At 40.8% G+C, this 72089-nt stretch overlaps 1 protein-coding gene across 4 annotated transcripts; it reads left to right on the top strand.

The window, feature by feature from the left end:
* Nucleotides 1–33877: 33877 nt before the first annotated feature.
* On the top strand, nucleotides 33878–55483 carry LOC148013712 (uncharacterized). 4 transcript variants are annotated; one of them, XM_087668115.1, is made up of 4 exons: nucleotides 33878–34384; nucleotides 54003–54068; nucleotides 54319–54674; nucleotides 54787–55483. In XM_087668115.1, the coding sequence occupies exons 2-4, from the start codon at nucleotides 54045–54047 to the stop codon at nucleotides 55043–55045; spliced, it is 639 nt and encodes a 212-aa protein (XP_087524241.1). In that variant the 5' UTR covers nucleotides 33878–34384; nucleotides 54003–54044; the 3' UTR covers nucleotides 55046–55483. The 4 variants fall into 4 exon arrangements, with proteins under 4 accessions (XP_087524241.1, XP_087524239.1, XP_087524242.1 ...); XM_087668113.1 differs by having other exon boundaries at nucleotides 54003–54674; XM_087668116.1 differs by lacking the exon at nucleotides 33878–34384 and having other exon boundaries at nucleotides 52044–54068.
* The last annotated feature ends 16606 nt before the right edge of the window (nucleotides 55484–72089 follow it).

Here is a 72089-nt window from a genome sequence, read left to right as displayed (position 1 = left end):
CTCTTTTTCTCTCTCCTCTCATTCTCTCTTTTTTCTTTCTCTCCTCTCCCTCTCTCATTTCCTTTTGCTCTCTTCCTCTCCTTCTCTTATTTCTTCTCCCTCCCTCTCCCTCTCTCATTTCCCTATTATGTTTTTGTCACCCCCCCTCTCCCTCTCCCTCTCCCTCTCCCTCTCTCATTTTCTCTCCCTCCCTCTCCCTTTCTCTCTCCCTCCCTCTTCTTTTCCCATTTCATCCCCCTCTCCGTCTCCCTCTCTTTTTCTCTCTCTTCCTCCCTCTCCCTCTCTCATTTCCGCTCCCTCCCTCTCCCTCTCCCTCCCCCTCTCTTTCTCTCTCCCTCCCTCTTCCTTTCCCATTTCCTCCCCCTCTCCCTCTCCCTCTCTTTCTCTCTCTCTTCCTCCCTCTCCCTCTCTCATTTCCTCCCCCTCCCTCTCCCATTTCCTCCCTCTCCCTCTCTTTAATTTCCCTCTCTTTCTATCTCTCCCTCTCCCTCTCCTTCTCCTTCTCTCTCATTTCCTCTCCTTCTCTCATTATACACAAATTATACAAAAAATAAATTAAAAAGAGAGAGAATACACTCTCTCTCCCTCTTGTTCTCTCATTTTATCCCCCTCCCTCTTCCATTTCCTCCCTCTCTCTCTCTCTCTCTCTCTCTCTCTCTCATTTCCTCCCTCTCCCTCTCCCTCTCTTCCTAGGTGAGGGTGAGGGAGGGAGAGGAAATGAGAGAGGGAGAGGAAGAGAGAAAAGGAAATGAGAGAGGAAGAGGAGAGAGAAAAAGAAATGAGAGAGAGAGAGAGGAGAGAGAAAAAGAGAGAAAGATCATTAAACCTAATGGGAAAAGAGAGAAAGAGAGGGTCAGGGTGAGGGAGGGAGAGGAAATGAGAGAGGGAGAGGAGAGAGAAAAAATGAGAGAGGAAGAGGAGAGAGAAAAAGAGAAAAAAATCATTAAATCTAATAGAGAAAGAGAGAAAGAGAGGGTCAGGGGGTGAGGGAGGGAGAGGAAATGAGAGAGGGAGAGAAAGAGAGAAAGGGAAATGAGAGAGGGAGAGAAAGAGAGAAACGGAAATAAGAGAGGGAGAAGAGAGAGACAAAGAATGAGAGAGAGAGGAGAGAGAAAAAGAGAAAAATCATTAAATCTAATAGGGAAAGAGAGAAAGAGAGGGTTAGGGCGAGAGAGGGAGAGGAAATGAGAGAGGGGGAGAAAGAGAGAAAGGGAAATGAGAGAGAGAGAGGAGAGAGAAAAAAATGAGAGAGGGAGAGGAGAGAGAAAAAGAGAAAAAAAAATAATTAAACCTAATAGAGAAAGAGAGGGTGAGGGTGAGAGAGGGAGAGGAAATGAGAGAGGGAGAGAAAGAGAGAAAAGTAAATAGGACCTTACAATAATCTTAGGGTACTATGATAGTGTGTACTAAGAATGAGCTCACCAAGAATAGGGTTGGCGATTCACCTCACTAAGAATGAGTCCATGTACCTAGCACATACCATCATAGTACCCTCTTAGCATCATCCCCATAGCCTCATAGTATCCTAGAATCGAGCTTCCACTTGTGTCAGCACAAGGGTACCATCATATTTTACCCTCCTGCTCTCTATATTTGTGTATGCATCTAGGTACAAAGGGTACAAATACATTATCCTAGAAACTACATTATATAAGCTTCTACTTGTGTTGGCACAAGGGTACCATCATATTTCACCCTCCCCCTCTCTATATTTGTGTATGCATCTACATACAAAGGGTACAAATAAAAACAGACAGAAGAGAAGCCAAATAGACAAATGTAACAATATGTGGGTATAATAGTCACTGTTACAACTTCTCTTCTTCTTTACTACCCATATTTGCTATTGTACCCAAGTATTATGAAGGTAGATAGATAGATAGAACAATAGATAGGTAGATAGATAGATAGATAGGTAGATAGATACATTAATAGATAGATGGATAGATAGATAAAGAGATAGATAGAGACATAGAAACATAGTTACATAGATAGATCTAGTACCTTCTACCTATTACATAATATCATGGTATCCTAATATTTACTATCTATTCAATATTATCATGCTAGCAAAGTATTTACTATCTATTGCATAATATCATGCTAGCCAAGTATTTACTATCTATTATATAGTATCATAGTACCCTAGTATGTACTACCTTGTACCTACTACATACTATCATAGTACCCTATTATTTAGCACCTAGTACCTAATACATAGTATCATAGAACCCTAAATCTACTACCCACTATCGAGTACCTTTTAGTACTAAAGTATTTGGTACTTAGCACATAGTATGCTAGTACCCTAGTATCGATTACTAAGTATCTGGTCCTAGCACATAGTATCCTAGTACCCTAGTATCAATTACCAAGTGTTTACACTAGTATCATAATACCCTAGTATCTAGTCGTAAGTACCTAGCACATAGTATCATAGTATCCTATTATCTAGTCGCAATTACCTATTACTTAGCACAAAGAACTTAGTACCCTAGCACCTATTACCTAGTAGCATAGTACCCTAGTAGCTAGCACCTAGTGCCTTGTATCTAGTACACACTCTCATAGTAGCCTTGTCTTTAGTACTTAGTGCCTAGTACCTAGCACATGGTGTGATATTACCCTAGTCTCTAGGAACTAGTACCATAGAACCTCACATCTACTACATAATGCTTAAGGTACCCTAGCACCTGCTACATAGTATCATAGTACTGGGTACTTGGCACTATGATAATAGAGTACTAGGTGCTAGATACTAAGATACTATGATATTATGTGCTAGGTACTGAGTACTAGATACTAAATACTAGTGTTCAATGATACTATATGCTAGGTACTAGGTATTAGATACTAGGGTACTATGATATTGTTGTAGTCATAGTCGTAGCTGTAGCCATAGCCATGGTCATGGTCGTAGTCATAGTCATGGTCGTGGTCATGGTTGTAGTCGTAGTCGTTGTCGTGCTATTGCGCATCCGAGTCGTATACACCTCCATTTTTTTTGTTGTGCATTTGTGTTATTTTCTGTGTGTGATTCATTGTGTGTGTGATGCATTACGATAATCCACATCCAATGTATATATTCCCTTAGTGCATGTGTATGATTTTGTTTGGATGCATGATGTGTTTGTGTTAGAAAAATATGAAAAACTGATGCCAAAGGACATTATCAAGATGATAATTTCAATTATGATCTCTAAGAAAAGTGCAGGGAATTATGGAATCAAAGGAAGGTTTGTAGAAGCGATCATCTTAGTTCAAAAGTTCCCATGACATAAAGTTAAAGGAAGTCTCTCAAAAATTCTGAAGCGAGCAAAGCACTAGTGAAGCACCGAGGGAGTACTTTGCCATCCAATCTTCAAGGCCGAAGTTGCAGTTTGTGCGTAGATCACCCATCACAAAGCTGTATGTTAATGGGGCAATTGATGACTTCAAAGATACCCTAAAAGAAAGGCTCAAAGGTGGATGGTGCTGCAGAAAAAGTAGTAAAAGGGGTCTTGAAGGTTAGCCTACAGAAAGAAATGAAAGAGACCGTAAAGAGAAGTGGCAATGCATGGGAAGAAGACAAAGAAACAAGTCCTAAATCAGACAGCAAGAAGTTGTTGAGTCATGAAACTGGTGCTGAATCTTCAGATCTAAAACCATGCATTGATCCCCATTTGGATTTCTCAAAGAGCAAACTGGCAGAATTGAAGATTATCGCCAAAGCTAAAGGTGTAAGAGGTTATTCAAGGATGAAGAGGGGAAACCTATTTTTGGGTTTTAAACTGCTTTTGGAGGGAAAAAAGCAGGCTGTTTTGGAGGGGAAGAATGGTTTTTGATTCGGGAGGGCTAGAATGAAGCGGGGGGAGGCCCTATTTTCTCCTCGTATTTTTTTGCACTGTTGCACGCAGTTAACGAGAATGAAAAACTAATAACAGAAGACGAAGAGAGATCGAAAAAGGAAAGAGGAGACGAAGGAGATTCAGGAATCAGGAAGCAAGTAAGAATCAAAAAACAAGGCGAAAGGGGGGGCTTTGCATACGAAGGCGTAGGAGTCTGAAGATGGATGAGGATGAGAGTTGAAGAAAACGTCAGGAGGAATCGGACAGCCCATGCTCCCTTTGGTACTTCATCGACTTGATTCTATGCTGCCTGGGCCTTGATCATCAAGATTAAAGCTCACATGCTGCTTACAAAGAACCTTAACAGCCGACATCACCTCGCCCAATTGCCACTGCTTTTAATAGCAGATACTGTTTGAATCCTAAAAAGCGAAGTTTGATGAAGCATTGCGAGGAGAAATTCATGCAGCAGTTAGAACAGGACGCCAAAGCAGATTTATGAGGCTTGACAAATCAAATAGTGAACTTGGTTTTAACAGCTCATCCTACACAATCAGTTCGTTGGTCATTACTTCGTCAGCCATGGACGGTTTGAGAAATGCAGCTCGGTCGTTCATTCACGAGAATAGGATTTGCTGAACATTTACAGGGACTATCTTCAGTCAATTGTTGTAATATCTCGAGTCGATTTGTCTGTTAGTGGACTCCTTGAAGGCTGCTGTCAGAAATACTGAATTTGAATTGGCTAAACATCAAGAATGGATATAAGTCCATCAGCGCGTTCACTTGATGTTCGGGAATCAGTGCCTTCATTTTACAAAGCATCAGCAAGTTTCGTGAATCTCCTGTTGTTTGGACAGGATGTGTTGGCCACCTTCTGAAACACCGCGATTTTGTCCACTGACAGCAGAGGATTTCCGTATCACACTTGGTGTAGTGAGATTTCGATGGCTATAGCTTCTCCTTTTCCAGCTGCATCTGATTGGGCTTTATCAGTGAGCGTTTCCATGAGGAGGATGCCCAGTGATTGGAATCGCAATAGGATTGATGGTAAACAAGAAGTAATGATTGGAATCTATGGCTACAACTCCTTCTGATGTTCTTCTAGTTAAACTTCTGCAGCGTGAATGCTAGATTAAGAAGCCTTTGCGTGTTGTTCCCTTGTTTGAGAAGCTTGCAGATTTAGAAACTGCCCCTGCTTCACTGACCCGTTTGTTTTCTATTGACTGGAGGCAATACTCTAATTGAAGGGTTGGATAGGAGGCTTCTGGCAGAATTGAGAAAGATCTAAACCCCAAGGTTCACCCATAAGAGTTGTGAGAGCATGTGATCCACTGTCGGATGCTTTGGCACACACTATTGGCCATGGTGCTGCTACTGTAAGCATGTCCAACTGAAGGTATGGTTGGCATAAATGCTTTGGATCTTCATCGAGAAAAAAAAGCCTTACAACATTGAACAGAAATAGACGCTGTTCTATCCCAGGTCTTTAATCTTCTGCTAATGAGAACGATGAACTTAAATTGCAGCAAGAGAAAATGGACAGGGGATACATATGTCTTGAACTTTTAGCTGTGACACTGCCCTCTTCTTTAGCCATGAATCCAATCAACAAAAGATGGAAGTTGTAAAGACTTGCTGATATCTTTTCAGCAAATAATGATGGACTTGACCTCACAATAAAGATGTTTCTCTGGAGTTTCTGAAATTCTCTGCTGATTGGGCAACTGCCAAGTTAGAAAATGAACATGCTGATGTGAAGAATGTTTTTCTTCCTACTGCAACTGTCGTCATACACCTGAATGTAAACAGTTTATGAGAAACTTTAGATTATTCTGAACATGAACTTCTTGTACCTCATTTGACAAGGAATATAGTGTACTTTGGCATCAAATATTTGAGTTCTTGTTAGCCTCATTTCTTGCTGTATCTTGAACCCCGTGTTCTACAGCCCTTGCGTGAACTTTACGACATCGTGGTCATAGAAAAAGAGAGAGATGGAAGGAGAGGATAACAATCTAAGAAAAAAAAGAATGATAACAAAAACAAATTGTTTGTTGTAACATAGACAAAATGGAAAACGATGAAGGTCCTGTTATTCAAGATCACGAGGCATATCTTAATCAGCGTGTTCCATGTCCTTGCTCTCAATGCAAGCTAGCAATTAGACAAAACGCCGATTGTCTATAGAACACGTATGACGATTTGGCGAGTTTCAATTTGAGATCATTGATCAGACGATTACATATGAATGCTGCAAGCTGATACGAGCTGAAAATGGTCCTTGCGGAATCACATCCAAACGGAATGCGACAGTTCTCAGTTTTGTACAAGTTGCCATATTGGGCCCATTTACAGGTCAACGACTTGTTGGATCCCATGCATATTTTCAAGAAAGTGGGTAGCTTGCTATGGGACCATATTACACGAAAAAGAGACACTATAGGGGCACGAATGGATTTGAAGGAGGTAGGTAAGATGGAGGCGCTTTGGCTGCAGCAAGTACTGATGGCGCGTGCAACTTCCTCGCGCTCCTTGGGTTTCGAGCATAGATGAAGATAATATGTCGAGCATAGATGAAGATAATATGCATAGATGAAGATAATCAAAGCGATAGATAATCAAAGAGATGTTCTGAGCATAGATAATATGCATAGATAATCAAAGTGATGTTTCGAGCATAGATGAAGATAATATGCAAATAGAGGGGTTGATATTGCAAGGGGTGGAGGCCACTGAAAGCTTGGAGCCAACATCGGCTAACAATGATGAAAATACAGGAGTCCAAGAATTCTTTGAGAACAAGGTGGACTCATTCTTTTGTGGTGACATATCTATCGACCTTCTAGTGTATGTGGAGTTGTGTCAGGAGATTGACATGGGACCATAGGATACTTCATACTTGGAGCATCCACTTACTCAATTCGTTGACCAATCTCTTATAAGGGTACATAAGATATGCATTTTAAGTGAGATATTTTTTTTAAAGGATTTATATTATTGTGCTTTGTATGATTTAAATTGATTATTATAACATCATTTTTTGGCTGTGTAGGTGACATTTTCAGGATGAGTCGAGGGATGAGCGATGAGGAGTTATAGGATATCTTCACACACATGTCTCTAGACCAGATCGCGAGATTCAAAGATATGGCAGACCAGGAGTTGTCTCGATCTTCGTCACGGCGCTCTGCTAGATCTACTTCAGCGCGATCGGATGCTTTAACTTCAAGGAGACGAGCTTGACGCTCTAGACTTGGGCCAGAGGGAGGGAGTGCTTCGGGATCAGGGGGATGCTGTAGAGATACGGATGCAGTAAGCTCGCGGTCGACACGGGATACAGGTGTGACTCCTCGCTCTCATGGCCCTTCCAGGAAACGTGGCTCAGGCTTAGGTGGATGCTGTGGAGGCACGGACACAGTGTCTCTGTCTCGTCGTTTAACTGGAATTGCGTCACCTCAAGGATTTGTCACACCTGTGGGGACGTCTACTCTAGTTACTTCGTCTTTTGCTTAGCCGTCAGCACAGGGGTCTCCTAGATATGCCCAGGAGCATGGACACAGATGGGAGAGGACCCATCTTAGGTAGACTCTAGGGGGATATGGATATCTAGTCGATGATAGGTCAGGAGCCATCATCATAAATGATGAGGGGAGGAGGGTGATGGCTCACATGAGAGAGTCGTGCCAACAAGTTTTTCGGCACAAAGTCTTAGATCATTGGAAAAACATACCGGAGGCGAGCAAGGACTACATAGTAGCATCCTTGCATGAGGAGTTTCCGATTCCAGCCTCAATAGATAGATTTTCTACGGGCTAGATCATGAATTGCATGCGTGCATATATGTCACACAGACGATCCGACGCACGCAAGGTAATCAAGAGTGGGGCTGCAAAGCCCGAGTGGTTAGATGCAGACGACTGGCGCCGACTAAGGGAGGAGACTACAGATTCTCCAGGACGTTGGAGTCAGCAGGCGCGAGGTTGCGAGGGCACGACTCGAGGCTAGAGTGGTCCATCATCTTGGGAGTGGCGGCCACATGACATATTTGGAGGAATTTGTAAGTTTTTCTTTTGTTTTGCTTGTTTATTTTTTTACAATATCCTTTGTATTGACAATCATGTTTCTAATAGTTAGCATTTTGTTTTCTTTGTAGCACTCCATTACAAATTGCAATCCAACCGGCCTTGAGACTCGATATGCAGAGAGGCATGGTCTCACTTCATTGATCGACTAATTGTATAGACGCGGCGGCCCTGTAAGTTACTCATCTTTCTTGTCCGTAGTTACCATGTTTAATTAGAATGCATTATTGTATGGTGGAATGATGTGTTGTTTCTTTTTTTGCAGAGTCTGTTCGATGCTCCTTTGCAGCAGGACGAGCTTTCAGAGGGCGAGGATATGTAACTCGCCCTTGGATCCCTGGAGTTCACACACCTTTATTTTTGGGTTGCCTGATCTATGTAGATATTTTCTATGTATTAGTGATATCTTATCATGATTGTACTAATCACTTATCATGCGATCATGCATTTATTTCATGTATCAGTGTTATGATTTCAGTATACTTTGTTTTTGTTTACAAGTGCATTGTACATAGTGCAGAAACTATTTTGTATGGCTTTAATAAAGCACATAGTGCTATGCTGCCCTGCCACAAATTTTTTTTCCCTGTTACTGTTGCTATTAGCGTCGCAAATTTTACTGCTCGCGTCATTATTAGCGTCGTTATTTTCGTCGCAAACCGTTGCTATCAGCATCGGTAAATGCGACGCTGATACCGATGCCAATACCGACGCTGATACCGACAGCTCTATGGCGTCGCTAATAACAACACTTTTTGTGATGACGGGGGCAAATTTTGTTATTTGCATTTTCGTCGCTTTTAACATCGGTATAAGGCCTATATCTTGTAGTGGTAAAGAGTGCTGCTAGGGCATCAAAGGAGGCTTCTGCTTTGCTAGCTTATTCTCAACTTTGATTTTTGCCTTCTCTCTTCTCACGTACCTCTATGGAATTATTCTAATGCTTGCCTCTTAATTGAGTCATTCATCAGGGAGTTAGCTCCACCCAGTTTGTTTATACTCAATATAACAAAATCAAAAGGGTCTCAATCTTTGGAGGACTCTCTTGCCAACATTTCTTCTACTTCTTTCTTTTCAATGTCTCTAAATTTAGCTTTCATTCCACTATAGAGGGGAAGATATTTAGTTTTGAAGGTATCAAAACTCATTCTTTTGACGATCATTATGGTGCCATCATCATAGTAATGCCAGCTTTTCTAATGGTTGCAATAAAGTATATTGTGAAGAACACCTTGGCTACTAGCATCTAATGGGTTGCTAATTGGACAAATAGAAGGTTGTTAGTGCACAAAGCATCCCATGTATCTTCTTGTTGAGCATCTACAAATAGATTCCAACTCTTCTTCTTTTTATCCTTGTGAACTTCAACTAACCATGAATCCTGAAGCTTCTTCACAATCTCCCACTTGATGATGTTTGGAAACTCTTCAATGAAAGCCAATTCTCAAATTCGCATGCAACATTAGTTACAATTTAGGTTGCAATAAGCAGTAGAAGAAGGGTTAAATCAACCATGTATTCATTAGCATCTCGTCACGAAAGAATGATGCATCCATGCATAGAAGCTCTTTTATCAAAGTTCAAAATTGGGAAAGGATGCATTTTCATTAAAAGACTAAAGCCTTGAATTTGATGCATATACGTGGGATTTACAAGAAGTAGTTCTGAATGTCAACTAATACCGTTTAGGGCAAGGCAAAGGAAGATCATTGTAGATCTTATAGCTGCATAGAAGGAAAATGTCTATGGTCTTGAAATCACATATTTGCATGGAATGATACATCGCATACCCCCCACTCTCAAAAGGGTTGATTATTCAAATGGTCAACCCATCATCCTTACTATGGATACAAGTCCCATTGGGATAGGATGGGCTGTTGGCCAAGAGGATCTTGAAGGTAACATGCATGCAATTCGTTTTGGAGCAAAAGTTCTCAATGAACGTCAAAGAAGGTATGCACAAGTAAAAAGGAAATTGTGGGGAGTTGTAACATCATTAAAGTGTGATCGTGAACACTTTATAGGTACTTTTGTAGTGGTAGAAACTGATTGTCTTCCACTCTTGGGCATGATTGCCAACTGCTCTACACCCTCGACATTGCTATGCTAAGATGGATTGCATATATTAAATCTCAAGATGCATGTCGTTGTTGCTTCAGTAGGGAGAGGAAATAGTTTGCCATATAGAGCCTACATCAGGATGGTAATATGTTTTTGCCATTGTGGGATAAATTTCTTATAGAAAGTGGCTTTAGCAATTAGGATTTCCAATTCTTCAGTGATAGAAGTAACTTTGCAAGCATCTATTGAATTCTTCTCCTCTTAGCAATGCCATTTCCTTCATTGTCAGCCCCTTCTGATGCTTGTTGATGGTAGTTTTCCCCAGTTGGTGCACACAAAAAACATGGAGCCCCAAAAGGAACACCAAGAAAATGGGGAATCTATTACAAGAAAATCTATCTTGTATCGTCAACAAGCATGTTCTTCATAACTTAATCAATCAGAACAAGAAAAACAACACCAATCTTCTCAAATCTTCATGCACATCATATAACAATTCTTCCACGGATTTATCACAATAAAACTTCAACACATTCTTCATATTCTTCATCAAAAGAAAAAGTGAACACAAATGAATACTCCACTTTGAATGGAAATCATCACATAGCATTCATCTTCAATAGTTTCATAGTCTTCATAGTCTCTCTTTCTCTCACTGATCATAGATATATTATTTTGCATAGATTTGGCTATCTTTCAATCACTCTCTATCTCACATGTACTCTCTATCAATAGTACATTGGAATAATCAATAATAATCATCCATAGCCCCTCTTTGGTCATGGATACCCCTCCCAAGAGGTATGTCTGATATGAAAGGTCACTAGAGCCACTACAATGTCATTTCATAGCTCAATAGTGTCATTGTCACTTCAGTCTTCACTTGAGTCTTTAGCATCTACTTTTTCCACTTCTTTGAGCTATTTTGAACTTGTATTTATCTCTTCCCAAGGTTAGAAAACTTTTCCAAGCTACACATTCATCCCAAAGAACACTTATAGGGGCATATAGAACATAAACATTACATAGACAAAAGCTCTACTACAGAAGCTCAAGAGAGGGTCTACAATACCATACAAAAGGTCATTAAAAAGAATTTAGCTCAACTAAAACATTCAAAACCATCATAAATCAATCAATAAGCTTCCAAACACTCTCAAACTGCATCAATCATCATTCCATCCTCTCATACAGAAAGAAATCAGGACAAAATAGAAGCTCAAGAGACTCAATTAGAACTAATTAGACACTATCAGAACATCAACAGAACATGTCACAACATCATACCTCCTCTAAAAACTATCATGAGCTTCTACAACCTATTCAACCTTATCCAAAACACTCTCAAAAACTTCCAAGACAATCCATCAACATACAAATTCAATAAAAAATCAACCATTCAACTCTCAAAAACAACAAAAATCAACCAAAAAATCAAGTCATTTCAATAGTCAACATTTGGCTTAATGACAAGATTGCTATTTTCTCTACTTCTTCTTTTAGGCTAAAAATTATTGAGGAGTTTCATTCTCAGCCTATAACTAGACATTTTGAATTTTTTAAGATCTATGATAAGATTAGCGAAAGCTTTCACTAGAAAGGATTGTGGAGAGATGTTAAGGACTATGTCATGAAGTGTATGCCTTGTTAACAAAACAAGGATAGCACCCATGAGCCAAGTGGTTTGTTGCAGTCATTGCCTATCCCTGAAGACAAATATACACACATTGCCATGTATTTTATTATTAGTTTACCTACTACAAAAAAGGGTTGAAATAGCATTTACATAGTAGTAGACAAACTCACTAAGGTATCCCATTTTATTCCTACCAAGATCTAGTTCATTGCTTCACATGTGGTTAGTCAATTTGTGGAGCAGATCTTTAGATTACATGGATTTTCATGGGTCATTGGGCATGATAGGGATACCAAGTTTATGAGTAACTTATGGCAGGTGGTATTTAGCTCTATGGGTACTAATTTGGCTCCTTCTTAACTAGGTAGTTCTTGAAACAAACACCCCTTGATCTAGGTAGTAAGCATCCCCTAAGTAGGTAGTTCCTAAAACAAGAACTCCCTAACCTAGGTGCTAAGCATCCCTTTCCTAACTAGATAGTTCCTTAACCAACTATCCACTTAATAATAAGGTAGTTCCCATCATTAACTCAAGAATCCTCTAACTACCTAGGTAGTTCTTAAACCAAGAATCCCTTAACTAACTAGGTATATCTTGAACCAAGCATCCCCTAAATAACTAGGTAGTTCCCATCCTCTATCCTAAGCATCCCTTCACCAACTAGGTAGTACCTTAGCTATGTACCCTTGACTTAAGCATCCCATGACTAAGGAAGTAGTTGTTAAATCAAGTATCCCCTTATATAGCCATCCCCAAAGTAGCAATCTAAGTATCTCTCAACCTACAAATCACTAAGTAGCTACCAAAATAGTCTAGGAAAATGGAATGTTAGCAAGGTAGCTAGTTGTTCATCATCAAACTAGTAACTAGCTACCTAGCTAACTTTATACTAGGAAGTATGGCTACCTAGATAGTTGCTCATCCAATAACTATCAAGCAAACCAACTACCTGCACATTTAGAAGTGTAGCCACCAAGGTTGTTGTTCATGTGCAAGTGGATTGACCATATCCTTGGGTATTTCTTCAATTGCAATCTAGTTGATTCATCACTTGAAAATCTAGCACGTGACTAGGTTCTCACTTGGCGATCCAGCCATGGTGCAAGTTGCCTAGTCAGGCCCCATCGTTTTAGATTGTTGAAACAGAAGCCAATATAGTTTTTGTCCTAGAAGCCACCTAGCTACAAGACATGTGGGTAGATGCCTATGTACTTCAAACCCTAGGAGTCAATGGATGTTATGAAACATGACATTATTTATGTAGTATTCAATTGCTTCATAGGTATACTAAATAGAAATTTGGCAATTTTCTTGGATAGAAATATCAACTATTATTCTAAATTTCTAGGTGATCTTTGCATGCACTTTTTTGGATGACCAATAGAAAACAAGCATATGGTTTCTCATAAGCATGATAGTGCATGCACACTTCTTAGTGCCCAACTATGAATACAAGTATCCTACTAATTGCCAATAAGTCATTAGATTTCTTTGCTTGAGAAGACAAGATGATCCTTATGGAGATCAAGGCTACCAAAATTTGAAAATCTAATAAACTATAGCCAACCAATAAAAATTTTTATATCCAATCATGTGGAGATTTCAATTAGTAGCATAGTGAAGAGTTACTTGAGACATCTTAACATGGTGAAATGCATGTTCTATGTATGATTTTCTTCTAATGTGTTCTATTTGTGTACATCTTTCTTATTTTGAGAGATCCCTATATGCAACCCAATATTGGAAATCGAAATTTATTACTTCATTGGTAATGATGCTTATAAGTCCTTTTCTTTTGCATACATCCCAATGAAGATCTCCATTCTCCATGATAGCAACCAATCTTGTTCCTACTCCATAAAAATTTAATTGATGTATATTTGAAACTTGGGATGTTGCTTGAAAACTTAGAGGGAGCCTTGTGGTATCATTTGAGGGTGCATTCATTAGCATTAGTATGCTACACCTTTTTGACAAATAGCTCAATTGAGGACCTTGGTTACTTTATTGAGTTCAAGGTACACTGCATTCTCAAAACAAGCACTTGATTTACTCTGGACTTTAATCCATGCATCCATTGTGTGAAATTTTTTATTGATGGAAGAAGAAAAAATTGGTTAAAAATATCATTCATTACTACTTCATCTATACCAAAAGTCTATTTGAAAAACGAGTTGGCTACATCTCCAGCCACCCTACTCCTCTCCTCTATAGTGACCTCACCTATAACCTATTGGAGTCTTCTCTCTTTTACATTTTGGTGGTATTCTCTTTTTCTCTTTTCTTCATATTATCTTATCCAGTGACACTTTGAAATTTGATGATTTCCACAAGTCTACTTTATTGTGAGTAGTCCCTCTTGATGAGCATCAATGAGTGTATCTGTATCAAGTGCACCCATTCAATCCATGTGCTTTCAGCCAAGGTGATGCACTTCATATTGTCTTATCCAAGTATATTATGACATTTGGTGATTCCAAATACCTATCCTATTTTTAGTAGTGCCTCTCCTGATGAGCATCAATAGATGCATTTGTATCAATAGTGCTCCTTGAATTCATCTACTCTATACCAAGCTGATATACTCCTAACAAGGTTTAGGTTCAACTCCCTTTTTCTGTTGATTACTAGGCATTGGTGACCATCACAAAGAGAAAAGAATCCTTCCTATTAACTTTTTAAGTAGATATACAAAAGAGAGAGAGGAAGTACATGCAAGATAGACAAAGAGAGAGAGAGAGAGAGAGAGAGAGAGAGAGAGAGAGAGAGAGAGAGAGAGAGAGAGAGAGAGAGAGAGAGAGAGAGAGAGAGAGAGAGAGAGAGAGAGAGAGAGAGAGAGAGAGAGAGAGAGAGAGAGAGAGAGAGAGTTGCTCAAAGTTGTTATTGAGCAACTACTAAATAGTTAAAAATAATAATCATTACATGGATTAATGCATAATCCATTAAGTCTGAATTGAAATTCTCTTTCTAATGATCATCCTCTGAGTCACTAAGTTGTTTCATTTCTATATTTTGCTTGTGCATTAGCAAGATGCAGAGATTATTATGGAAGTTGAATAAAACTTGATGCAAAATTTTCCATTGCCAAGTGGAGCTAGTTAGTAATTCCTCAAAGATTATCAAATTTGCATTTGGGCAATCATGGAAACATGGCCTCCATGACTTAGTTTTTTTATTAGTACAAATCTCTCTTTGGGAATTGGATAGCCTACAGTACACAGTCAAGGGCCAATGTGGTGTCTCTACGGGTCTCCCCATGAGAAGTAATGCATGCCATTCAACACCCTCTACAAAATGTGTTGAATCCTCAAGCACTAAACGTTGGGTGTTAGTTATAGTTGGTATTTAGAGTATGGTTATATTGGCTAGGATTAAGGCCTTCTACCCAAATCTTCAATCCTTTCTCTCATACAAGAACTTCCTTGTATCGACATCTCTTGGCTAGAGACTGCAGAGACATAGCCTCCAAAAATAGCAATAACAAGCACTGCATTTGCATTAAATTAATTTAAAAAGTTGGTAACAATGTGCCAATTGTGTACAATTTTACTAAAAATTTTGCAATGTAGGCATTGTTGTGAAGTGTCCTCATGAGCACACACTACAAGATACAGGCCTTATACTGACGTTAAAAGCGACGAAAATGTTCATAAAGAAATTTGCCCCTTTCATCGTAAAAAGTATTGTTATTGGCAACTCCATAGAATAGTCGGTATCAGCGCTGATACCGATGCAAATAACGACACTTTGCGATGCATTTTGCGATGCTAATAGCGACATGTGCAGTAAATTTGCGACACTAATAGAAATGATAGTAAGAAAACAAAAAATTTTGTGGCAGGGCAGTCGTGCTTTATTTGGGCTATACAAAATAGTTTCAGTAATGTGTACAATGCTCGTGTAAATAAAGGCAAAGTGTACTTAAATCATAATACTGATATATGAAATAAATACATGATCGCATAATAAAAGTGACCGGTACAATCATGGCAAGATACTACTACTACATAGAAAATGTAGAAAATGTCTACACATATCACGTGACCAAAAAAGAAGGGTATGTGAGCTCTAGGGATCCAAGGGCGAGCTATAGATCCTCGCCATCCAAAACCTTGTCTCGCCACAAAGGAGCATCGAATGGACTCTGTAAAAAAAGAAACAACTACACATCAGTCCACCATACAATAATGCATTCTAGTTAAGCATGGTAAGTACGGACAAGAAAGATGAGTGACTTACAGGGCCGTCGCATCCATACAATTGGTCGATCAATGCAGTGAGACCGTGGATCTCTGCATATCGAGTCTCAAGACCGGTGGGATCACGATTTGTAATGAAGTGCTGCAAAGAAAATAAAATACAACAGTTAGAAACACGATTGTCAGTATAAAGGATATTGCAGAAAAATAAGCAAGCAAAACAAAAGAAAAACTTACAAAGTCCTCCAGATATGTCCTATGGCCGCCACTCCCAAGATGATGGACCACTCCGACCTCTAATCATACCCTCGCTGCCTCGCGCTGCTGTCTCCAATGTCCTAGAGAATCTGTAGTCTCCTCCCTGATTCGGCACTAGTCGTCCATGTCTAGCCACTGAGGCTTTGAAGCCCCACTCTTGAGTGCCTTGCATGTGTCCGATCGTCTGTGTGACATATATGCATGCATGCACTCCATCATCCAGCCCGTAGAAAACCTATCTGTTGCGGTTGGTATCGAAAAATCCTCATGCAAGGATGCTACTATGTAGTCCTTGCTCCCCTCTGGTATGTCCTTCCAATGATCCAAGACATTATATCGAAAAACTTGTTGGCACAACTCTCTCATGCGAGCCATCACCCTCCTCCCCTCATCATTCTTGATGATGGCTCTTGACTTATCATCTACAAGGTAGACATACCCCTCTGGGTATGCCTAAGATGGGTCCTCTCCCATCTGCAACCACGCTCTTGGGCATATCCAGGAGACCCCTGTACATTTGGTGTACCTACCAGGGTAGTATCTATTGGAGTAGCATCCATAGGGGTGCCACTTGCGGACGGTTGAGCAAAAGCCAGAGTGAGTGGAGTAGACGTCCCCACAGGTGTGACGAATCCCGACTGTGACACAACTCCAACAGAATGACGAGACAGAGACATTGTATCTGTACCTTCACAGCAACCACCTGATCCACACTCTCTCAAGCCGCCACGAGAGAGAGGAGTAGCACTTGTATCCCGAGTTGACTGCAGGCTCACTACAACCGGATCTCTGCAGCACCCCCCTGAACCACTCCCTCCGTCTGACCCAAGTCTGGAACATCGACCTTGTCTACTAGAAACTGAAGCATCAGAGCGTGCCAAAGTAGATCTAATAAAGCAGCATGACGGTGTCCAAGATAGATCTTGGTCTGCCATATCTCTGAATCTCACCATCTAATTTGGAGACATAAGCGTGAAGATCTCTTGTAGCTCCTCATTGCTCATCCCTCGACTCATCTTGATGATCTAAATATCCACAAAAGTCACCTACACAGACATAAAATGATGTTAGCATAATCAATTCCATAAGGTTGCTACAGGACAGACCCCTTTTCAATTGGTGTATGGTACAGAAGCTGTTTTCCCTGTTGAACTGGAATTTTCCTCTTTACGACTGGCAGTTAAAGAACGCTTGGGAGATGATGAGTCACTACAACGCCGCCTCTTGCACTTGGAATGCTTGGATGAGATACGGCGGATGGCTCTACAATGTATAGAAACCACTCAAGTGCGACGCAAGGCCTATCATGACAGCTTCATCAAGCACAAGGAGTTCAAAGAAGGTGATCTTGTCTTGGTCTATGATTTGAGATTTGGCAAGTTTTCTGGCAAGCTTCAACAACAATGGATGGGCCCGTACAAGGTACTTATTGTCAATCCTAATGGCTCTGTTCAGGTGCAGACTGTTGATGCCTCTGATGATCCTTTTCTGATCAATGGGCTAAAGGGATCTTGACAATCACAAACGACTCACCCTTTCCCTTTTGGGCATCGCACTATCATTCTCTTCATGCTTCTGATATCCCTTACGATCTTCCTCATGAGACAGTCTCGTTCTGCTAGCCCCTCAAAGATACCTCTCAACACTACCTTGTTCTCTTCTCGTATGATCCAACAACAGTGGCGAGGTTGGTGCTGACACATGGTATTTCTACCATTCTCTTTATTAATGAGAAAAAAAAGGAAAAAAAACTAAAAAAACTACCTATTATGGAAGAAAATGAAGAAATTCCTTGTCATAACAGGCCTCATTTTAAGAAAAGGCGGAAACACCCTTGGGTGGGAAGCTGACTGTGGAAAAGGTGGTAACACCCCACAGTTTAGGATAGCTGACTTACCAGTAGTACCTTTTCCGCAAGCAATTTGAAGCCACCTCCCTTGGTGTGGTGTCTCTGCAATATCTGTCTGTTTGCCCTTCTTAACATACGACCTTTCTTACAAATCATTGAAGTACCAGACTTGTTGGCTGCCTCCCTGGGTATGCCTCGTCTTCAATATCCTGATGACAACAACATCTGACACGATCTTCATCACCAACCCCTTGAGTGATGTGAGCTTTTATCTGAATAGGATGGGGATGTGTGTATGGGCTGCCCTCTGTATCTATTAGAGAGTGAGATAGAGGATGGGGTGAGTGACCAGTCTTTCCCTTCAAATCAAATGAGAGGTGAGATATGTGAACGAAGTGTTGCACACACAGGATGGGCCTTTCAATGCACAATGCAGGATCTGTTCCTTTGCATTGCACCATAAGGCTCCCTGGTGGCCTTCCTTTTTTCATTGTATGCCGGCATAGGGTGGGATGCACAGTTGCACCATCAAATGTGCACAAGGCATACAACCTCTGCACAAGTGACATTGAGGATTACATCAATGGGTTTCAGGAATGGGCTACCCTCTGTATCTTTCAACAGAGCGTGAGACAGAGAGTGGGCTGAGTGTGACAGATGTTTCTTCAATAAATTATTGAGAGGTGAGGATTGAGGGATGTTACGACCATTGGAGCCAGGTACATTTCTATTTCCTTATGCACCCACGGGATGGGCCTTTGCCATCAGCACAGGACACGTCACTCTATTTTGTACACAGTACTGCAAGGCTCCTTGGCCTTCCTGCTTGCACCTATGCCAGACGGGGTTGGATGCACTGATGCACCATCAATTGTACACCTTGGCATACTCCCTCTTTACCACCCCCTTGTTGATTTCTAAACCAGGTGTGAGATCTCCATCAATATTACCTCGAGTGACGTAAGTTATGGGGCGAGTGACTGTTCTTTCATTCCTCTTGAGTGCCCGTGAGTTGAGTCACTATCATTCGCCACGACATCTCTTCCGACGGGCTTCATCAACTAGCTACCTCCCTGGGTGTTGCTGCACGGTCCCTGCCATGCTCGTTGAATGCTGGAGCGAGCCGTGGTACCTCCTGCAGTTGACTCCAACCCTTCTGCAGCAGTGACAGTCCCTTTAACCATACACAAACCGGGCCAAGTCTTTCTAAACCTATTCTTATGATTGCAAGTGTACGTTATGTTTTAAGTGTGGGGACACCAGATTTTAGTCGCTTGACGAGTCCTAGGTTATGTTAGGGCATTTAACCCTGCCCGGTAAGATCTTAAGTGTGGGGATGCGTCCCTATGCTTATGTTCTACATATTATCATGGAAACACATCTATCCACTTCCAAATGTGGAAATTAATTTTCTATGCTCTGATGGGGTCCCTTCCCCACTCATCCGAACTATTTCACCCTGTCCCTAGGGTTATTCCTTGTTCGTTTGCTTTTATCCTTTGTTTTGCTCTTTTTCCATGTGAACATACTCTATATTCACTAAGACTCACATCCAACCTTATATCCTTGTCCGTTCCTCCGAATTGGCCATTTTTTGTTTTTGTACACCCTTGTTTCGACTTACGGTTCATCTGCTATCCCATTTTGAATAATTTTATGTTTTTCCATGTGAACACATCCTACATTTACTAGACCTAATATCAGAAGTCATAACCCAATTTGTCCCTTTGACTGCCACACTTTTCCTTTTTACATCCCCTTGTTCCAGCTTACTGTTTTTGAGTTATTAATTTTTAAAGCAATTTTTGCTAATTGGATATATTTCCATGTGAACGCGTCTTTCTCGCTTCAAAACAACAATTTAACATTTCAACCCTGTCCTACAACTTCCCTTGGATATATTTTCTTTTTACACCCTATCCTTCCGCTGTATGGGTTGTCCGTTATTAAATTTTGTGAGTTTTCGTGTCTTTTTCGTGTGTTGTTTTGCCCTTTTTCCATGTGAACCTGCCCTATTCTCGTGAGAATTCCATTTTGTCTAAATAACCTTGTCCGGACACCTTTCTTGCACAATTCTCCTTTTTTCTCTGCCCTATTTTTCCCTCTGGATTTTTTGTTATTAATTTTTATTGGTGTTTTTAATCTCAATTTTCTTATTTTTTCCATGAGAATGCCTCCTAACCCCATCCGAACTAAGATTTGATATGAGAGCCTTGAAGATTATATGTGTCTGGACATTTTTCATTTTTACTATCCTCCATTGTGATGCACGGATCATTCCATATTAGTTTTCGAATCCCTTTTCGGGTACGATTTTTGGATTTTTTTCATGTGAACGGATCTTATCTTCATCAGAATTGTGTTCTAACGTAATAGGCCTATCCGGCATGCCTTTTTGCACATTTTTCCTTTTTTCTGCCTTTCGTTCTGGTGCATGGTTTGGATTTTATAAGTTTTTCGGCTCATTTGCGCCTATCATGCCTCTTGCGTCGTGCGTGAGCACCCGTTGTTTTTCGATTTTTAATCATGACGACGCGTCCGTCACGTCCTCCTGCACTCGTGCCACTGTCCTACCCCCGTTGCTTCCTGCCACTACAAAATTTTTTTGCCCTCGACCCGCGCTTATGCGCGAGATGAGGGGGTGGGCTTCTTTTACTTATGTCTCTTAATTTTATTTATTTATTTATTTATTTTTAATACATTAATTCAATTTTTTTCAAAACCCCCCTCATGGACGGTTTTCCACCCCTCCCCTTCTCCTCTCTCTCTCCTTTTCTTTCTCCCTCTCTTCTTTTTCTTATCTCTCCCTGACCCCTCCCTCTCTCTCCCCTCTCTCTATGCTTCTTCTTTTTCCCCTTCTTCTTCTTCTCTCTCCTCCCCTCCTCCTCCTTCTCTTCCCTTCCTCCTCTCCTTCCCTTCTTCTCCCTCCCTTTCACCTCTTCTCCTCCTCTCCTCCCCTCCTCCTTCTCTTCCCTCCTCCTCCTTCTCTTCCCTTCCTCCTCTCCTTCCTCCCTTTGCTCTTGGACTTGCCGCGCCCCCTGTTGTCGCCGCCGGCCGCCGCCGGCCTTGCCGTTGCCACCGTGCCCCCTGCTGTCGATGCTTGCCGCACGCCGCTGCCCGCACCGTCATCGCCCGCGCCGCTGCTTGCCCTTCCTCCTCCCTTCCCTTCCTCCTCTTCCACCACCTCCTCCTCCTCCACACTCACCCCCTTCTCCTGCACCCTTCCCCCTCCTACTCCTCCTTCCCCTCCCATTTCCCCCGCCCAGTTTTAAACTACCCCCCCCATTTTTTTCCAACCCCCTATTTCTGACCCACACCCCCACCCCCACCCCCACCCCCACTTTGACCCTTCCGCCCCTCAATTTAACCCCTCCCCCTAATTTTACCCCTCCCCTCCACATTTAAACCCCCATTACAACTCTGACCCGCCCCCCTAAATTTGGCCCCTCCCCACATTTACCCCTCCCCTTCTCTTCATTTACCTCCCCCCCACCTAAGCCCCCTATCCCACCCCCTCCCTCTACCCTTTGCCCCTCCCCCCTTGTTCGTCCCCCTTCGCTCAATGTGATCGATGTTTTGGTGTCGAGGGGATATTGGCGTGCGTTCACGCGCGAGGATGTGTGCCTGCCTTGTTCGTGCGGTAGGGTCTTGCAACCATTCGTACGCAGTCACATTCATCAGCAGTTGTTCATATGCTGTCATGGGTATTTCAAATCCCAAAATCTCTAAAAACATATTTAAAAAATCAAATATTCATTAAAATTCAAAAAAATTAAAGAAAAATTCTTGAAAAATCTCCAATATTTTTGCAAACAATTGAAATATTTTTCAAACTAGAAATCTTAAAAAAAATTTGCAAAATATTTAAAAATTAAAAATTCTTTTCAAAAACATTAAAAAATTAGTCGAAATTCATTAAAATTTGATAAAAATACCAACATAATTTCAAAAAATTCCATACACTCCCTTGTATATTTTGAGAATATTTGATCAATTGAAAATGCTTCCCTAAGTTGCCAAAGTATTATTTGAAGATAAAACCCTGATTTTGATGCCCAAATTCATGAAAATTCATTTTAAATCTCAAAATTGGGCTAAATAATGTGAATTAAATCTGATTACCTTTTTGACACTTGATGCTCATGATTAGTTTGCTGAAATTTCATGTTCACCTCCTTTAAAAAAAACCAAAATCTATTATTTAAGAAAAACAAAAAAATCATAACCATAAATCCACGATTTTGTTTTATTTTGGTCATACATATCATTTGTTTCATTATTTTTTGTCAATGTGTTAGTTATTTTTTTCATTTTTTTGTACGAAAAAACGATTAGTTTTAGTCGACCTTTTGTCCGTTATGTGGAATATTTGTGGATTGCACCTTTCCTTTTTTTTTTTAAAGGACTTTGTATCAGACTTTGCAGACAGCCCCATCCATTGCAAGGTTTTTTCTCTTTTTCCCTCTCTCACGTTGCACCATAACATACATGTAATTGTAATAAAATCAATCGACCATGGCACCTAGCAAATAAACAGAATGCACTTCATTAATGTTTAATCTAAAAGGAACCTGACTGTTAATTGTAAAATGAACCCTACCGTTGCACAAGCACATGGCACAATAACCCACATAATTTTCTAAAATAAATTCACAGTGCAGGCGCATGCGTGCTACAGACAATTTATTTGAAATTAAAATGAACCCCTGTTGCCACGCATGCATAAGCTTTGTGCCACAAATCACGTAAGTTGTAACAATGAATTGCATTTTTAGAGACCCCCAGTCAGTCAAGTCAGTCTAAGTAGGGGTTGGGATTGCGAAATTGACTCACTTTGCATTAATGATAAATTAATAGCAAACTACAATCTAATTTGTATATGGTTAAAATGAATTCGATAGTGTTTACCCATCCACGTTCACTACACCATAGGTTTACGCAATGTGTTTACGGGGATTGGGATTTGTTAAGTCCGAGATGTTGATCTTGTTCATCTCTCTTTATTCTGTTGGTCCAAGTCTTGGATTCTATTTGAGTCTGGTTATTATCTGGGGTACGGTGTGTTTAAGTTTTTATTATTGATTGTTTGATTACATGGGGTCTTGGGTGCGTGCTTGTTGCATAGCATGAAGCTTTTGTACACATGAGTATGTAGGTCATGTCAAAATTTTTCCATGAGATGTGGATTGTTTGGGGAAGTTTGGTCCAGTCCAGTCTGGACATTTATCCTTTGTTTTAATATTCTTCTCAGTGATGATTTGCCCAGGTTTTGTAGGAAAATTTTCATCTTTTTCCTTGGTTGTGTGTGTGGGTTTTTTTTTTTGTAGTCTGAATGGCCTCTATTCCTCCTATTGTCATCCAGCATGTGCCATGCCGGTGCATGACTATGCTCTTCTCCTAGAGACGGATTGCATTCACCGTGCTGGTCTTCGTCCTTTTGTGGCTTTGAAGTTTTCGCCAGTGGACAACACGATTTGCTACTCCTTCTTGGCATCCTAGAAGAACCATTCTAGCTTGGTTTATAACCGACGCTTTTGCTTATAACACAGTATTAGTGAGTTTGGGAATCTCCCAATTTCCATTTTTTGAATACTAAAAAGGTGGCACTTGGATAACATGCCCATAAGTTTCTCAAAACCATATGATGTGACCTATCATTGGAAAGCGCTTGAAAAATGGAATCTATTGAGCTATAGAGCGCTCAATTTGGAGTTATAGTGTTCAAGTTACGATAAATCCAAAGATTTGACCACGTGTCCCAAACTTATGGAAAATTCCCATATTCCCCAATATGGTGTTTTATTCACAGCCAATATCGGTGATGCGTTGTGTTTGCCTCTCTTAGTGTCTTTCGTCTCTAGTGGAAATCAATTATTGACATATGTGGGGATCCTTTCTCTCCTGCAAAAAGAAACCTCTATTCCTTTGGTCTCCAGCAAAGTTATCACTAGTTCTGGGGTTTCTGTAGCTCACATCTCCTCCCTGGTATGGAAACAACTTTGCTAGTTTCTGCAAGACAGGTTCATGTCAGGGAAGCTTGCTTCCAAATGTCTCTCCAACGAGCTGTTCACTGCTTTTGTTAGGATCCTAGAGGTAGCCAACTTTAATTGGGTAGCATTCATGCTCGTGAAGATGGATCATCATTTTTAGAGAGTTCAGAAAGGTCAGGGTAGTAATACCTCCTACGGTGTTTTTCTTCAGAAGATTATGTCCCTTGCACCTCCTCCTGGTGGTGTCCCAGTTCCTTATCCTACTCCTCTTCCGAAGTAGCCTCGACCTTCTGTTCCAACTCCTTCTCCATTACAGCCTAATTCTAATTCGGAGGATGAGCCCCCGGCCATGTTCTCTTGCAATAAAAGAATACGTACTAAAGGGCCCCTTAGTCCTGTTTCTATTTTAGTTTTTGATTCTCCTGCACAGGACTCCATTCCTCGTGTTTCTACCAGTTCCATTCCATAGATATGACCGCCAAGGGAGCTGACTATCAATCAAGCCACTGCAGATCACAAGCGCAGAGTGAAATGATTGTTGAAGGCTTCAAAATCAGATTTATCAAATCATTGTGGCGCTAATTTCTTATCAACTCTGCATCTAAGTTCAATCCGGCTTCTTTTAGAAACCGCATAACCAGTTTCCTTGAGAACGCATTCAGAATGAGTCTTGCTACACCACATCAAAGGAAACCTGCCTTAAGTCCTACAGATGGACATGATGTCTAACCGGCTGATATGGTGAAATGGAGGATTGAGAAGAGTCCTTCGATACAGGAAAATTTTCTCGTCTTCTAAGGAAGCTTCTGTTTCTTCTGGGTCTCCAGCCACGAGAAACTCAGCATCCACTAAGAAGCTTCAACAAAATTGACTGCAGCATGTTTGGGAATTCAGTGAGCATGCTCATCTAATTTAACCATAGTGATTCCTTGTAATGTCCTAACACTCACCATGACATTGGGTACACTTGAGATAATGTATGTTGCTATGCTGATGATCCTTTGAGCTTGGCTTTTGTTGAGTGCATCATGTGAAGCTTCCATCATGGATCCACATTCACTATGTTCAGGAGCCACTGTATCTGGTGCTTCTCTTGAAGAAAAGCAAGTAGTCTTTGTGTATATAACTGACCACTCCTCAAACCTGCTACCCAATTGGTTTCTATCAATGCATTCTTTTGTCATTTGCAGATTTGAGGATGCCATTAATCCCTAAAACCCATTCATGTTGTTCTTCTTGTTGTGAAGCCTCACAAATGTCTCTGAACCAGAGTGCAAAGAAGCATCAATGTTTGAAATCTTGGTATGACTAAGGTCGAGGGCTTGCAGCACCTTGGTATGACTAAGGTTGAGGGTCTGTAGTAGGGGGACCTTCATCACTTCTACTTTGTATACAGGCACTTATATGTCCATAGATATGACCGCCAAGGGAGCTGACTATCAATCAAGCCACTGCAGATCACAAACCCGGAGTGAAATGATTGTTGGAGGCTTCAAAATCAAATTTACCAAAATCTGTATATAGGCACTTATATGTCCATAGATATGACCGCCAAGGGAGCTGATTATCAATCAAGGCATTGCAGATCACAAGCCTGGAGTGAAATGATTGTTGAAGGCTTCAAAATCAAATTTATCAAATCACTGTGGCACTAATTTCTTATCAACTTTGCATCTAAGTTCAATCCGGCTTCTTCTAGAAACCGCATAACCAGTTTCCTTGAGGATGTATTTGGAATGAGTCCTGCTACACCACATCAAAGGAAACCCGCCTTAAGTCCTACAGATGCACACTATGTCTAACCAGCTAATATGGTGAAATGGAGGATTGAGAAGAGTCCTTCGATACAGGCAAATTTTCTCGTCTTCTGAGGAAGCTTCTATTTCTTCTGGGTCTCCAGCCCACGAGAAACTCAGCATCCACTGAGAAGCTTCAACAAAATTGACTGCAGCATGGTTGAAGATTAACACTGCCATTTTGTCACCAAAAGCTTTTCTTCTTTCATTGCTGGGAGATTCACCTTGTGAGTGCACCCTTAGTGGAAAATCTGATTGCTCTTACCTTACGTTGTTTGTGATACTACATAGATACATCACGCAAACTTGGTGTAGTAGTAACACAAAACCTCCATCTCCAAGGGTCTATTGTTATGCAGAGGTTCACAGAAAATCAAGTCGATCTCCTTAATATGATTGTGTCATCAGAATTGCATCGAGGCACTCCTCCCCCCCATCGACTGCAGGCCGTCGCTTCTTTTTCGTCAACTTCCTTCAACTGTCGTCCCAAAAAGCACGTAGCTTTCTCTATGCTTTGCTTTTCCAAAGCTTTGTGACCTTTCTCCAATCTAGCCTCGCCCCCATACAAAAATAGCCTCATCATCCATTTATCAATCCAACACCCAATGACTCAAGCAAACACCTTAGTCCTCCACACTTGTAGCACGAGGTAGAGCTTATTTTGATTCACAATACAATGTCCAATATAAGACTTGGATCCATGTAGTTTTATAAGTAAATGACATATGCTTGAAGACCAGTGAATCATTACTTTGATTCCACTAGCTTGGTAAATCCAAGGAGTAGACTTACAAATAGGTGTTTTTGTTGATCCCTACGAATTTCTTTGAGGATGAAACTGACTTGATGTTGATCTTAGCTTTTCTAATTCTCTCAAAATGCTAACTCTAAGCACTATAATGTATTGCTATCCAATCCAAAGTTTTGCTTCGAAGTAGGACAATTTAGTGAACCATAAAAATAATGCATTTGCCTCAATAGAGTTTCTTCAATCATATAGTAACCTGTGCTACTAATGTTACCTTTGGAGCCATCATTGAACCATAAACATAGACCATACCCATGGATGCTACTTTGTATAGTTTGTGATTAATGTGTTCGTTTTGCATGATGTTGACGAGGATGGATCAGTACTCGGCATGAAGAGGAAGGTGGTTATTGCAATATGCCCAAGGGGTTGCCTTCGTCTTCCTCTTTTGAGTCTCATCTTCTGTCCCCCTTTCTTTCCATCTTAGCTAGTGCACATATGAATAAATCACATGACAAACCATAGATCTCCATCTGCATGTTCCCCTTGACCGTGCATTTGCCACAAGTAATCAAATCAAGAATCCACTTGTAGTGAATGCATAGTGGGTAAGTAGGGTGAAGCTCATCTCTATACCTCACTGAAGAAAACAACTGACAATCATTACATGTCTCAACAAATTGTGAGATATCTCTATACATGCCTCTCCACTAGTAGCTCTCTCTAATCTTCTCATAGGTTTCCCAAACAACTCTATGTCCTGCCCAAAGTCTTTCATGAAACTCTCTCATGATTCACACTTGTGAAGCTTTTTTAGTATAACTCTCAATGGCTATCCTCTTCCCTTTCGTGGATGCTTCAAAAGTAGCCCATTCCGCAAGAAGTAACTATAAGCTTTCCTCCTAATCTTCTTGAAGTCTGCATCAATCCATCCATCCTATCTAGACATGGTACTCAAATAACGGCCAACCTGTAAATACTCTATTGTATACAAAGACTCATAAAAGCTCTCCAAAGCAGTTACATGATAAGTATGATTAGCATGCGTGTCTCAAAGATCAACCCCATCATCAACAGCATGAGTGCAAGAAGAATCAATATCATCATACCTCACTCGTGAAAGCATATCGACTACTAGGTTGTCTTGATCTGCTATGTGCTTGAACTCAGGATTCATGGACTTTATGTACCCAATCCACCTAAGCATGGCAATGTCTAAAGTAGAACAACTCGTGATCATACCTAGAAGAGGCAAGCAATCAATATCAACCACCATAGCGGCACCAATGAAGTACTCTTTATCATTCTTGAGAGCCATGAAAACTCCCAAGAGCTCCCTCTTAATCTGTGGATACGTGCGCTGCTGCTTATTTAGGACTTTTGCCCCAAATGGAATGGCATACCTATTCCCATCTTCATCATCCTGGCCAAGAGCCAATGCCGATAGGACTAGTATCAATAGTGAGTACAATAGATCTCCCACACTCATAATCTACCTCATGGAAGTTACTCATGAATATATGTGCGAATCGCATGGATTCAATTTTTGAGTACTGTTTTTATACATTTTTTACATATAGAAGGGTATAATATAAATGGATTATTTACAGACTGAATAGAAAATCAAATGTTTTATTTTAAAAAAATTCACAAATAAGGATATTTATAAACAAGCATTGAACGCACATGATGTATAGAATATGCATATAGTAACTTCCCCAAGTTAGCTGCTTTCCGAAGAGTCAGAGCAGCTCTCAATAATCTCTTCAGCTTTTGCATAGCTCTAGTCTGTCTCATGTCCCAAGAAAAACGCTACCCTTTCCTCAAGGACTGGTAGAGATCATATGCAATATGAGCAAAATGAGGAATCCAAATAAGATAAATTACAAAAGTTCCATGAAACCTCGGGGAAGTTACTATATGTATATGCTCTACATTACGTGCGTTCAAGGCGTATTTATAAATATCCTTATTTGTGAATTTTTCTTGAATAAAACATAACTCTTTTCTATTCCATCTATAAATAACCCCTTTATATTACACCCTTCTATATGTAAAAAATGTATAAAAATGGTATTTTAAAAATCCCTTATTTTGAACCCACATGATGCACACATATATTCATGAGTAACTTACTCGAGCAAGAAACTTGCGAACCTCCGAAGTAGAAGAGCAAGCCTTCGCAATCTTTTCTATGGCATCAACCTTTGCAGGGAAATGCCTCCTGCCATAATAACCACACATATGTTCAACAATCAAAAGCTTTATGGTGCCAAAAATAGACTTCAGTCCTGACAAGGTCAAATTCACTTCCTCTAGTCTACAAAGAATCCTCTCAACATCTCTGATGTGTGCATCCACAAAGTACCTGCATCCATGATCATCTAAAGTCTCATCCTTCTCTTTCTCTAAATAACCCTTGATAGACAAATCATCAATGAAAGGCATGGTAAGATCTGGAATAAAATCCCATAACACCTTGTTCATCCCACTCATCATATGCGCAACCGAATTAGTAGCTCCTTGCGGAAGCATACACATCCGAACAAGGCCTAAAGGTGTCTTCATCATAGTCAAATCTCTACTCTCAATGCAAGTTGGAACTGGTCATAGTTGGAATAAGACCGCTAAGTGAATAGATAGCACGTTGTCCAACAAAAGCCTTTGCGAACTTATCCACAATAGGTCCTACACCAACATTCCATATAGTGACCATATTCATTGGGTGTAAGTCTTGTATCAATCTGAGTGTCCATTCTTCTTGGAAACTATGAACCATCTATTAGAATACAGAGCGGAAGATGGTTCTAGAATCCCCATCTTGAGCCGCTCATTCAAAAGCTCCACTAATTTGGGCAAGTGAGCCTTAGGCACAGGAATGGGCCGTAGATTCCAAGGGACATGGGGAATTGTAAAAATAACCATAGGCATCACAACCCTAGGATCAATGCAACCTATCTCATGCGGGAAAAAAGCGAATGCTCTCCTATTTTTGCTCAACATCTCCTCAAAAACATTTCACCTCTGCAGGAAGTAAAAAATCTTCCCTCCCAATCTTCATCTCTTTCAATGTCTTGACTGAATACATGCGTCTAATACCTACATGATCTCGTAAAGAAGGCTGCATAACTGCTCTCTTAATCATCTCATCACTGTCCAAAGGTATCGGTAGTGCAACTGGTTTGACCTTCTTGTCAACTGTCGTATATTTGTCTGTACTCTTGCTTTTTTGCTAAAACCTCAAAATTTCAGTCCTTGCTGTAAATACCCTGGTAAACAAAAATTTTCTTGTGTATAAACAGTACCTAACTCTTTTGAATGACAAAAATTAGCCATATCTTTTTCAAACTACACATGTACAACCCAACACTTGGGCTCATGTATGAGATGTCTCAAGGAAGCCTTCATAAAGAAAAAGAAAAGAGGTGTGGAGCAACTATCTGGTTTGAAGTCCCACAATTGACACAAAATGATTCAAGTAAGGGTATCTCTAACCATGAATATAGTAATTAGTGGAGTAACTATGTGTAAACTTTGGGGTATAATGAGTTTTTTCTCAACTAATAATTTGATCTATGAATATTATTTACACTTAGTTCATACTTCCTACTAGCATATCCCATTGTGTATCCAAATACGTACGTGATATAATTACAAGATGGGAGAGCTTGTGAGGTGTGTATACATTGTATTTTTTCATTATATATTGCATACATCATGTAGTGAACCTCTTTGAATTTCTACACAAAAAAAAACAATTGTCAAATACATCCTGACAGATATGTGAGCTCGAAGGAAATTGATCCAAACACATTGCAAGATGCTCAAGTATTATCTGTTAAGGTGGTTTGTTTGGTGGAGGAAAATTTTCCTCGCTCCATTTTGACTACTCAATTACATTTACTCGTACATTTGATTGATGAGATCGTACTTTGTGGGACAGTTCATGCAAGATGGATGTTTTTTCTTGAGCGCTTCATGAAAACCTTAAAAGATTTTGTGAGGCAAAAAGCACGGCCTGAGGGAAGCATGGCTGAGGGTTGGTTAGTGCCATCGTCCCTTGTTTATATCCCTTGTTGGTTAGTGCAATCATCCCTTGTTTATATCTCTGAATATCTTGTTGAAGTGGACCCCTCTCAACCACGACTATGGGAAGACGATGAAGACTTGAGGATGACCTCTATAATAACTCAAGGAAAAGGAAGGAGTAAAGTACTAACAAAAGAAGAACTTCGTAAGTTAAATAGTTTTTGTGTGCTCAATAGTGATGTAATGAGCAAATGGGTGACACTATATAATGAAGCAAGGGCATGAAGAAAAAGCGAAAGACAAGCATTTCGCACCAGATATGGACGCAATGTCTCATTTCCAAATCATCTAAATGCGCTCCCACGTCATATTGATATAGATTGGTTACATGAGGAAATGGAGAGAATGAAAAAAGAGGGGGGAATTAATGTATCTCAAGAAGAGTGGGAATATGCACGAGTTTGCTTATCAAAGGTGAGACATACTATCAATTAATTTGTTTCTAGTTATATTTTATATAATAAATTGACATGTTTGATCTTAATCTTTTACTACTAGTGCACATTATTCAATGCTATTTGGTAACGCGCTCGACTTTGCGCGTGTAACATGTGCGTCTATGACTCGTTTCTGTTGTAGTGGCTCTTGAGACCATCTTTATTAAAGAGGCACTATGAAAAAATTGTATCCTTCCTTGCAATTAGTAATTTGTTATATTTATGACCTGATCTTGATGATTGAACATGAGTTTCCTAAGAGATCTTGTGGCCATGAACATAAGGGACAATCTAAAGAGAAGAACCTTGACATCCTAGACTGCTCATCACCTAATGTTTTCCAAGGCCTAGTATCTTAAAATGATGCAATATAGATTAAGTACAATTACATATTTGGGAAGTACCGATTTATCCTTAGTTTAGTTGTTATTGTATCTTACATAATGAGAAAAAGTTGTGGATTGCATCTTCTTTTGCAAAGCATATGAAGGATGTAAATTTGATTTGTTGCAGTTAACTTTTAAGAAAAGGCTAATTTTTAGGAAATATTCAAACTCATTGTTGGATTTATGGAATAGGAATGTTTTCATAGCTGATGATGATAGGATGATTACCTTGGTTATGTACTTGTACAAAAGCTCTTATGGCCTCATGGGTGGATTTATAGGTACATACTCAACCTCTCCCATGGTTAGTGATGGGAGCCCTTCACCAAAGGGCTGTTTTGACTATGCTAAGGCTAGGACCAGCCCTAGATGCCAGAGGTGGAGGATGTTTGGTAGGAGGTGACAAGGGTTCTACAATTTTCATTCTTCTTTGCATCTTTACTTGGGTATCAGAATTATTATATGTCCCGCTGATAGGAAGAGCATATACACAACAAAATGCTCTCTATTGTTAAGAATAAAACTAACCTGTCAAAATATTAATAAACATTATTTGTTAAAATCAAAGTGTCACAACCAATAATTGAATGGTCGTGAGTGGCAGTTGTAAAATACCCTCTCGCAGAGATAATCATTTTGTACAGGATTCATTGTAGTCCTGCCCCTGTATCTCTGTGATTCTGTTATTTTGTTATTTCTTCTTTCTTCACATGGTATCACGCTTGGCTTGAGGAGCCTTCAGTCAACCATGCACATAGCCAGCCCTCGAATTACAGATGCGGACAGTTTTTCGCAGCATGGCTCAGGCTGTCAATACAAACACATATAAGGTTGACAAACTGTCGGATAAGAATTACCAGCCATGGCGTATGACCATGGAAATTATTTTGGAGATGCAAAACCTGCTCTCCTTGGTTGATGGAACCAACCGAATGCCTGATCCAAATGATCCAGCCAATGCGCAAGCTATATCTAATTGGAAGGCCCGTGATATTTTGCGTGCTCGACTTGAGGTTCTATTACATATGGAAGATAATCAAAAACAGGCTGAACCTTGAGCTCTGCTGCAGCCATTTGGTCTCAATCAGAGCAGACGTTTAAACATAAAGATGTCTCTACCCAGGTTGCTAATCTATGAAAGCTCACTCAGCTTACCATGTCCGAGGGTGATGATGTCGAGCAATTTGTTTAAAAATGGCGTCTTTGTTTAGATGACATCATGTTATCTGGATTACACTTGCCAGATAATATTCAAGCCATACTTTTATCGGCTTCTCTCCCTCCTTCGAATTCCTGGCAGCCGTCTATCACCACCCGGTCTGTCAATGTTAAGCGGTCTCACTGTTCCTACATTGGTTCCCACCATTATCCAAGAGCAAGTACTTCGTGCCACAGTCGCTTCCTCTTCTAATCATCTCAGCCTAGCCCAACATTTGATCGCCGTATAAAACCCTTTACAAGGGGTAAATTCTCTGTGCCATTAGGCCAACACAACGCTTTCTTGGCATTCATGGCGGGCAATTTTTCTGATACTCTTCCCAACTCTACATGGATTCTTGACACTGGGGCAATGTGTCACTTGACCTCCCGTTTTCCATCGATATTGTCCGCATATTTTCCATCAATATTTTCCATCAATGGTGGTGAGTATGCTTTGCATATTTTCCATCAATATTGCAAAGATCAGGTATCAAGCAATGGTTTACTATACCCTATACTCCCCAACATAGTGCTTTTGTTCCTCCCGATGACGACCGCAATAGGTTACAAGTCCATGCTATCCGTGCTATATTTGTTAGTTACGGGAAACCACACGATTTTAAAGGATATCGCCTTTATGATCCTAAGGTGCGTAAATTCTTTTTTAGTCGCCGTGTGATCTTTAATGAAGATTCTCTTATATCTTCACCCGTTTTTGACCGTGCTAGTCCATCCTCCGCACCATCTACGTCTCATCTACCCGTTAGCAATCCTATCTGAAAGGTTGCTAACCACACCGTACCTTCCAGTGTTACCTGGCGGGCTCCTCTTGATCTTGGCATTGTTCTTCCTACTCCACCTGCGCCTCTAGTACCTGTGATTCCACCACCCCGTAATTTACTAACACCTGCCCATGCGACCCTACCTGCAACACCTCAACCAATTTTGAAATCTATGTTCAAGTCCGCTTGTTCCTTTCGTAATACATCTCACTAATTAACTTCATATGATCCCTCACGGATTACTCGGCTTGATTATCATCGTACAGTTTAGCCTCATCCCTCCTCGGCCTCTCAATCGGCTTCCACCATTGACACTGTAGAAAATACATGGCCCATCACATCGCCTAGTCCATCTTCTCCTCCTCCTCCTCCTCCTCCTCCAACTAACCAATCATCTGTCAAAGAGTGTTCTCTGAGTGACTTATACTCTGCTATGTCACGCCTTGAAAACTTTATTGTTGAACAACTCTATGAACCTGAGTATGCTCTTTCTGCCTTAACAAGTGCGCCCTCTTCTGATCTTGATGATGATCCTCTTTCGGTGGCCGATGCTCTTGCTGGGCCTGATACTGTCGAATGGCACCTAGCCATTCGGTTGGAGACTGAGCTTAACTCTTTAAATTCTAACAATACTTTGACATTAGTCCCTCTACCTCCTGATCGCAAACCTATTTCTTGTAAATGGGTTTTGCGTAGGAATGGCTCTATTGCGTGCTAGAAAGCACGCCTTGTTGCACATGGCTTTGGTCAAATATTGAAGGTCTCAATTACTTCGAGACTTTCTCTCCTATTTTGTGCATGGCTTCTCTTCATGTTCTACTTGCTCTTGCAGCCATGCTCGACCTTGATCTTCACCATTTGGATGTATAAACTACCTTCCTTCACAGTGATTTACCCGAGAACATTTATATGCAGCAGCCACCACATTTTGTTTCTCAGGAGTTCCCGACACGTGTGCCATCTACATCGCTCCCTCTATGGATTGAAGCAATCGCCTCGACTTTGGTTCTAGCAATTCAACACCTTCATGATGAATAATGGGTACACATGTCTTCTCTCCAAGCAAAATATTTATAATCGTCATAAATCTACTTCTTATTTAATTGTTGCATTATATGTGGATGACATTGCACTCCTAGGACATATTACTGAGATAATGCAGGCTAAACAAGGAATTGCATCTACTTTTACTATCACCGATCTAGGGGCGCTCATTAATTTTCTTGGCCTCCAAGTCTATCAAGATTACACTTTAGGAACACGTGGTCCATCAATCTAAATATGTAACGGAACTCTTATCCCAATTTGGTATGATGAATCTTAAACCTTGCACTACTCTTTCTCTCACCTCTAAACTATCCTTCGTTGATTCTCCTACAACCACCGGTGATCAATCATACATCCAACAATTCCCATATAAATAGCTCCTTAGTAAACTTCGTTATCTAGCTACTAGCACTCGCTTGGATCTTTGCCATAGTGTCAATTTCCTCTCACATTTTATGCATAATCCTGGCATGATGCATTGGAAATCTCTCCAAAGGGTGGTTTGTTACGTGAAATATACATCCAATTATGGGTTGACCTATTACTGCTCTCAATCCAATCACCCATTAACCGCCTTGGTTGGTTGGTCTGATTCCGATTGGGGGGGGGGGTTATATTCTTGCAGATCTACTGTTGGTTTCACTTTTGTGATTGCAGGCGTAGCCATGACCTGGCAATCAAAGAAACAAGTGTCTGTTACATTATATTCTACTGAGGCAGAGTTTGTTGTAGTGGCATTGTTGGCTAAAGAAGGTCTATGGATTCAGACATTAATTGCAGAGCTGAAACTTCTTTCAAAACCACCATTGAAGATCTACTGTGACAATATGTCCTACATCTATCTTACAAAGAGCCCAAAACATTTAGAGAAAACAAAGCATGTTGACTTCAAGTACCATTTTATTCGAAAACTAATTGAAGAGAAGAAGTTAGAGCTAGAACATACTCCAACAGCAAACATGTGGGCTGACTTTTTAACAAAGCTATTGACAACAGGAAAATTTTAAGCTTGCTGCTCTCATCTAGGCTTCAAGAGGATCACTCAAAGATAGACAATAAGTTTTATGGGGGGCTCTTAAGAATAAAACTAACCTCTCAAAATATTAATAAATGTTATTTATTAAAATCAAAGAATCGTGATGAATAATTGGATGGTCATGACGGCAGTTGTAAAATACCCTCTCACAAATAATCGTTTTATACATGCTTCACTGTAGTTGTGCCCCTGTATCTCTGTGATTCTTTTATTATGTTCTTTCTTCTTTCTTTACATGTCTAGACAAATCCATGAATAAAATCTAATCATCAATATTGTTTCATCAGGAAACCTAATGACTTGCTGTACCCCAAAACATGATACTACTATTGTCCTTTCTATGGGAGGTGGAAGTGGCCTCGCCAAGCACTGCAACCTTGCTACTTGATTTGATAAAATCAAGCAAGAATTTCACAATAGGAACAACTGATTAACATGGCATAAAGTACTCAAGGCACCAGATTGTGAATTCCAATGAGATCATTGAGTTTCATATCAGGTTGTTGACAACCAACATGATTAGTTGACAAGCATTTTTGACAATACCAATTACCTGATTGGAGCTTACTAAAATCATGGTTGTGGTGGCATCTACACTACAAGCATATGGAGGTATAGCGATGGCGGTTTGTGACGTAAAATAGCGGCGTCACTATTAGCGTCACATTTGCGATGCTAGTAGCGATGATACTCATATGAAAAAAACGAGGGCCGAAACTTGAGCGCATTATTTTGTGCGCATACATGAAAGAGAGAGCGAACATATTGCATTTGAGAGGCAGAGGGAGAGAAAGAGAGAAAGAGAGAAAGAGGGAGAAAGAGGGCTTCTCACTGCTGCCACCGCCATTCGCGAAGAAGAGGAGAAGGTGTACGGAGGGCGAAGAGGAGCCGCCAAACCCTTCTTCGAGCCATTACGATGAGTGCATTGTTCATTCTTGCTTTGCTTTTGTGTTTTCTCTCTCTTTCTTACTTGTTTTTGGTATAATTCGTGTGTATTGAGAGAGAGAGAGGAAATGAAAGAGAAAGAGAGGGAGAGGGAGAGGGAGGGAGAGAAAATGAGAGAGGGAGAGGGAGAAGGAGAGAGAGAAAGAGAGGAAAATATTAAACATAATAGGAAAAGAGAGAAAGAGAGGGAGACGAAGAGGGAGGGAGAGAGAGAGAGACGGGGAGAGAGAGAGGGAGAGGGACGAGGAGAGGGAGGGAGAGGAAGAGAGGGAAACATTAAACATAATAGGAAAAGAGAGAAAGCGAGGGAGAGGGAGAGGGAGGGAGAAGAAATGAGAGAGGGAGAGTGAGAGAAAGGGAAACATTCAACATAATAGGGAAAGAGAGAGGGAAAGAAAGAGAGAAAAACATTAAACATAATAGAGAAAGAGAGAAAGGGAGGGAGAGGAAATGAGAGAGGGAGAGGAAGGAAAAAACATTAAACATAATAGGGAAAGAGAGAAAGAGAGGAAGAGGAAGAGAGAAAAGAAAATGAGAGAAGGAGAATGAGAGAGGGAGAGGAGAGAGAAAAAGAGAGAAAAAACATTAAACATAATAGGGAAACAGAGAAAGAGAGGGAGAGGGTAAGGGAGGGAGAGGAAGAGAGAAAAGGAAATGAGAGAGGGAGAGGAGATAAGAGAAAAAACATTAAACATCATAGGGAAAGAGAGAAAGAGAGGGAGAGGGTGAGAGAGGGAGAGAAAGACAGAAAAGGAAATGAGAGAGAGCAAAAAAGAGAGAAAAAACATTAAACCTAATAGGGAAAGAGAGAAAGAGAGGGTGAGGGTGAGGGAGGGAGAGGAAATGAGAAAGGGAGAGGAAAGAAAAAACATTAAACATAATAGGGAAAGAGAGAAAGAGAGGGAGAGGGAGAGGGTGAGGGAGGGAGAGGAAATGAGAGAGAGAGAGAGAGAGAGAAAGAGGGAAAGAGAGAAATAGAGGGAAAGGGTGAGGGAGAGAGAGGAAATGAGAGAGGGAGAGGAAGAGAGAAAAGGAAATGAGAGAGGGAGAGGAGATAAGAGAAAAAACATTAAACATAATAGGGAAAGAGAGAAAGAGAGGGAGAGGGAGGGAGAGGAAATGAGAGAGGGAGATGAAGAGAGAAAATGAAAGAAAGAATGTGAGAGAGGGAGAAAATATTAAACATAATAGGGAAAGAGATAAAGAGAGGGAGAGGGAGAGAAGGGAAGAGAGAGGTTGTTTTCTTATTTGTTGTTCTTACAGTGTGTGACCTATAGTCCTTGTCAACTACAATATCCCTCCATGGATTTCTACGAAGAAATGACATCTCATCCTTAGCTTGTCTCCGGCCGCTAGAAAGTCAAAAATATGGACGTGTATCTTCGTCCATTAGTCCATGAGCTTAAGATTTTGTGGGAGGAGGGGATCACTCTGCAAGATATGAGCAAGCGCAATGGTTGATGGTCTGCCAATATTCGAGGCATTCTCATGTGGATGATGCATGACTTTTCGGGATTCGGAGAGTGCTCAGGTAAATAGGCTTCTGTTCTCGTAGGTAATATCTATCATAGCTCGTTTAAGTTTATGTTTACTGGATAGATCCCCATTCCGTCTGCGCTCAGCTTCTTACAGTGTGTGACCTATAGTCCTTGTCAGCTATAATATCCCTCCATGGATTTCTACGAAGAAATGACATCTCATCCTTAGCTTACTCGTCTCTGGCCGCTAGAAAGTCAAAAATATGGACGTGTATCTTCGTCCATTAGTCCATGAGCTTAAGATTTTGTGGGAGGAGGGGATCACTGTGCAAGATATGAGCAAGCATGATGATTGACGGTCCGCCAATATTCGAGGCATTCTCATGTGGATGATGCATGACTTTTCAGGATTCGGAGAGTGCTCATGTAAATAGGCTTCCGTTCTCGTAGATAATATCTATCATAGCTCGTTTAAGTTTATGTTTACTGGATAGATCAGGTGTTGGAACAGGTTTGGTTACCTCAGATTATCATGCATGTCCATTGTGTGGGCCACAGTTAAACTCCCAAAGGTCATGAACCATGAAAAAGAGGGTATATCAAGGACACGCCGCTTTCTTGCCAGAGGGTCATGAACTCAGGGAAGGTTTTCTTAGATGACCTCCAACACATATGAATGCTGCAAGCTGGTACGAGCTAAAAATGGTCCACACGGAGTCATATCCAAATGGAATGCGACGGTTCTCAGTTTTCTACGAGTTGCTATATTGGACCCACTTACAGATCAACCACTTGTTGGATTCCATGCATATTTTAAAAAACGTGGGTAGCTTGCTACGGGACCACATCATAGGAAAGAGAGACACTATAGGGGCACGAATGGATTTGAAGGAGGTAGGCAAGATGGAGGGGCTTTGGCTATAGTCGAGTGCGGATGGTCGTGTGCAGCTACCTCATGCTCCTTGGGTTTTGTCCACTAAAGAAGAGTGCATTATGAAGCAAATAGTCAAGTTTATTTACACTCTGACGGGTATGATGCATTCTCTCAGATCTGCGTTTTCTAAAGACGATCAATTATCAGGGCTAAAATCCCATGATTGGCATAAGATATGTCAGGTTTGTATTATGAATCGATTGTAATTGGCGTTCGGATTTTGCTTTTTGGAGTGTAGTCATTGTTCATAATGCTTTCTCATTTGCGGCAGTTTATACTACCGATCGCGATCGCACGATGCCTTACTCTAGAAATATGCAGGGCCATTTACAAGTTGTCGACTTTAGTGCAATGGATCTCACAGAAGGAGATTAAGACGTCCTCTATTGAATCCGCGTGGCGGGGAGCAGTGGAAACGGTCTGTCTCTTTGATAAATACCTGCCTACCAGCATGCTCACGATAAAAATCCGCCTTCTTGTGCATTTTGTAGATGAAGTGGAGATTTCTGGACGTGTCCATATGCGATGGATGTTCTTCTTGGAGCACTTCATAAAAACCCTGAAAGGCTTTGTGCAACAATGAGCTCAACCAGAAGGTAGCATGGCTGAAGGTTGGTTGGTGTTTGAGGCGCTAGTGCATATTTCACAATGGCTACCAAGGGTGGTTCATGTGGGCTTGTTAAATTACCCCCCCGCCCTCAGAAATCCAAAGCCTTTTCATGTGCTCCCATATAACGCCCCCATACACGAGATTCCCTCATTAGGGCTCCATAAGCTTCCATTTCCCCCCGACAATTGACTTGAAGAGCCTTTGTGTGGGATCCTTAAGCCATTTTCCCCCATGAAAAAGATTCCTTCTTAACCCTTTATACCTTTGTTTCCCCCCTTTTTCCTTTCAGCAAAGAGTTATTTTCCTTTTCCCCCCCCTAGGATTCAAGGCCCTTCTCGTGCCCATTCGTAATACCTCTCAAGTGGGTTGAAAACCCAGTTACTCCTGATTTAACCCCTCACTAGCGGGTTATACATTCTCCTTCCTTCCTTTCCCGATCCACTAAGACCGTTTAAAACCCTCCCGAGGTTTAAGCACCTTTTTTTTTGTGAAATCCCTACTTCAAGGAGAAAGCCTTCTAAAACCGTTTTCGACGGACAATGCAAGTTATCACAAAGGGAGCTATGGTGGAATTTCAAAAAGGAGTTCGCAAAGCGCATCCAAGACAGAAAGGCTACATTCGCAATGGCTCCTAAGAAAGCCCAAGGTGCAGCCATAGGAGGATCGTCTCCTAGCATCCACGTGGACATCTCACCCCAAGTCCAGGTTTTCTTTCCCGATTTTTATTTTTACGTTGTTATAATTTTACGTGCGTGGACGATTTTGGAGATAGGATGCATTTTCTGTCTTAAATGTTTTGGTTAATTTAAAAGAATTAGCTTACGACGGACAAGTTCGGCCATTAGTATTTTCAATAAAACGAACAAAATTAAAGGGAGCATAAATGCATTTCTAGCAAATAGTTTTATGCATTGCAATGAATTAAAATTAGATTAATGTCCATTGTTACAAAACTGAATTAAAATAGTATAGTTCGTTTAAGCATGGAAGTATAAACTGCATGTCACATTATTAAGCCATATCTTCTTCACAATGAGTCATCATGGGAAGTGCTAAGTGCAAGGCATGAAATGATTCCTAAGTTGCATAAATTGGTCAATTATCGTTTTTCAACTGCATAATTATTAGAAAAAGGTTGCTTATTTAGCATGAATCATGTGTGAAGATTGTGGGAGAGAAGGAATGAGTCTCACTTGTAGCTTTCTTGCTTGCACAATGGGGGAATACACACACAGGTGGAGGCTGAAAACAGTTTTCCTCTTCTTAGTTGTGTAAGCCAAAAAGAAATCTAGTACAAAAGAAATAGAAGAACCCTATATATGGGTCTCAAACCAAACTCAACTAACTAAGGTGGCATACTAACTGAGCCACAAACTAGAGTAGATAAGGATAGCTGTCATCTAGCTATTATTCATGGGCGGTGTACCAACCGCATCTGCAACTGACAAGTCGGTGACATAAATGCACAACGGTCACCCTGGCATATCACGAGTGGAGCTCGATATCTCAACACTCCCCCGTGAGCTCAATCCCAATTCCTGCACACCAAGCAGGTCTCTGAACTTGCGCAGCTTCTCTGCGCCCAATGCCTTCGTAAATATGTCAGCTACTTGATCCTCTGTGCTGACATAAACTAGATCAATAAGACCTAGTAAAACCCTCTCCCGCACATAGTGATAATGCACCTCAATGTGCTTTGTTCTAGCATGATAGACTGGGTTATTTGCCAAGTGTATACCGCTCATGTTGTCACAATAAATGACAACTGGCCCATCTGTAGGCTGATGCATATCATAAAGTAGCTTATGCAACCAAGCTACCTCACATGCAGCCATTGCTGCACCCCTGTACTCAGCCTCTGTGCTCGACAAGGCAACTGTAGGCTGTTTCTTGCTGCTCCAAGTGACTACAGTACTCCCAAAAGAGAACACATATCCACTAGTAGATCATCTATCAGAAATACTATCAGCCCAATCAGCATCAGTGTATCCATGCAACTGTATCTGAACCCCAGTCTCATAAAATAGTCCATACTGCAATGTGGACTTCACATACCGGAGTATGCGTCTAGCGGCATCCAAATGCGGTTTCCTTGGAGCCTGCATAAACTGACCTACCAATTCAACATCATAGCTCAAATATGGCCTGGTAATAGTCATATAAATCAAACTTCCTACTATGCGTCTGTACATAGTAGGGTCTTCGAGAAGCTCACCTGCATCTGTGCTCAGCTTCACATTCTGCTCCAAAGGAACTGAAATAGGCTTATAGCTTGTCGTCCCATATTTGGACAACATGTCCAATCCATACTGCCTTTGCAAGAGCCGTATCCCACTTGGTGATCTAATCACCTCAATGCCTAAGAAATAACACAGCTCTCCCAAATCCTTCATCTCAAACTTTTGCTTCAATAGCATTTTCACATGAAGGATATCTTCATCACTGTCACCTGTCATAATCAAATCATCAACATAAATGATAAGTAGCATAATACCTTTCTCTGTTTTTCTCACATAAAGTGAAAAATCTGCCTTGGAAATCTGAAAGCCAACAGTGACAAGATACTGTCCTATCTTGTCAAACCATGCTCTAGGTGCTTGCTTCAAGCCATACAAGGCTTTCTTCAACCTGCAAACAAACTCAGGATGAACAACATGCACATAACCTGGTGGTTGCTCCATATAGACCTCTTCTTGCAAATCACCATGCAAGAAGGCATCTGATGTAAAGACCATCCCTTTGATGTAGCCATATCAATGACTGCTCTTACGGTTGCCATCCTTGTAATCGGACTGAATGTTTTTTCATAATCAATGCCATATGTTTGTGCATACCCCTTGACTACTAATCTTGCCTTGTATCTATTCATAGAACCATCTGCATTGTGCTTCACCTTATAAACCCACTTACAACCAATTGCATTCTTATCTTTAGGCAAAGGTACCAATTACCACATAGCATTTGCTTCCAAGGCATCCATTTCTTCATCCATGGCTTTCTCCCATTTTTCTTTTCCCACGGCTTGGTCAAAAGAAGTGGGTTCTGGTTCTTGTATCACTTTGACCATATATGCATAGTGAATGGCTGTAAATCCATCATATTTCAGCCTATCCACAGGATACCTAGGTCTGGTAGACCTGCGCAAAGTAGGTTCACTCCCAGGTGCTCTCAAAACATCCCTGGTCTTCCTTACTCCAGGTGTAACAATAGAAGGAATACCCAACTCATTATCAATGCTCTGTTCTGAGCCACTGGATTCACCATCCACATACGAGTGACCTGCATTCACATCAAACATGGGCTGATCTACCTTCTCTTTTCCTTTTCGTGATACCTGCATATCACTATCTGCATTGCTTTGAGAAGATTCTCCTGATCTCAATCTGCCTATCCATGGCGAAGAATGTGAACCACTGCTAGAGGACGCTCCAGGTCCACTAATATCTTGTGACTGCTGCTGTGAATTCTGTGCAGCATTACCATTTTGTGCATCTACATTATCAATCACATTTATTGGTTTATACCAGCTACTCATCTCATCAAAAACAACATCTCTACTCACTATAAACTTACGAGGAGAAGGGTTATAGCATCTATACCCTTTTTGCTGTAGAGAATAACCAACAAAGATGCACTTTTCAGCTTTTGGATCCAACTTGGATCTCAACTCATCTGGCACATGAACATAGGCAACACAACCAAAAATTTTCAAATGAGAAATATCTGGTTTCCTACCAGTATACCTCTCCTCTAGAGTCATGCCATGTATTGCTGCAGAGGGAGTCCTGTTCATTATGTAGACTGCTGTAGCAACTGCCTCAGCCCAGTAAAAGTTGGCGGGTCTTTTTCATTGAGCATGGCATGAGATACCTCTCCAATATGCCTATTTTTTCTTTCTGCAATTCCATTTTGCTGTGGGGTATGATTGCATGAATATTGCTGCTTTATGCCATGCTCTTGCAAGAACCTTGCAAACTCATTTGAGAGGTACTTTCCCCCTCCATCTGACCTTAGGCATTTTATTTGTAGGCCTGTTTCTTTTTCAACCACAGCTTTAAGAGTTTTGAAATGCCCAAAAACTTCACTTTTCTTTTTCATAAAATACACCCAAACTTTTCTGCTATAGTCATTAATAAAAGTGACAAAATAATGACAGCCTCCAAGAGATGCAGCTTTAGTAGTCCACACATTAGAGTGGATTAATTCCAATGGCTTCTTACTCTCTTGAACATGTCTAGGAAATGGTTTCCTTGCTTGTTTTCCAAACTGACAGGCTTCATATACCTTATGCATTTTTGCAATCTTGAATTTTGGCAATCCTGCAACAATATTTTGGGCCTGCATTGATTTAAGTCGTTGTACATTAACATGATCAATGCATTTATGCCAGATATCAATATCTGCAACTACACCGGTCCCATGTGCAAACATTGCTGCACTCAATTCAGGCATGTCTGCATCCAATGTAAACATTCTGCCCTTCTTCTTTCCTTTTGCTATCAAGCGACCTTTATTTTTTATATCCTCAACAAAGCATCCATGGGAATTAAATCTGACCTGCAAGCCCTGCTCAACCATTTGACCAACAGAAACCAGGTTCTTGGTGATATTCGGAACATGAAATACATCCGATAGGTATTTCTTTTTTCCATCCTGCATAGACAAAGAAATATTTCCAATCTGCACAATAGGATGTACAGTATCATCACCAGTCTCCACAAATCCTGGTTTTTCCATTTTCCTTGCATCCTGCATCCATTCTGCATGACCTGTCATGTGGTTTGATGCACCTAAGTCAACATACCACACATCGTTACTTTCTTCTACACTTGTCACAGAATTGGTCATGTGCTGCACCATAAACAAATGCTCATTTCTGTCATCACCGTGTCTACTGGAAGATGCATAATTCCCTTATTGCAGTTTTCCATTCATGATGTCATTCTGCTTTTTATAGCAGTCTTTAGCCATATGACCCATTTTACCATAGTAGTAGCATTCAACATTGCTGTTTGCATTTTGGCCTCTTTGCCATCCACCACGACCTCTTTGGCTCCCCCTGCCTCTAGACTTACGACGTCCTTCTCCATAGGACTGGTTTTCTTGAGTTTGCTGCATATTTTGATTTCTACCACGGCCTCCAGATCGGCCTCCTCTACCTCTGCCTCTACCTCTTCCAACATTTGAGTAGAAGACAGCTTCTTTTGAAGTTCCTCCTGAAGAAGATGCACCACCATTTCTCTGCTCCTCAGAAATTAGAAGAGTAATCAACTCCTCAAAATCAGGAAATCTTTCACGGACGGAAATGGATGTTCGGAACTGTGCATAATCCTTTCCTAGACCATTCAAGGTCACAGAAACTAAATCATCATCTTCCACTGGCGACCCAATGGAAGCAAGTGCATCTGCAATCTTCTTCACCTTCATGTGGTAGTCATTGATGCTCATATTTTCTCTTTGTACATTATGCAACTCTTGCTTGAGCTGCATTTTTCAGGCTTGCGTATTTGTGCTATACATTTTTGACAAAGTATCCCATGCCTCCTTTTGCGTACTTGCATCTTGAATATGCACAATCATAGAGTCTGAAATGCTGATAGACAGCCAGTACATAACTTTCCTGGCTCTCTCATGCCATGCTTTAAATGCCTACATTTGCTGTTGATTAGGAACATCAGGAAGAACTGGTTCTTCTTCATTTCTTGCAACAAATTTCCAATATCCTTTTCCTATAAGGAAATTCGTCATTCTAAACTTCCATGCTTGGAAGTTGTTCTTGTCAAGCTTTTCAGTGACAATCTGTACAAGAGAATCAGACGCCATTACAGAACACTACAAAAATTCTGTCACTGCAAAGAACACAGCTTGAGCCTCACAAGGGCAAATCTGCAAAACTGATGAAAGTGGTATTTGACCACACAGTCACTTCCTAGTGACGATTTTGCATCAACAGGCAACAATGATGATTCTGTAACTCCCAATGTCTCTGCGCACAGGCATACGAAGCAATTTCTACAGTAACTTTTCACCGACTTATAGAACAGTGGTCGCACAGCATAAAACTGGGCCTTTTCTTGAGTGCGTGCAGAAAACTTCCGCCTCCAAAACAGGCCCTGAAATGGCCTCAAATAAAAAAAAAGGGTCACCAGGGGCTAAAGCCTTCTCTCGTAGCATATACTTCCCTCTTGCTTCACCGCGAAGGGTGTCTCAACCTAAGACAATGTACTCTTGCACTTTCCGGCTGTGCTACCTGGCAGAGACTTGTTCCCAAAATAGAAGAATGAAAGCAACACTGGTCCTCTTACCAGAACACCGTGAACTTGGCTTGCTTTCTTGAGCTCCTTACCACGAACAAGACTCTGATACCATGTGAAGATTGTGGGAGAGAAGGAAGGAGTCTCACTTGTAGCTTTCTTGCTTGCACAATGGGGGAATACACACACAGGTGGAGGCTGAAAACACTTTTCCTCTTCTTAGTTGTGTAAGCCAAAAAGAACTCTAGTACAAAAGAAATAGAAGAATCCTATATATGGGTCTCAAACCAAACTCAACTAACTAAGGTGGCATACTAACTGAGCCACGAACTAGAGTAGATAAGGATAGCTGTCATCTAGCTATTATTCATGGGCGGTGTACCAACTGCATCTGCAACTGACAAGTCGGTGACATAAATGCACAACGGTCACCCTGGCATATCATGAGTGGAGCTTGATATCTCAACATGGTGTTCGCAAGTTATAGGATGATTAATTGGAATTAGGTTATAACCTAACCTATGCTTGATCTTGAATTGATAAGTTAGGGTTGAAAAATCAATTTACACGTAGACAACGAGTCATGTGTTTATGGAAATGATAATGTAATTATCTTCAAGAATTAAACAAATTGGCATAAATCTAAAAACCTAAGCCCGCGGAGTACTCGTTTTAGAAAGAGTTAATTCAATTCCAAAGAACTCACTAGGATTTAATACGTGACCTAATCGCACGTATTGCTAAAACTGAAACTCCTATATCCTAAATACTTGCCCACATTTACCAAATGTAGGGACAACGGAATATACTTGAAAAGTGATCTAGGGTTTGTCCCTAAGAATCTTTTGCTAAAAAGATGGAGCTTGGAACCCTAGGACTGACAACGTCAGCCTAATGTAATCAGGAACAGATTGTTTCGTGACTCCATTTGATGAGTAGAATAGTCTCATAGTTCGATGCGACACTTGTGCAACAAATGCAGAGTCGTATGATCTTGTGATTGGATCAGAAGGAAATGGTCAATTCTCAAAATGAAATTGGAAGATTCTTACGCGAGTTATGTTGCAAGAGAATGAATAATCATCCTAACATAATATCTTTCTTGGGTAAAGAAAATTGCTTGAAAGCAAAAGACCAACCAATAAATGAGAATAACATATGAATTTAAGGTATTGACCAAGTCAGGTTAATAGGGTACGGCCCTAATCCTAGGATATAGAGAATCTTGCCAAGTCATAAGTCATCCTGGATCGAGTGTTGGATGCATTCGAAAAGAAGGATTCATTCCTTAGCAGTTGGCCAACAATAACGACCAATAGAAATGTTTGTGCTTGTTACAGATTTAAGAGCACTGTTTTGCTTTGTTTGATCAATGAATTAAAGGATAAATGGATATCTAATGCTTCAAGTTGAAGGCCTGAAGGGAGAGGCAGTTTCAGTTATCCCCGACTGCCAGCGTGACCCTAACCAAGGGGGTTGTTAACCACGCTGGAAAGGTGGACCAAACCCACCGCGTGAGGTCTCTCCGTTGAGCACTACTTGGAGCAGGAGAACGCTTGGGTGCCAGGGGGGGCTCTGGCCGTAAATCCCTCACCTTCCGAGCCCTGCACAAGAGGCTAACGTGACTTAAGATTGGATCTCGAGGCCCGCATACTAGTCTACGGGTGGAATCTTGGATTAGTGATCCTTGTGGATTGCTGGATAGCCTTCGAGTGGATTGTGGATAAGCCTACGAGCTAGACTTTATGTATTTCCAAGATAAATATGATAACCTATTAACAATGAACTTGTTTGACATTGCTTTTCTATGTCAAGTGATATGATTACGTGAAGGAACCAGTGCCTAACGGGTTAATTAAGGAAGCTGATTGGTACATGTCCAACTAAGTGTGTTAGGTAATTCAATAACTAAAACAACCTGAGAAAAGTGCGATGATGTGGCCATAGGTCCATTCTATGGATGAGTGGTCCCGGTTAGCCGGGAACTTTTCTCAAATCACGATGGATGGCCAGAAGATCGTCAACAAACACGAACAACAAAAGCGTTGATCTAGAGTTATAATTGATCCCGATTTACGCTGTTTTAGGGGAACGGAATGGAACTATGCCTTATGGCAGAGAGGTTGAGCTTCACATCCCTCTCGTTTCCCATTCTTTTTGAACCAAGTGCATGATGAACCTGCTTCGGACCTGGCATTTCTACGTAAAGTAGTTCGCTCGGGTTCGACGTTAGTTGCCGTTAGGAAATGACCAATAGGAAAAACCCTAATTCAGGTCGGTCCTAAGTGGGAATGGCTAGAATACTTCCGCTACGTGGTAGATGTGGAAATTCCTAGATTGCAAACCCCGTAACATTCTATGGGAGTGCCGGGCAGAGCTTTCTAGACATCCTTTCCGATGGACTGCTAAGACGTGTCCTGAAGATAACAGGTGGACACATTACAGGGGTAGAAAAAAAAATGGATGTTGCAATGGAGGAGAAGGTGAATCGCTTTTGTATGTTGCACCATGCCTCTATGGAGACGTGGCTCGCCAGGTACCAACAAGCTAGGCAAGATCAAGAGGAAATGCGATTTGAATTTGGATGTAGTACGCACCATGGACTGATTCGATATCCCAAGGGCATGGAGGAGATGCCGCGGTTCATGTCAATGCGATGGTTGCATGGAGCTTTGACTGCAGTGTCTCGTGAAGGGGCGGAGGTCTCAACCGAGGAGTGGAAATTCTCGAGGGGATATAGTCCAAAGGTGATGACATGTTTAGGATTTGTCGTATTTATATTTTATATACGACAACTAATTTGAGTGTTTTAATGTAGAGTACAAAATATATAGTGCAGTGTGGTTGCGTGGATGGCATTTTCACATGGAGCATATGGACAAAATGCACTCCACAATAGACTATGGTATAATGGCAAGGTTCGAGCAAGAGAGCCGATGACGAGCAACGGATCCAAACATGGTTATAGATGATATGGAGTATTTTGGAAACTTGCAAAGTATTGTTATAGTGGATTACCGTAGCTTCTCCATGATACTATTCGATGTGCAGTGGTTCAAAGTAGTACTTGAAGGAGCTAGAGCAACAGTTCGACGAGGTCCATCTGGATTTCTCAAAATAGATTCCGAAAACAAATGGACAGAATTATGCGACACCTTTGTATTTTCGGCCCATTGTGAACAAGTACATGAACTCATTTGTTTGTTAATTGTATTACAACATTGTACATGTCACAATAGTTTTCTCTCTTGTACGTGTTTGTGAATATGTAATCTTCTATCCAAACCCTCAACAACCTTGATGGTGGTATGTTATACCTTCCGCTCCCCGAAGTGCAAGAGTATATGATCAAAGCAATGTTTTGAGGATAGATGAGGACAATATGCAAATAGAGGAGTCGATATTGCAAGGGGTGGAGGCTATCGAAAGCTTGGAGCATGTAAAGGAGCCAACATTGGGTAAAAATAATGGAAATACAGGAGTCCACGAATTCTTTGAGAATGAGGTAGACTCATCCTTTTGTGGTGACATGTCTATCGACCTTTCAGTTTATGCAGAGTTGTGTCAAGAGATTGACATGGAACCATAGGATATTTCATACTTGGAGCATCCACTTACTCAATTCGTTGACTAATTGCTTATAAGGGTACATAAGATATGCATTTTAAGTGAGATTATTTTTTCAAGATTTATATTACCGTGCTTTGTATGATTTAAATTGATTATGCTAACATCATTTTTTGTCTATGTAGCTGATCCTTGTGGATACTTAGATCATCACGATGAGTCGGGGGATGAGCGATTAGGAGTTGTAGGATATCTTCATGCACATATCTCTAGATCAGATGGCGAGATTCAGAGACATGGCGGACCACGAGCTATCTCGGACATTGTCAGGCCGCTCTATTAGATCTACTTCGGTGCGATCAGATGCTTCAGCTTCGAGCACATGAGGTCGACGCTTGAGACTTGGGCCAGAGGAAGGGAGTGCTTCAGGGTTAGGGGGATGTTGCAGAGATACGGAGATAGTAAGCCCATGGTTGGCACGGGATACAGATACTAATCCTCACTCTCGTGGCAGTTCCAGAGAGCGTGGCTCAGGTGGTTGCTGTGGAGGCACGGACATGGTGTCTGCATCTCGTCGTTCTGCTGGAATTGCATCACCTCTAGGATTTGTCACACTTGTTGGGACGTCTACTCCAATTACTCCGGCTTTTTCTCAGGCATCCACAGGTGGCACCCCTATGGGTGCTACACCGATAGATACTACCGCGATCGGTACACCAAATATATAGGGGTCTTCTAGATATGTCCAAGAGCTTGGACGCATGTGGGAGAGGACCCATCTTAGGTATACCCCAGAGGGGTATGCCTATCTTGTCGATGATAGGTTAGGAGCCATCATCATGAATGATGATGAGAGAAGGGTGATGGCTTGCATGTGAGAGTTGTGTGAACAAGTTTTTCGGCACAACATCTTAGATCATTGGAAAGACATACCGAAGGGGAGCAAGGACTATATAGTAGCATCCTTGCATGAGGAGTTTCCGGTTCCAACCATAGCAGATAGGTTTTCTATGGGCTGGATGATAGAGTGCATACATGCATATATGTCACACAGATGATCAGACGCACGCAAGGCACTCAAGAGTGGGGCTACAAAGCCTGAGTGGTTAGACGCAGACGACTAGCGCGGACTGAGGGAGGAGACTATAGATTCTCCAGGATGTTTGAGTTAGTAGCGCAAGGCGGCGAGGGCACGACTAGAGGCCGGAGTGGTCTATCATCTTAGGAGTGGTGACCACAAGACATATCTGGAGGACTTTGTAAGTTTTTCTTTTGTTTTTCTTGCTTATTTTTTTGCAATATCCTTTGTACTGACAATCATATTTCTAACAGTTAGTATTTTGTTTTCTTTGCAACACTCCACTAAAAATCACAATCCAACACTACAACAAAAATGCCTCTTAGGCATACTTTTAGACACGATTTTTGAATATAGAGAAAATCTTACGGGCGCATCTACCTGCCCATCTATTTGCGTGTCTATAAACTCGCGTCTATAGTCGCATGTATGGAGAAATTTATACGCAAAAATAGACACATGAATACAAGCGCATAAAAAAACCAAAATTGTTATTATTTTAGTTTCTTTTGTGCATCTACCGGCGCGTCTACATGGCAAATTAGACGGGCATATAGACACGCCCATAGGCGCACTTTTACAAGTGCCCGTAGACGCGAACGCAAAAAAAAACTTCTTTTTCTAAAAAAGATATTTATTTTTTTTAAAAATTTGAATTATGTAGCGCATGTATAAGCGCGTGTACTCTGTATTTTAGACATGCTTATAAATGCACATTTTGTGCAATTTAGATGCGCAGGTAGATGCGCAAAACAAAACTGGAAAAAAAAACCAGAGAGCAAGCACATGCTCTCTGGTTTTTTTTTTCCCCTTCCATACATCAAATTGTGCATTTGGGAAAAAGACAATGGATCTGAAAGCACGAGAATTGAAAACAAAAGTCCATGTATTCATTATAGATAAAAAGCATTTACATGGGGAGTTTAACTGCTTGCGACCTAAAGCGTGGCCGCAAGCAGTAGGCTCAAAGATGGATAATAAATATACAAGAAAACAAGGCCATAGAGCATGTATGGTACTCCTCTACGAATCTGAAGAAGAAACATCTTTGCTAGCACCACCATGGCTACTAGCATCGCTATTCCCCTCCTCGCTATGCTCCACATCGGGGTTCGCCTACACATACAAAAGATCAAGGTTGCTTACGTACACATGGTGGAGAAAAAAATATAATTAGTTATACTTTTAATAGGAAATTAAGAAATACATACCTCCTCTGGCTGTCGAATCCTCATAGCCCGATTGTATTGGTCCTTAGTGATGAGTCCCTCCTCATAAAAGTGAAGCCATGTGGCTACGCGGTTATGGCCTCGATTGGTAACCTACCTCTCTAGGAGTAGGCATCCTACCAACGATTGTAGTCTGCAAAATAATTATGATATATACAAACAATTATGAGACACAATGTATTAGAACAAATTATATAAAGAATTGAAAGAAATATAAATTTTAAAAAACTAGAAATGAAAATATGCTTACAAACTCTGCCTCCCACGACTCTCTACTGCCCGATCTGTAATGCAACGATCCCATGGTTTCCATTTGGATGCATCGCGCCTCTGTGTGCTGGCGACTCTTCACTTTCTCTGCTGCTTTCTTCTTGGCTTTCTTCCACTCTATGCGGTGGCACATAGATGGTTGGCTATAGGCTCCACGCCCCTCTTCCTGTCTTCGCAATGAGTCCCTGGCGCCTGTCATGAGGTGGGATCTTTTGTTGTGAAGAAAATCCCTCACTTTCGTGCATCCCCAATCATCCGAGAATTGCTGACCCTCAGGATTTGGGTACCTCCTATGAACTGCCCTCAACACCTCCTGCCACAAGCCACTTTTCTGATTTTTGAAGTAAACGAAACAATCTTTATATGTCGCATGCATGAAGCTCTTCATGTACGCTATTACATCCCTTCCTTCATCATCATGGAAGATGCCACCAGTATTTGTAACTCTATAGTACTGGCGTATTGGCTCCTCTACTTGATCTTCTGGTGAGGGTGATCGCTCGCCACATTCTAGGCAACCCCCACACAAGCCGTGCCCTCCCCCTAGGCTCTCCCTCCTCCCTCTCTGTTGTCTACCCTTTGCCTCGCTGGATGCATGTGCTTCTACAGATGCACGTGCGTCGGTTGACGCTTGTGCTTCAGCCGATGCATGTACAGGTGCTGCACGTGGAGTACCTACAATTGGAGTTTGGAAAGTAGTGCCATGCAAAGACGTCAGAGGCATTCCAGACATGACATTGAACACCTCGTCTGCTGTGGGAGAGCGGCCAAGGTGTCTGGTCATCTCTCTCATGAAGTCATCCCTACTAGGAAAACCTCCAAAAAATACATTGAGCCCTCTACCGAACAAGCCCAATGTATCATTCATGCGATCCAAATCTGGGTCATTGCTAGATGAACCAAGATGCGACATCTTAAAAAAAAACATAGGAAAAAGATAAATTCATACAATTCTAGAAATAAAAAATTATTTTTTATCAGAGTTGGCTGGCGCATGTATAACCGCGTCTAAAATGCAGAATAGATACGCTCTCAGACGCATTCCTAAAGTCAACCCTGTGGTCAGAGCGCGTGTTTATCCGCATCTGAGATGTAGTATAGACGCGCTATCAGATGCGATTTCTAAGTCAATGCTTCTAGCGCGCGTGTATCCTCGCATGTGGACTGTAGAATACACGCGCCTGGAGACGCGACTCTGAAGTCAAAGCTTCTGGGCAGGGCACGTGTATTCCCACATCTCACATGCAGCATACACGCGCCTGGAGACGCGACTCTGAAGTCAAAGCTTCTTCTGTGCAGAGCACGTATATTCTCGCATCTCCGACGTAGAATACACACGCTTTGAGACATGGCCGCAGATGCAATAACAGCAAACATATCTTCGTGTCTATCCCTGCGTCTGTATTGAAATGTAGACGCGCTGGCAAACACGCTCAATCAGCTGATTTCAGTCCGACGACTGCCATTCATGATTTATTTATGCTATACAAAATGCAACCATAGATCCTAATACACAAAGAGAGAGAGAAAGAGAGAGAGAGAGAGAGAGAGAGAGAAAGAGAGAGAGGACTCACCTTGGGTGTTTGGTGTGGCGGGTGGTGGCGCTTCTTCCTTCTCCTGCTTCCTCTCCTTGGTGAGTTACTCGCCCTTGATGCTTGCTTGCTGCTTATTGTCTCCTCCCTTTGCTTCTTCTTCCTCTTGTTCTCTCTTTCTTTCTCTCCTTGGCTTTCCTTTTTCCCCTCTTGTCTCTTTGAAATGAAAGAAGAGATGAGTCATGAGGAGATGAGGCATGAAGAGACTATATGTCGGCTAAACTCGAGCTTCAGAACATGCAAAAAATGCAGGAAAGGAAAGGTACAGTTTGAAAAGAAATGATTTAAGTATCTTTTGAATTTTGATGTTTGTGTCTATTTTCACATGTATATGCACGTCTAAGTTTACGTAAATGCGTGTATAGACGCGAAGTTAGACGCGTAAATAGATGCAAATTTAGACACATAGGTAAACGCAGATATAGACACGCATTTAGCTTTTATCATAATTTTTTGTTTTTAAGATAAGTTTTGATAGTAAGTTCTTATCATAAGTTTTTATGTATTTATGATAAGTCTTGTGTATTTAAAATTGAGATATTAGAATAATTAATACGCCAGCTTGAAGTTTTCATATAAATATATGAATAACAAATATTTTCATGTTGTCATGAATTAGGTTTAATTATGTCATCGTCATCACCTAGTGCGGTGCACGCTGATGAGTCAACAAGCACATCCTCAAGTGAGGATGAAACATTACATTTTCATAATCGAGATGCATGGCTACGACAAAAAATTAAATGCATGTGTGATCGTTGTGGAGGGTCTATTTTTCAAGCACGTCTAGTTGCAATGTCACACCTCAGCATGTATAGAGAATGGGACCGAGAAAAATCACCGATATTCATTGTTTTTTTTAAACACTAAGATTGCTAGTCTATGTTACTCAATATATATCAACGTACATGAAACTCCCTTTTGTGGTTGAGCAGGATGCGGTGCCACATCCTCAGATGCTCCCTCCCGGGCGTCAAGAGGCTGCAAAACGTCGACGCGAGGAGGTAGAGTCTTCAAGAAGAGTGGAGACTGACGACCATGATAGTAGCCCTCATGAAATGCCCCATCAAGTTGTAGAGGATGAGATTTTCGACAACATGGTACACCATCTATTTTTGCAACTGTTTCAGGGAGAAGGTTACTCTACGAAGCCAGATGATCCACTATACGTAGCGTCATCTACTCCGTTGTATGAAGGTTGTACGTACTCCATTCTTCGTGCGTCCCTCGAGATACTTAACTTGCAAACAATTTATGGATGGAGTAATGTCAGTTTGAATGCATTATTAAAGTAGGTATCAATTCAGTTTGGCTTATGAATCATAATATTAATTGTTCTATTTTGAAATTAGACACAAATATATGTTGGTGGCTTTTTAACTCACTTTTAAAAATGTATGTAGGTTATTATCACAAATGCTTCCAAAAGGAAACAAATTGCCAACTAAGAGAGAGCAAGCAAGACATTACTTGACATCTTTGGGAGGCCTCGATTATGTCAAGATCCATGCATGTGTCAATGATTGTGTCTTATTTCGTGGGATTCATGAGTTCGCACGAGAGTGTCGTGTTTGTAGCGAATCAAGATACAAAGTGGAGATGAAGTCAATGGATGTGCCTCGTAAGGTTTTGCGACATTTTTCGATTGTTCCACGTATTTAACTTATGTTCAAGTGTAAGTCTATTGGAAAGCTCATGTCATGGTATGCTAGTCATCGTTCAAGTGATGAAAATGGAGGATCCCTACAGACACACCGGCATGGCAACATATAGATAATTTGTGGCATGTTTTCAAAGAAGAGCCAAGAAATTTGAGATTTAGTTTAGGTATGGATGGAATCAATCCATTTGGCATCAAAAGCACATCATATAGTGTATGGCCAGTGGTATTGGTGAACTATAATATTCCTCCATCCATGGCAATTAAAAAAGGACATGTAATGTTGTCCCTTTTGATTCCTGAAAAGTACAATGTAAAAACATGGACATTTACTTAGAGCCATTGATTAAAGAGTTAGAAATGTTATGGGAAGGTATTGAGGTACAAGATACAAGCGCATCTACATTCTCTAGAGATTTCACTTTGAAGGCCATGTTGTTGTGGACCATGCATGACTTTTCAGGATATGGAGAGTGTTCAGGTACATGTATATAACTCTATATTTGAAATTCAAGACTTGAATCAATTACATTTTATTAATTCACTTGTTTGTTTAAGTTTAACCACATCAGGATATCATGCATGTCCTATTTGCGGTCCCTCTCTAGTTTCCTCTAGACTGGCATGTTTAAAGAATGTTATCTATGACAATCATCATCGATTTCTTCCTATTGACCATCCCAAATATGTTCTCCCTACTAATGGAATGACTCCACAATCTCTAACCATTCAAGATTGGAAGGAGAGATGGATTAATGTCGACAGCCACCCTCCACTCGGCATGAGTCGGTAAGAAGTGCATTTCTCTCGATTGACTTTAAAGTATTTAGCATGATAAATTGTTTACATAATATATTGTTTGTTTGTTAGGTTCTCTATATTTTTTCGTCTTTCGTATTGGACTGAACTCAAGATCAATCACCTATTGGACCCCATGCACATATTCAAAAATGTTGTATCTACATTATGAGATCACTTGATAGGGGCTCATGATTCAGTCAATGTAAGGGAGGATTTACGTAACATTGGTCGCATGAGATGAGCCTGGCCACGCATTGGACCCAGAGGAAAGACTGAGCTATCCCATGCACCTTGGATGTTGTCAAAGAACGAGGAAAAAATAGTGAAGGAACAAATATGTAGCTTTCGAACACCCACAGGATGTATGAGATGTCTCAAGGGAGTCTTCATAAAGAAAAAGAAAATGGGTGTGGAACAACTATCTGGTTTGAAGTCCCACGATTAGCACAAAATGATTCAAATAAGGGTATCTCTAACCATGAATATAGTAATTAGTAGAGTAACTATGTGTAAACTTTGGGATATGATGACTTTTTCCTCAACTAATCATTTGATCTATGAATATTGTTTACATTCAATTCGTACTTCCTACTAGCATATCCCATTGTGTATCCAAAGATGTACGTGATATCATTTATAAGATGGGAGAGCTTGTGAGGTGTGTATACATTGTATTTTTTCATTATATATCTTTGAATTTCTACACAAAAATAAACAATTGTCAAATACATCCGGACAGATACGTGAGCTCGAAGGAAATTGATCCAAACACATTGCAAGATGCTCGAGTATTATCTGTTGAGGTGGTTTGTTTGGTGGAGGAAAATTTTCCTCGATCCATTTTGACTACTCAATTACATTTACTCATACATTTGAGTGATGAGATCGCACTTTGTGGGGCAGTTCATGCAAGGTGGATGTTTTTTCTTGAGCGCTTCATGAAAACCTTGAAAGATTTTGTGAGGCAAAAAGCACGACGTGAGAAAAGCATGGCTGAGGTTTGGTTAGTGCAATCATCCCTTGTTTATATCTCTGAATATCTTGCTAAAGTGGACCCCTCTCAACCACGACTATGGAAAGATGATGAAGACTTGAGGATGATCTCTATAATACCTCAAGGAAAAGGAATGAGTAAAGTGCTAACAAAAGAAGAACTTCGTAAGTTAAATAGTTTTTGTGTGCTCAATAGTGATGTAATGAGCAAATGGGTGACACTGTATAATGAAGTAAGGGCAAGAAGAAAAAGCGAAAGGCAAGCATTTTGCACCAGATATGGACGTAATGTCTCATTTTTAGATCATCTAAATGCGCTCCCACGTCATATTGATATAGATTGGTTATATGAGGAAATGGAGAGAATGGAAAAAGAGGAGGAAATTAATATATCTCAAGAAGAGTGGGAATACGCATGAGGTTGCTTATCAAAGGTGAGACATACTATAAATTAATTTGTTTTTATAAGTTATATTTTATATAATAAATTGACATGTTTGATATATTAATCTTTTACTACTAGTGTACATTATTCAATGCTATTTGGTATGAGGATAAACATCTTCGAACTCAACGTATAGATGAAAAGAGAAATATCCAAGATTGTGGTGTCCTTGCTCACTTCGAGAATGCCAATGGTACCATGGAAGGTTATTGTGGCTTGATCCAAGATATTCTGAAGCTTGACTTCAGACGATTCTTTATACATGTACTAGATGTGAATTGGTTTAAAGAAGTGGTAACAAATGGTGAGCATTGCATAATGAGACGTCATCCAAGTGATTTTGTAATCATTGACTCTACAAAATTTCACCAAAATAAGAATGACACATTAGTACTACCTCAACAATGCGAGCAAGTATATATGCAAAAGCTAATTTTTTAATATGTATACATGTGATACATATACACAATATAATAAGTATTTTAGTTTCTTGCTTTTGTTTTTCAAATACAGGTTGTGTATCATCCAATGGTAAACAATAACCGATGGTGGTATGTCATCCCTATATCTAATCATTCAAAACCAATATATGGTAATATTACCAACATAGAGATAGTAGATGACAATCCAACAATTAATGATGATGTACATGATGACACCATAATGGATGATATGCGTGATATAGTACCAGATGAACCTCGTGAGGATGTTCAAGGAAACGCAGAAGAGGACAATAATGTGATTGTCGATGATATTGATGAAGTTATTGAGCAATACAGCAACACATCTGATAGTGGGATAGACTTATTTGTTTCGTTACCTCTTGGTAACATAGACCTAGAAGTAGATAGTTTAGCAAGGGCTGATCTCATTGAAGATGAGATGGATCATTCACTGTAACATACTTAATTTGCTTAATGATTCAATGTGTATTCTTAATTCTGTGGTTTTTATCATGCGCATATGTGCATACTCAAGAATCAATAGTCAAGTTTAAAGCTAAATTGAATTGTTCATAATAAAAAGGAAGTATTTTTTATCATCTTCAAGTAGAGAAATTACGAGATACATACAATGCTTGTTACTAATTGTATAATAAGGTTTATGTCGCTTGCCGCTAATTACTTATATCAAGCTTGTCAACTAGAGGAACTGTCATTCATTAGAGAGCAATGCAAAAATAATTATTAACTTTGGTTTTTTTATTGTATTAAGTCTAATTTTAGGTGGTTAAATAATTACGCGTCTGAAGACGGATCTATATTCGCGTCTATTTACGCGGATATATAGACGCAAAATTTGCGTCTATTTACACACTCTTTTACACGCACATATAGACGCAATATGTTCAAATTGTTTTGTCGTATCATATCGTTGGTAGGATGCCTACTCCTAGAGAGGTAGGCTACCATCGAGGTCATAACCGGGAGTCCACTTGGCAACATTTCTACGAGGAGGGACTCATCACAGAGGAGGAATATAATCGCGTCATGAGGATTCCACCACCAGAAGAGGTATGTTTTATTCTTTACATGAAAAGTATAGATAACTCTAATTTATTATTTGTAATAGTATTTATATACCTTAATCCTTTATGTAGGCAAACCCTGATGCAGTTGAGGATAGCGAAGGAGGGACTAGCAGTAGCGGTGGCGGCAACGGCAGTGGCACAGGCAGCGGTGGTGGTAGCGATGATGATGCCTCTTCTGAGGAGATATAGAGGAGCCCCATGCATGCATGCCTCCCCTTGGCTTGTTATTTTCATTTTTGATATGTATTACTTTCAGCTCTAGTGCTTGCAACCATGACGTCACAAGCACTAGAACTCATAATGTAAAAACGTTTCATCTATATATATGAAATTTCGTGTGCTACATACATTGTTTTGTTTTCAGTATCCAATCTTCGAAATAATCTTTCTCTGTTTTCCCTAAGCATACAATTTGATGTTGCCACATGCTCTCTGGTTTTTTTTTCATACTTCTGTTTTGCGCATCTATTAGCGCGTCTAAATTCCAGGATAAATGCGCGTCTATTCTCGTCAAAAACTTGCAGAGTAAACGCGGTTTTAGATGCGTAGATACACATGTGTATAGACGCATAATATTATTATGTCCACTTTTTTATAAATATGATTATATATTTATGTAGCGTGTCTATATGCGCGTCTAAGTGTGCATGTAACTTTGATCATAAGCGCGCTTTTAGACGCGATTTTATAGACACAGAAATAGACGCGGTAATAAACGCGTCCGACATTTTTTTTCACAATTCAAATATTATGTCTACAAGCGTGTCTATGGAGCCTTTTTGTTGTAGTGTACGACCACGACCACAACTAGGACTATGACCATGACCATGACTATGACCATTACCAGGACCATGACTATGACCACGACTACGACTACGACTATGACTACAACCACGACCATGACTACGACTATGACTATGACTACGATTACGACGACGACCACGACTACGACGATGATTATGACCATGACTACAACCACAACCACGACCACGACCACGACCACGACTACCACTGCCACTATAATAAATAAGAAAAGAAAAGAAAATGAAAAAAAACTACTACTACTACTACAATAACCACGACCATGACCATGACCAGGACTACCACTACCACTATAATAAACAAGAAAAGAAAAAAACAACAACTACTATTACTACAACAACAATAAACAAGAAAATGAGAAAAAACTACTACTACTACTACTACTACTACTACTACTATAAAAAACAAGAAAACCAAACAACAATAAACAAGGAAAAAAAAAAAACTACTACTACTACTACTGCAACAAACAAGAAAACAACAACCTCTCCCTCTCCCTCTCTTTCTCTCTTTCCCTATTATGTTTAACGTTTTCTCCATCTCTCTCTCGTTCTTTCTTTCCTTTTCTCTCTTCCTCACCCCTCTCTCATTTCCTCTCCCTCCCTCTTTCTCTCCCTCTCTTTCTCTCTTTCCCTATTATGTTTAATGTTTTTTCTCTTATCTCCTCTCCCTCTCTCATTTCCTCTCCCTCCCTCTCCCTCTTTCTCTCTTTCTCTCTTTCTCTCTTTCTCTATTATGTTTAATATTTTTACTCTTACCTCCTCTTCCTCTCTCATTTCCTCTTCCTCTCCCTCCCTCTCCCTCTCCCTCTCTTTCTCTCTTTCTCTATTATGTTTAATATTTTTTCTCTTACTTCCTCTCCCTCTCTCATTTCCTTTTCTCTCTTCCTCTCCCTCTCTCATTTACTCTCCCTTCCTCACCCTCTCCCTCTCTGTCTCTCTTTTCCTATTATGTTTAATGTTTTTTCTCTCTCCTCTCCCTCTCTCATTTCCTCTTCCTCCCTCACCCTCACCCTCTCTTTCTCTATTTTCCTATTATGTTTAATGTTTTTTCTCTCTTTTTCACTCTCCTCTACCTTTTTCATTTCTTTCTCTCTCTCATCTCCCTCTCTCATTGCCTCTCCCTCACTCACCCTCTCCCTCTCCCTCTCCCTCTCTTTCTCTCTTTCCCTATATGTTTAATGTTTTTTCTCCCTCCTCTCCCTCTCTCATTTCCTTTTCTCTCTTTCTCTTCTTCTCTCATTTGTTCTCCCTCCCTCACCCTCACCCTCTCTTTCTCTCTTTTCGTATTGGGTTTCATGTTTTTTCTCTCTTTTTCCCTCTCCTCTCCCTCTCTCATTTTCTTTTCTCTCTTCCTCTCCCTCCCTCACACTCACCCTCACCCTCACTTTCTCTCTTTCCCTATTATGTTTAATGTTTTTCTCTCCCCTCTCCCTCTCTCATTGCCTTTTCTCTCTTCCTCTCCCTCTCTCATTTCCTCTCCCTCCCTCACCCTCATCCTCGTTTTCTCTCTTTCCCTATTATGTTTAATGTTTCTTCTCTCTTTTTCTCTCTTCTCAACCATGACCACGACCACGACCACAACGACGACGATGACCACCACGACCACGACCATGACCACCACTAGCACTACTAGTATAATAAACAAGAAAAGAAAAGAAAAAAACAGCAACTACTACTACTACTACTACTACTACTACTACCACTACTACTACAACTACTACTACTACTATTACAATGACCACGACCATGACAATGACCACGACTACCACTACTACTACCACTACCTCTATAATAAATAAGAAAAGAAGAAGAAGAAAAAAAAAAACCAACTACTACTACTACTACTACTACTACAAAAACCAAGAAAAGAAGAATAAACTACTAATACTACTACAACAACAACAACAAAAAACAAGAAAACTAAACAATAATAAACAAGAAAAGAAAAAGAAAACTACTACTACTACAACAACAAACAAGAAAACAACGTCTCCCTCCCTCTCGCTCTCCCTCTCTTTCTTTCTTTTCATATTATGTTTGATGTTTCCTCCCTCTCTCTCTCGTTATTTCTTTCATTTTCTCTCTTCCTCTCCCTCTTTCATTTCCTCTACCTCCCTCACCCTCACCCTCTCTTTCTCTGTTTTCCTATTATGTTTAATGTTTTTCTCTATTTTTCTCTCTCCTCTCTCTATCATTTCTTTTTCTCTCTCCTCTCTCTCTCTCATTTTCTTTTCTCTCTTCTTCTTCCTCTCCCTCTCTAATTTCTTCTCCCTCCCTCACGCTCTCCCTCTCTTTCTCTCTTTCTCTATTATGTTTAATGTTTTATCTCTCTCCTCTCCCTCTCTCATTTCCTTTTCTCTCTTCCTCTACCTCTCGCATTTCCTCTCCCTCCGTCACCCTCTCCCTTTCTTTCTCTCTTTCCCTATTATGTTTAATATTTTTTCTCTCTTTTTCATTGTCCTCTACCTCTCTCATTTCTTTTTCTCTCTCCTTTCCCTCTCTCATTTTCTCACCCTCTCCCTCTTTTTCTCTCTTTTGCTATTATGTTTAATGTTTTTTCTCTCTTTTTCAGTCTCCTCTACCTCTATCATTTCTTTTTCTCTCCCTCTCTCATTTCCTTTTCTCTCTTTCTCTTCCTCTCTCATTTCCTCTCCCTTCCTCACCCTCACCCTCTCTTTCTCTCTTTGCCTATTAGGTTTAATGTTTTTTCTCTCTTTTTCTATCTTTTTCTCTCTCCTCTGCCTCTCTCACCCTCACCCTTACCCTCTCCCTCTCTTTCTCTCTTTCCCTATTATGTTTAATGTTTTTTCTCTCTCCTCTCCCTCTCTCATTTCCTCTTCCTCCCTCACCCTCACCCTCTGTTTTTCTCTTTCCCTATTATGTTCAATGTTTTTTCTCTCTCATTTCCTTTTCTCTAATTTTTTTCTTCTCTCATTTCCTCTCCCTCCCTCACCCTCACCTCTCTTTCCCTCTTTCCCTATTATGTTTAATTTTTTTTCTCTCTCCTCTCCCTCTCTCATTTCCTTTTCTCTCTTCCTCTCCCTCCCTCATTTTCCTCTATCTTCCTCCTTCAACCTCTCCCTCTCTTTCTCTCTTTCCCTATTATGTTTAATATTTTTTCTCTCTTTTTCTGTCTCCTCTTCCTCCCTCATTTCCTTTTCTCTCTTCCTCTACCTCTCTCATTTCCTCTCCGTCCCTCACCCTCACCCTCACCCTCACCCTCTCTTTCTCTCTTTCCCTATTATGTTTAATGTTTTTTCTCTCTTTTTCACTCTCCTCTACCTATGTCATTTCTTTCTCTCTCTCCTCTCGCTCTCTCATTTCCTATTCTCTCTTCCTCTCCCTCCCTTACCCTCACCCTCTCTTTCTCTCTTTCCCTATATATTTAATGTTTTTTCTCCCTTATCTCCCTCTCTCATTTTCTTTTCTCTCTTTCTCTTCCTCTCTCATTTTTTCTCCCTCCCTCACCCTCTCCCTCTCTTTCACTCTTTCCCTATTAGGTTTCATGTTTTTTCTCTCTTTTTCTCTCTCCTCTCTCTCTCTCTCATTTTCTTTTCTCTCTTCCTATCTCTCCCTCACACTCACCCTCTCCCTCTCTTTCTCTCTTTCCCTATTATGTTTAATGTTTTTTCTCTGTCCTCTCCCTCTCTCATTTCCTTTTCTTTCTTCCTCTCCCTCTCTCATTTCCTGTCCCTCCCTCACCCTCTCTCTCTCTTTCTCTCTTTCCCTATTATGTTTAATGTTTCTTCTATTTTTTTCTCTCTCCTCGACCATGACCACGAGCATGACCACGACCATGACCACAATCACGATCACGACCACGACCACGATCACGACTACAACGACGATGATAACAACGAGAACCATGACCACAACCAAGACCACCACTACCGCTACCACTACGAGTATCATAAACAAGAAAAGAAAAGAAAAAAACAGCTACTACTACTACTACTACTACTACTACTACTACTACTACTACTACTACTACTATGACCACGACCACGACCACGACTACCATTACCACTATCACTACCACTACCACTATAATAAACAAGAAAAGATGAAAAAAAAACAACAACTAGTACTACTACGACAACAACAATAAACAAGAAAAGAAGAATAAATTACTAGTACTACTACTACAATGACAACAATAAACAGGAAAAGAAAAAAAAACTATTACTACTACAACAACAAACAAGAAAACAACAACGTCTCCGTGCTTCTCTCTCTCCCTCTCTTTCTCTCTTTTTCTATTATGTTTAATGTTTTCTCCCTCTCTCTCTCGTTCTTTCTTTCCTTTTCTCTCTTCCTCTCCCTCTCTCATTTCCTCTACCTCCCTCACCCTCTTCCTCTCTTTCTCTATTTTCCTATTATGTTTAATATTTTTCTCTCTTTTTCTCTCTCCTCTCTCTCTCTCTCTCATTTCTCTCTCTACTCTCCCTCTCTCATTTCCTTTTCTCTCTTCCTCTCCCTCTCTCATTTCTTCTCCCTCCCTCACGCTCTTCCTCTCTTTCTCTCTTTCCCTCTTATGTTTAATGTTTTTTCTCTCTTTTTCACTGTCCTCTACCTCTCTCATTTTTTTTCTCTCTCTTCTCCTTCTCTCATTTCCTCACCCTCTCCCTCTTTATCTCTCTTTTCCTATTATGTTTAATGTTTTTTCTCTCTTTTACACTCTCCTCTACCTCTATCATTTCTTTTTCTCTCTCCTCTCCCTCTCTCATTTCCTCTTCTCTCTTTCTCTCCCTCTCTCATTTCCTCTCCCTCCCTCACCCTCACCCTCTCTTTCTCTCTTTGCCTACTAGGTTTAATGTTTTTTCTCTCTTTTTCTATATTTTTCTCTCTCCTCTCCCTCTCTCATTTCCTTTTCTCTTTTCCTCTCACTCTCTCATTTCCTCTCCCTCCCTCATCCTCACCCTCACCTTGACCCTCTCTTTCTCTCTTTCCCTATTATGTTTAATGTTTTTTCTCTCTCCTCTCCCTCTCTCATTTCCTCTCCTCTCCCTCTCTTTCTCATTTTTCCTATTATGTTTAATGTTTTTTCTCTCTTTTTCTCTCTCCTCTGCCTCTGTCATTTTTGTTTCTCTCTCCTCTCTCTCTTCCATTTTCTTTTCTCTCTTCCTCTTGCTCTCTCATTTCATCTCCCTCCCTCACCCTCACTCTCTCCCTCTCTTTCTCTCGTTCCCTATTATGTTTAATCTTTTTTCTCCTCCTCTTCCTCTCTCATTTTCTTTTCTCTCTTCCTCTCCCTCTCTCCTTTCTTCTCCCTCTCTTTCTCTCTTTCCCTATTATGTTTAATGTTTTTTCTCTCTTTTTCACTCTCCTCTACCTCTCTCATTTCCTTTTCTCTCTTCCTTTCCCTCTCTCATTTCATCTCCCTCCCTCACCCTCACCCTCTCTTTCTCTCTTTCCCTATTAGGTTTAATGTTTTTTCTCTTTTTCTATCTTTTTCTCTCTCCTCTCCCTCTCTCATTTCCTTTTCTCTCTTCCGGTCCCTCACTCACCCTCTCTTTCTCTCTTTCCCTATTATTTTTAATGTTTTTCCTCTCTCCTCTCCCTCTCTCATTTCATTTTCTCTCTTTCTCTCCCTCTCTCATTTCATTTTCTCTTTTTCTCTCCCTCTCTCATTTCCTCTCCCTCCCTCACCCTCACCCTCTCTTTCTCTCTTTCCCTATTAGGTTTAACGTTTTTTCTCTCTTTTTCTCTCTTCCTCTCCCTCCCTCATCCTCACGCTCTCCCTCTCTTTCTCTATTATTTTTAATGTTTTTTCCCCCTCCTCTCCCTTTCTCATTTCCTTTTCTCTCTCCTCTCCCTCCCTCATTTTCTTTTCTCTCTTCCTCTCCCTCTTGCATTTCCTCTCCCTCCGTCACCCTCTGCCTGTCTTTCTCTCTTTTCCTACTATGTTTAATGTTTTTTTTCTCTTTCTCATTGTCCTCTACCTGTGTCATTTTTTTTCTCTCTTCTCTCCTTCTGTCATTTCGTCACCCTCTCCCTCTTTTTCCCTCTTTTCCTATTATGTTTAATGTTTTTTCTCTCTTTTTCTCTCTTTTACACTCTCCTCTACCTCTATCATTTCTTTTTCTCTCTCCTCTCCCTCTCTCATTTCCTTTTCTCTCTTTCTCTCCCTCTCTCATTTCCTCTCCCTCCCTCACCCTCTCCCTCTCTTTCTCTCTTTGCCTATTAGGTTTAATGTTTTTTCTCTCTTTTTCTATATTTTTCTCTCTTCTCTTCCTCTCTCATTTCTGTCAAGATTGTGGGAGAGAAGGAAGGAGTCTCGCTTGAAGCTTTCTTGCTTGCACAATGGGGGAAGACACACAAGGGTGGAGGCTGAAAACAGTTTTCCTCTTCTTAGTTGTGTAAGCCAAAAGAACTCAAGTACAAAGAAATAGAAGAACCCTATATATGGGTCTCAAACCAAACTCAACTAACTAAGGTGGCATACTAACTGAGCCACGAACTAGAGTAGATAAGAATAGCTATCATGTAGCTATTATTCATGGGCGGTGTACCAACCGTGTCTGCAACTGACAAGTCGGTGACATAAATATACAACGGTCACCCTGGCGTATCACGAGTGGAGCTCGATATCTCAACACTCCCCCTCGAGCTCAATCCCAATTCCTGCACACCAAGCAGGTCTCTGAACTTGCGCAGCTTCTCTGCGCCCAATGCCTTCGTGAATATGTCAGCTACCTGATCCTCTGTGCTGACATAAACTAGATCAATAAGACCTAGTAAAACCCTCTCTCGCACATAGTGATAATGCACCTCAATGTGCTTTGTTCTAGCATGATAGACTGGGTTATTTGCCAAGTGTATACTACTCATGTTGTCACAATAAATGACAACTGGCCCATCTGTAGACTGATGCATATCATAAAGTAGCTTATGCAACCAAGCTACCTCACATGCAGCCATTGCTGCACCCCTGTACTCAGCCTCTGTGCTCGACAAGGCAACTGTAGGCTGTTTCTTGCTGCTCCAAGTGACTGCAGCACTCCCAAAAGAGAATACATATCCACTAGTAGATCGTCTATCAGAAATACTACCAGCCCAATCAGCATCAGTGTATCCATGCAACTGTATCTGAACCCCAGTCTCATAAAATAGTCCATACTGCAATGTGGACTTCACATACCTAAGTATGCGTCTAGCCGCATCCAAATGTGGTTTCCTTGGAGCCTGCATAAACTGACTTACCAATCCAACAGCATAGCTCAAATCTGGCCTGGTAATAGTCATATAAATCAAACTTCCTACTATGCGTCTGTACATAGTAGGGTCTTCTAGAAGCTCACCTGCATCTGTGCTCAGCTTCACATTTTGCTCCAAAGGAACTGAAATAGGCTTACAGCTTGTCATCCCATATTTGGACAGCATGTCCAATCCATACTGCCTCTGCAAGAGCTGTATCCCACTTGGTGATCTAATCACCTCAATGCCCAAGAAATAACGCAGCTCTCCCAAATCCTTCATCTCAAACTTCTGCTTCAATAGCATTTTCACATGAAGGATATCTTCATCACTGTCACCTGTCATAATCAAATCATCAACATAAATGACAAGCAGCATAATACCTTTCTCTGTTTTTCTCACATAAAGTGAGAAATCTGCCTTGGAAATCTGAAAGCCAATAGTGACAAGATACTGTCCTATCTTGTCAGACCATGCTCTAGGTGCTTGCTTCAAGCCATACAAGGCTTTCTTCAACCTGCAAACAAACTCAGGATGAACAGCATGCACATAACCTGGTGGCTGCTCCATATAGACCTCTTCTTGCAAATCACCATGCAAGAAGGCATTCTTTACATCCATCTGATGTAAAGACCATCCCTTTGATGCAGCCATAGCAATGACTGCTCTTACGGTTGCCATCCTTGCAACCGGACTAAATGTTTCTTCATAGTCAATGCCATATGTTTGTGCATATCCCTTGACTACTAATCTTGCCTTGTATCTGTTCACAGAACCATCAGCATTGTGCTTCACCTTATAAACCCACTTACAGCCAATTACATTCTTACCTTTAGGCAAAGGTACTAACTCCCATGTAGCATTTGCTTCCAAGGCATCCATTTCTTCATCCATGGCTTTCTCCCATTTTTCTTTTCCCATGGCTTGCTCAAAAGATGTGGGTTCTGATTCCTGTATCACTTTGACCATATATGCATAGTGAATGGCTGTAAATCCATCATATTTCAGCCTATCCACAGGATACCTAGCTCTTGTAGACCTGCGCAAAGTAGGTTCACTCCCAGGTGCTCTCAAAACATCCCTGGTCTTCCTTACTCCAGGTGTAACAATAGAAGGAATACCCAACTCATCATCAATGCTCTGTTCTGAGCCACTGGATTCACCATCCACATAAGAGTGACCTGCATTCACATCAAACATGGGCTGATCAACCTTCTCTTTTCCTTTTCGTGATACCTGCATACCACTATCTGCATTGCTTTGAGAAGATTCTCCTGATCTCAATCTGCCTGTCCATGGCGAAGAATGTGAACCACTGCTAGAGGACGCTCCAGGTCCACTAATATTTTGTGACTGCTGCTGTGAATTCTGTGTAGCATTACCATTTTGTGCATCTTCATCATCAATCACATTTACTGGTTTATACCAGCTGCTCATCTCATCAAAAACAACATCTCTGCTCACTGTAAACTTACGAGTAGAAGGGTTATAGCATCTATACCCTTTTTGCTGCAGAGAGTAACCAATAAAGATGCACTTCTCAGCTTTTGGATCCAACTTGGATCTCAGCTCATCTGGCACATGTACATAGGCAATGCAACCAAAAATTTTCAAATGAGAAATATCTGGTTTCCTACCAGTATACCTCTCCTCTGGAGTCATTCCATGTATTGCTGCAGTGGGAGTCCTGTTCATTATGTAGACTGCTGTAGCAATTGCTTCAGCCCAATAAAAATCTGGCAAGTCTTTTTCATTGAGCATGGCACGAGATACCTCTCCAATATGCCTGTTTTTCCTTTCTGCAATTCCATTTTGTTGTGGGGTATAACTGCATGAATATTGCTGCTTTATGCCATGCTCCTGCAAGAACTTTGCAAACTCATTTGAGAGGTACTCTCCCCCTCCATCTGACCTTAGGCATTTTATTTGCAAGCCTGTTTCTTTTTCAACCATAGCTTTAAGAGTTTTGAAATGCCCAAAAACTTCACTTTTCTTTTTCATAAAATACACCCAAACTTTTCTGCTATAGTCATCAATAAAACTGACAAAATAATGACAGCCTCTAAGAGATGCAGCTTTAGTTGTCCACACATCAGAGTGAATTAATTCCAATGGCTTCTCACTCTCTTGAACATGTCTAGGAAATGGTTTCCTTGCCTGTTTTCCAAACTGACAGGCTTCACATACCTTATGCATTTCTGCAACCTTGAATTTGGGCAATCCTGCAACAATATTTTGGGCCTGCATTGATTTAAGTCGCTGTACATTAACATGACCAATGCGTTTATGCCAGATATCAATATCTGCAACTACACCGGTCCCATGTGCAAACATTGCTGCACTCAATTCAGACATGTCTGCATCCAATGTAAACATTCTGCCCTTCTTCTTTCCTTTTGCTATCAAGCGACCTTTATTTTTCATATCCTCAACAAAGCATCCATGAGGATTAAATCTGACCTGCAAGCCCTGTTCAACCATTTGACCAACTGAAACCAGATTCTTGGTAATATTCGGGACATGAAATACATCGGACAGGTATTTCTTTTTCCCACCCTGCATAGACAAGGGAATTTTTCCAATCTGCACAATAGGATGTGCAGTATCATCACCAGTCTCCACAAATCCTGGTTTTTCCATTTTCCTTGCATCCTCCATCCATTCTGCATGACCTGTCATGTGGTTTGATGCACCTGAGTCAACATACCATACATCATTGCTTTCTTCTGCACTTGTCATAGAATTGTTCATGTGCTGCACCATGAACAAATGCTCATTTCTGTCATCACCCTGTCTACTAGAAGATGCATAATTCCCTTGTTGCAGTTTTCCATTCATGATGTCATTCTGCTTTTTATAGCAGTCTTTAGCCATATGACCCATTTTACCACAGTAGTAGCATTCAACATTACTGTTTGCATTTTGGCCTCTTTGCCATCCACTACGACCTCTTTGGCTCCCCCTGCCTCTAGAGTTACCACGTCCTCCTCCATAGGACTGGTTTTCTTGAGTTTGCTGCATATTCTGATTTCTGCCACGGCCTCCAAATCGGCCTCCTCTACCTCTGTCTCTACCTCTTCCAGCATTTGAGTAGAAGACAGCTTCTTTTGAAGTTCCTCCTGAAGAAGATGCACCACCATTTCTCTGTTCCTCAGAAATTAGAAGAGCAATCAACTCCTCAAAATCAGGAAATCTTTCACGAACTGAAATGGATGTCCGAAACTGTGCATAATCCTTTCCTAGACCATTCAAGGTCACGGAAACTAAATCATCATCTTCCACTGGCGACCCAATGGAAGCAAGTGCATCTGCAATCTTCTTCACCTTCATGTGGTAGTCGTTGATGCTCATACTTTCTCTTTGCACATTATGCAACTCTTGCTTGAGCTGCATTTTCCTGGCTTGCGTATTTGTGCTATACATTTTTGACAAAGTATCCCATGCCTCCTTTGGCGTACTTGCATCCTGAATATGCACAATCATAGAGTCTGAAATACTGATAGACAGCCAATACATAACTTTCCTGGCTCTCTCATGCCATGTTTTAAATGCCTGCATTTGTTGTTGATTGGGAACATCAGGAAGAACTGGTTCTTCTTCATTTCCTGCAACAAATTCCCAATATCCTTTTCCCATAAGGAAATTCGTCATTCTAAACTTCCATGCCTGGAAGTTGTTCTTGTCAAGCTTTTCAGTGACAATCTGTGAAAGAGAATCAGACGCCATTACAGAATACTGCAAGAAATTCTGTCACTGCAAAAAACACAGCTTCACCCTCACAAGGGCAAATCTGCAAAACTGGCGAAAGTGGTATTTGACCACACAGTCACTTCCTAGTGACGATTTTGCATAAATAGGAACCAAGGATGATTCTGAAACTCCCAATGTCTCTGCGCACAAGCATACGATGCAATTTCTACAGTAACTTTTCACCGACCTGTAGAACAGTGGTCGCACAGCATAAAACTGAGCCTTTTCTTGAGTGCGTGCAGAAAACTTCCGTCTGCAAAACAGGCCCCGAAATGGCCTCAAATCAAAAAAACAAGGTCGTCGAGGGCTAAAGCCCTCACCCGCAGCATATACTGCCCTCTTGCTTCACCGCGAAGGGCGTCTCAACCTGAGACAATGCACTCCTGCAATTTCCGGCTGTGCTACCTGCAGAGATCTGCTCCCAAAACAGGAAATGAAAGCAACACTGCTCCTCTTACCAGACCACCGCGAGCTTGGCTTGCTTTCTTGAGCTCCTTACCACGAACAAGGCTCTGATACCATGTCAAGATTGTGGGAGAGAAGGAAGGAGTCTCGCTTGAAGCTTTCTTGCTTGCACAATGGGGGAAGACACACAAGGGTGGAGGCTGAAAACAGTTTTCCTCTTCTTAGTTGTGTAAGCCAAAAGAACTCAAGTACAAAGAAATAGAAGAACCCTATATATGGGTCTCAAACCAAACTCAACTAACTAAGGTGGCATACTAACTGAGCCACGAACTAGAGTAGATAAGAATAGCTATCATGTAGCTATTATTCATGGGCGGTGTACCAACCGCGTCTGCAACTGACAAGTCGGTGACATAAATATACAACGGTCACCCTGGGGTATCACGAGTGGAGCTCGATATCTCAACAATTTCCTTTTCTCTCTTCCTCTCCCTCTCTTATTTCCTCTCTCACCCTCACCCTCACCGTTCACCCTCACCCTCACCCTCTCTTTCTCTCTTTTCCTATTATGTTTAATATTTTTTCTCTCTCCTCTTCCTTTCTCATTTCCTCTCCTCTCCCTCTCTTATTTCCTTTCCTCTCCCTCTCTCTCTTTCATTTTCTTTTCTCTCTTGCTCTCGCTCTCTCATTTCATCTCCCTCCCTCATCCTCACCCTCACCCTCTCTTTCTCTCGTTCCCTATTATGTTTAATGTTTTTTCTCTCTCGTCTTCCTCTCTCATTTTCTTTTCTCTCTTCCTTTCCCTCTCTCATTTCTTCTCCCTCTCTCAGCCTCTCCCTCTCTTTCTCTCTTTTCCTATTATGCTTAATGTATTTTCTCTCTCCTCTCCCTCTCTCATTTCATTTTCTATCTTCCTTTCCCTCCCGCACACTCACCCTCACCCTCTCTTTCTCTCTTTCCCTATTATGTTTAATGTTTTTCCTCTCTCCTCTCCCTCTCTCATTTCCTCTCCCTCCCTCACCCTTACCCTCACCCTCTCTTTCTCTCTTTCCCTATTAGGTTTAATGTTTTTTCTCTCTTTTTCTCTCTTCCTCTCCCTC

This window comes from Lygodium microphyllum, chromosome 26 (genome assembly GCF_053477565.2).
Source record: "Lygodium microphyllum isolate KBCC chromosome 26, Lygodium_microphyllum_v1.1.10, whole genome shotgun sequence".
NCBI lineage: Eukaryota > Viridiplantae > Streptophyta > Polypodiopsida > Schizaeales > Lygodiaceae > Lygodium > Lygodium microphyllum.
This window is presented reverse-complemented; position numbering and strand designations above follow the sequence as displayed.

Bases quoted from the DNA above. Each gene is read 5' to 3' on its own strand.
- LOC148013712 (XM_087668113.1), top strand. From the start codon at position 54,292: ATGAAACTCCCTTTTGTGGTTGAGCAGGATGCGGTGCCACATCCTCAG. The intron at 54,675-54,786 runs GTAGGTATCAAT...AAATGTATGTAG, and splicing joins AGTTTGAATGCATTATTAAA to GTTATTATCACAAATGCTTC.